At 39.1% G+C, this 72,089-nt stretch overlaps 1 long non-coding RNA gene across 1 annotated transcript; it reads right to left on the reverse strand.

Annotated features, from left to right (window-relative positions):
* Positions 1 to 7,998: 7,998 nt before the first annotated feature.
* LOC149180555 (uncharacterized) lies at positions 7,999 to 18,169 on the reverse strand. The gene is made up of 5 exons (XR_016257468.1): positions 18,012 to 18,169; positions 16,542 to 16,598; positions 13,989 to 14,045; positions 8,426 to 8,586; positions 7,999 to 8,305 (listed from the first exon to the last, which is right to left on the reverse strand). It is a non-coding gene; the product is annotated as an uncharacterized LOC149180555 (long non-coding RNA).
* Between the last annotated feature and the right edge of the window lie 53,920 nt (positions 18,170 to 72,089).

A 72,089-nucleotide genomic window follows, 5' to 3' on the forward strand; every position in this document is an offset into this window, starting at 1 on the left:
TTGGCTGGGTCTACCTGAATGCCAGCTGCTGAAATATAGTTTCCGAGAATAAGTCCTTCAGTCATCATCATATAGCATTTTCATGGCTTAAACAAAGCCTGGTAGCAATGCAACATTGTAGGACATTTTCCAGTGTATCCAATGCTGGATATAAATCGTCTCCATATGGTGTAAAGTAATCCATGTATACTTCAAGTCCTTCATTTATTAAGTCTACAAAAATGCTGAGAATAGCCCTTTGGAATGTGGCAGAAGCATTGCATAAGCCAAAAGGTAGAACTCTGTAGGCAAATGTTCCCCAAGGACAAGTAAAAGTGGTTTCGTGTTGGTCTTCAGGGGCAATCTGAATCTGATTGTATCCACTGAAGCCATCCAGGAAAAAAAAGAATTTCTTTCCTGCCAAAGTGTCTAATACTTGGTCGATGAATGGGAGAGGGAAGTGGTCTTTTTGTGTTGCTTTATTTAGTTCTCTGTAGTCCACACAAATTCTCCATTTTCCATTCTTTTTTGGTACCACCACAAGCGGAGAGACCCATTTACTATCGAAGACAGGATAGATGAAGTTGACATCTAAAAGTTTTTGAAGTTCAGCTTTTACCCCATCTTTTAGATGAAGATTAAGTCTCCTCTGAGGCTGGCAAACAGGTCTCACATCCTTTTCTATGTAAATGTGGTGTGTACATAATTGACGGTCAATTCCTTTCATATCAGGATAGTCCCATGCAAATGCTTCTTTATATTTCTTCAACAAATGGATGAACTTCATTTCTTGTTCGAAGGTGAGGTTGGCATTCATGTTTAAGGTTTTTCCCAGCTTGATTTCCACACTTTTACTATTTGCAACAGAGGTAATAGGTATCGTTTGATCATGTGTATCTTTAAGAGGATATTCTTCTAATTCATTATCGAATGCTGCCTCTATCATGTGACACTGTGTGCAGGTTCTGAATTCAATTTGGCTAATAAATTTATCAATAGCATCGTCCTCTGTTTAATCTTTAAAATCAAGTGCCTCTTGTATATTTAATGGAGACCTAATGTTATCAGTAAGATATGTTATAGGGTGCTTATTAGTTTTGATCATTATGACACTTGGCTGTGCTGGAGGATATAAGGCTAAGTTCTTGATATTGGCTCCCCTCGTTATGGTCATATTGCCTTGTCGGCAGCCAATATAAGCATCGGCAGTTGCAAGCCAAGGTCTACCTAAAATCAATGGGTGTCCATCAAGTCAGCTTTTGGGATTTATTATCAGAAAATCAGTCGAATATTCCCAGGAGTCAACAGATACTATAACATCATGTAGTGTGCCCTCTGGCCTAACCACAGATCGATCAGCCAGTTCTAATAAGGTAGAAGTGGGTTCTACAGATGTGATACCTAGCTTTTGGCAAGTGGTAGTTTTCAAGATGTTGATTGCAGCTCCTAGATCAACTAAAGCATTAGGAAAGGTTTGACCATAAATTTGTACGGTGACTATTGGATTTCCTGGGTCTTCGTATTTAATGGGCGTTTCTTTTCCTGATAATAAATCAGATAGAGTGCCAACTACTTGGACTCTTGGATTGTTTGCTGCATTCCTCCTTGGTTTCTTTACACACAATTCTTTGATAGTCTTTGCATATATCTGGATGTCTTGAATGGCTTGGAGGAATGGATTTTTTATGTACAAATTTTGTAATTCTCCCATAATGTCAAAATCAGGATATTGTGTAGGTCGAGGTATGATTAATCATTCTGGGAATGGGGGAGAGGATGTGGTTGTTTGGTTATGAGTTTTTTGTTTGTTGACATCCTCTTCTTACGACATATGTTCTCTGGGTAACTGATTTTCAACATTTGCTGTCTTATCTCCCTCAGTTTCAATAATACGCCCAGATCTTAGCTGAAGATCATTACACTCCCTCAGATCAGCTCCTATTTTTTATGTTTCTACTATTTGGATAGATTGGACCGGTCTGTTATTTGGATTGGGGTTGGGTTGGGCTGGGAGTTGCGGTCTCAGATTAGACTGGGGGTTTTGCTGTAAGGCTGGCAGTGTAGGTTGAGGGAGCAGCATAGTTCCTACTGGCTAATGCATCGGTCTTTTCCAGTTTGTCTGCCAGGCTGCACTTTGTGAAATAGTCGGAGTCCATTGTGGTGGGTATGTGTTACTTGCAAATATGGTGGAGTATAGGGAAAATTTAGCCAACCAGATGGGCTTGCCTGATTCAGCCACGGGGTTGATGAAGGAAACGACTGAGGTGACCAGTTTGGAAATGGGGGTTGGGATTGACTTTGCCACATATTATATTGTTAAGCATTATACTATGGAGACTGAAAATAAGAGGTTGGGCCCGAAAACATACCAGATTGTCGCGGCTGCCACTAACGGCACTGGTTGAGCAAATACACCGATTCTGGCTCTTCTTCTGCTTCCTTATATACTGCTTTTAATCTGGGAAGTGAGGGACAACTTTCCATAAGGTGTTCTTTTGTGCAGATGGCACATGTTCGGACTGCATCTAGTGGACACTCCTTATGGCTATGTTTCTTCCTACATCAGGGACAAAAGATTGCCAAATTCTGTTCTACCTCAATTTGCTTCTGCTTGGCCTGCATAACATTAAGTTGTGTAGTTAGCGTCCCTAGTATATCGTTTAAAAATTTTCCAATAGATTTCCAATTTCTGCACGCATTACTCCTTCTGTCGAAATTTTATTATCTCTTACAAACTGATCATGTTCTACCGGTTTTAATCTTGTGCTGCCTCTCGAGCTCCTGATACATAAGTCAATAATGTCAGCAAAATTTTCTTGATAAATATCTCCTTTTCCCATAATATTTAATGTTTCAATCCATTGTTCCTTCATGCCCCTAATTAATGTTGTTTTTAACACATTATCAGGTAAAGGTAGTGATGCATAAGGAGATCTTTGAAGATTATACTGAAAACGTTCCACATACTCCTCTAATGTTTCATTTGGTCTAGCTACCATCTGGAATATTTCATCCTTCAGTTCTCTAGACCTGCAATAGTCCTGATATTTTTTCAGAAAAGATTCTTTCATTTGATCCCAGTTATTTATAACCCCGCCACCTAATCCCATAAACCATCTTAAGGTAGCCCCTTTTAATGTAGAGGGAAATAATTTTAGTTTCCAGGGGTCGGTGGTGTAATCATATCCCCTACACAACACATTGAAATCAAATAGAAATGCATCTGGATCTTCTGATGTAAGACTGTGGAACGTAGGGATATGTTGAAGAGGGATTGCTGTCATGGGTGCATTTGCTACAATATCCACTATGGGGTATTGCAATGTAGAGGTTTGGGTGTTTGCTTGGTTTTGAGCCATTTGGTAGAATATATGCCAATAACCTTCTGGGATATCTAGGAGGGTATTCCTAGGTTGAGAGGGAATGTCTTTAATAGGAATGGTTTTAATAACAATTCCTCTATCTGGGATAATGAGAGTGCCTAATGTCTAAGGAGATTGAGTTTCTTCAACAATGATTTTTGCAGCACTCCCCTTGTCTGGGTTGTTCAATGGCTGAGTTGTCCCAAGAGGAGACCTCGGTTCCTCAGTTTCTCCTGTCTCTCCTCCTCCTTCACAAAGATTGCTGAAATTCCCTTCTTGCAATAGTTCTGGAGTAGAATTTTCAATTTCTTGAAAGTCCTGCTCTTCAATTTGACTATGCACCTTAGCAAAGGCTACAGATGGTGATCCTGTGGCCTGAAGGGAACTAGTAGACTGTCTAGAAATAACTTTTCTTGGTCCTACTAAAGGCTGAGATTCTACTTTCTTGAAGATTTTCGTCTATGAAGGTTGATCGGCCAAGGGTCACCGGCCCCTTAGCTTTTTCTAGCTTGGGTAGAGATTTGGAATTCTTTTTTGGCTTTTTTTGCTTAGTCATGCACACAAATCAGCCGCTAGATTCTACCCAAACAAAACAATAGCAAATCTGTAGGAAAGTGGGCAGGGGAGTAGGGTTGTTACATGCTCCACATGTAGGTTCTTACCTTCTGTTTTTAAAACCCAATTCTTCCCTAACAGGTTCTTACACTACTCTGAAAAAGAACAAATGGCTACACTCTTTCCCCGACAACGGCGCCAAAATGTCAAGCTATAAAAAGGGTCTCTTTCACCTCTAATTACCTCACATTAGTTTGTCAATCTAGGAAAGTTTTGTTATTTCAAAGAGTGTCTCAGTCTGAGGCTATCATTTGCCAGAGTAATGCTAGTAGTACAGTGCTCAAAAATACAAGAGTAAACGGATGCTTGTTTACAGCAAACTACTTCAAAAGATTAAACCACACATTCAGAAAACTAAGCAATTTATCAGTCAAGGGTTCAGTAGCAGTAACTCATCCCTTTGTAAACTGATGGAACTAAAAGAAATCAGAGAACAGATCGTGGATCTGGGAGTCGGGGAACAAATGTCGATGCTCACTACAGCCTTGGATCATTCTTCACACCAAAATAACAAATGACAGGAAATGGAACGACAGATAAGAAATGTAATAGCAAATAAGAAATAGAACAACAAATCTGAAATGGAACATCAAACAAGAATCTGTAACAACAATTAAGTCTAACAAACAATAACACCTTAATTTACAAGATCAAATGCACCAATCGTAACCTACATGAATCAGATGGCAATCCTCCACTCTTAAGGATGAATTGAACAACACACAAAAATGGAACAACACTAATTAATGATGAATTATAGAACAACGCTTCAAAACCATATATGCACTCGGCACACCTTAATAGTAACCTAATCTTGGTAAACCAGTTATCAATCTCAGTTATAAATATTACGACTGTATTTCAGAATGGAACAACAATGTTTATATACTCAATAATCGCAAAGAACATAATTGCTAAGATGAATTCCGTAATATCAATGAATAAGTGCACAACACAGAGGCTCCGTAATTGAACAACAACAATATTCTGTAAAGACCGATAGTATTATGTCAACACTTAAAAGAACAGTGATATGTTGCCAAGTTAATGCAATAGTTCTGTCTTTAGAAACTTTAACAAATCAAACATAACAGAGCATGTGATGTAAACTAACAAAACATATTAGATTACCAAATAACACTGATAAGCAAACTACGCATAAACCAAACGTAATAGTATAGGAGCAAGTGTCCTCCAGGGCCAGGCCCTTAGCCTCCAGGGGTAGACCGCTTGAAGTTATTCCAAACTCAGAGATGAAATAGCAACCGAGTTTGTATTAATGCATAAGATGGAATTTTAGTAGATCAGTTCTCAGCGAGACTCGATGGTCAAAGTTTCAATCTTGAGAGAAATTACATAAAACATAATAGACTTGACCCCCTAGAGCTAACAGTGTTGCCCCTTTTATAATGGTGAAGGTGGAGATGTCTAGGTGCAAAAATAGTTAAAGCAGCGATCCCTCAGGATCAAAGGATTCTGAGGGATTCGCTAAACCGTTAGTTCTCAATTATCTCTTTTCCTTCTTGCGCCGAGTTGACATCTCCACTTTCTTTCCAGGGCTGATTCTCTTTGATTTGTTTTTCTTTGTTTGTATACGGTTCCCCGTCAAAGGGACAGCAGTTAACCCAACCTTGTTCTTTCCTTCGGAACGACAGTCTTTCGTTTTCCCTTCTTTCTGAATAAGAAAATGACAATTGTCAGTATTTTCGCTTTGCACATTAATCTCATAGGTTTTATTACGATTCCTTATCATTTTCCTAGTTCATGATGCAAAAGGTTTGTAAGTTCTAATGAAAAGATGCTGAAATAATTACCAAAAACATATCTTCTTTAGTACTCCACAGTAATGCCTCCACATCTTTAGTGCATTCACTATTGTTGCCAGCTCCTATTCATGAGTGACATAATTTCACTCATGCTCATTCAATTTTTTTGACTCATCACTAACCACCTATCCTTCTTGCACAGGGACTCCACTAAGCCTTTCCTTGTATGAAATTGTGAAATCCACACAATATTTATCTAGATATACTATCATTAATATTAGTGCCCGTGTGAGAAAATATTTCAATTTCTCAAAGATGGCTTCACATTCTAGTGTCCAATGCAATTTAATTCCTTTTATTTGAAACGTTGTGATCGGATGACCCATATTTTAGAAATTATAGATAAATATTTGTTAATAATCATCCAAATCCATGAAGGATTTCACTTCAGACACAATTTAAGGAGTAGGCTACTCCATGATGTATTTAATATTCTCAGGAGCTATTTCTACTCCTTCCTTGGACCAATGTGTATAAAATACTAAATTTGTTACTAGAAAAAATCATACTTGTTGATCTAGACTTATGTAGGAACACAAAAAAATACATATATAAACATAAACACAAAGATGCAACAGAAATAAAGAATGGAAATAAACTAGCTTGGGTGATGGTAGCTTATCTCTTAGAGGAGATGTGGAGGCTACATGCCTCTGAACTATGTTACAATGAAGCTCAAGTTATTATTGAATAATAAAACGAAACCCTAAATAACCAAAACCATAACCCTAGGAGATGGAACGCCAAGAGTTTGCGGGAACCGTGGGGGTTAGTTGGGAAGCCAACTTATTGGGGTTATAACTTGGTCATATGATCTCCGTTTGGTGCATATGATACCTCATTAGAAAAGTATCTCTAAGTACTATAGGATTTTTGGCAGGCCCCTACCTATGGCAATGGGCCTGTATCAGACCTAAAAAATTAACATCGTTTAAACGGTCAAAATAGCTCTGGAAGTTCAGGACCCGAAAAACTACTAAAAATAGTAAATGCTACTATAATAATGAAAACTGATGAAACCAATTGGAGGTCTAGGTGAAATAGGTGGGTGGCCACCAATATCCACCTGGACCACCTTTTGAGTTTGGTATGGTGCTTTTTCTTTCTCATCAATTGCAATGCTACTGCTAAATTCTTTTCATTCTCTTCCTTGGTCTTTTAATAGATCATGATATCATCGACAAAACAAGTACAAACTTGTCCAAATAGAAACTTGAAACATTATTCATTAACATACATGAATGTTGTTGGGGCGTATGTAAGCCCAAATGGTAAAACCAAAAATTCATAGTGCCCACACCTGGTTCTGAATGTCCTCATCTTTGATGCATACCTAATGGTAACGAGATCTCAAATCAATTTTTGAAAAGACCACAACTCCTCTCAGCTAGTCAAATAGATCATCAATGCTTGATAGAGGATATCTATTTTTTATTGTGTCTTTATTGAGTTGTCTATAATCAATACATGGCCTCAATGTTCCATCCTCCTTATTAACGAATAATATAGGTTCTCCCTAGGGTGATACACTTTGTATAACTTATCCTTTTTCGAACATCTCTTTAAACTAGCATTTGCACCTAGTGTTGCAAAGGAAACGCCGTAAGGCATAGTGTGTGGAAGAATATTGAAACGTGAATAGGCTTTTGCGGGCTTTTTTGGAAGCAAGGGTCGATGAATTCGAGCTTTAATTTGAGGGAGCGATGCCTAAAACCGCTGAAATGGAATGCAAGCAGCCATAAATATGTATTGAACCTGTTTAGAGACCTTGTTTGTTGTTGGAAAAAATTGTGGAGTTAAAGGTGAAGATAAATGAATGAATCCATGCGAACGACAACTGGGCATCCATATTGATTTGGAAAGGGCTATTTAAGAATTCATTATTCAAATGGGAAATTAAATTAATATGCGAACAACAACCGGGCAACCACATTGATTTGGAAAGGGCTATTTAAGAAACCATTATTCAAATTGAAAATCAAATTAATATGAAGATATATTGAAAACATGAATTATAATCACTAAAGTCAATTGATTTTGTAAACAAAATATGTTAAAACCCATTGACAATGAATTGGTTGTGAGGACATAAACTATCAAAATGGCATTGATCTCAAAACATCCCTTTTTAAGTTTGAAACGGGAAACACAAATAGTTGTGAGGACATGAACTATGAAAATGGTATTTGATGTTGAAACATCCTTTTTCAAGCGTGAAATGGAAAATACAAATAGTGTATTGTAACATCCTTTTTAAAGTTTGAAATGGAAAATACAAAGTGTGTTGTAACATCCTTTTTAAAGATTGAAATGGAAAACACAAAAAGTTGTGAGGAAACAAACAATGAAAACGGTATTTGATCTTGAAACATCCCTTTTCAAGTTTGACATGGAAAATACAAACAGCGAATTGTAACAAAAGAGGTTCGAGAAGGAATATAATAGTCTAAAGAACATTGTGCTTGTCATTCCATATTTGAAGTCGTACAAAAACATGGTGGAGGCAGCGAAGCAGCAATGGACCTGCAAAATTTATATTCTGTTAGAATTAGTAATATGTAAATCAGTTGCAGAAATTTATTAGTAATACTCTGCAGGTGAGTTGTGTTAAAATGAATCTAGAATGAATGGTAATGAAGTTACCTTTGCTATGGGGATCCATATATTGTTAGTGGAAGATGCATGGTGAATAACGGCATATTGAACACCATTGGAGGTCAATGCACAGCTGGAGATGCAGATTTTTTGCTTGCCAATCTACATGTAGTTGTGCAGGTATGTTATTTCTGAGCCCATGTGGCCTGCTGCAAAAGAAAGAAAAGGTTAGAATGAGATGTACAGACAATATAAAGACATTCTAGTATTTGCTTTTTTACTAATATTGATTAAAGTTTGTTGTTGTTGAAAGATATGAAAAGTATGTTATGAAAGAGAATGAGTTAAATAAATGGAGGAAACCTTTTGGTGATGTCAAAGTACGGGTTGGAGCAGATTATCTGGAGGCGGCATTGAATGGAGGATTTCTTCTGCGTGTTTTCTGCGAGCAATGTTTCTGTTGTCCTTCATTTTACTGTAACGATCAAAACTGAATGCGGGGTTAATCCGGAGATCTTGTAGAGAAGGCACTCTTGAAATAGCTGTGAATGTGAGACCTTGACGTTCTGTTTTTCCAATGTCAATTGTTGCTTTTGGAAGGGTCATACCTTGAGATTTATGTATGGTTAAAGCCCAAGCCATCTTCAGTGGAATTTGTGCACGACCATTTCTTTTTACTGCTGGAATAGGCAAGTGAGTGGGGTTTCTTTCATCCCAAGGAGGCCCAATGTACTTGGGGAAATCTACGACAACAAATGTTGGAATCTGTGGTGGTGCAGTTGATTCTTTGTAAAAGATGGTTACAATTTTTCCAAGGGAACCATTAACAAGACCGGCTGAAACCCAAAGGTTGGAAGTCAACATAACTTTTTCGCCATTGCATAGCAATACAATTCACTCAAGTTGCACATCTTCAGAGGAAAGACTGGAATATGTGTTGTCATCTTCAGCAATGGATCGTGCAATAGGAGTGTTTAGAGATTTCATCATTTGCTTATTATGGACTGTTGTTTGAGCATTTGTTGGAAATAGATGCATGGAATCATGGAATGAACATATTTCTTCTTCTGATAAATAGGAATCTGTGCGCGACATGAGTACGTTGTAGTCGTCGATTGTCGGATTCGCATCTCTAATGTTCTGGAGAATGTTCCTGAAAGTAACCTGGGCGATGTCGTCGCCTTGTTGACGAAATATTGTGTCTAATGTGATGACTGTGTTGAAGGTGTTCCACAGTGCGCTTCTGTGGCTCGTCCCTGCATATAGAGGTATGTCTTTGACGGGTGGTAGCTGACCGAGATCACCAACCAATATTATGGAACAACCACCGAAAGGAGTGTTTCTTTGGTGGGGAAATGCCTCGCGAAGACGTTCATCAATATGGCTGAGAAGCTTTGGCCCAATGAAGCTCATTTCATCGATTAGTATGTATCTTATATGCCTGAGTTCTTCTTGGAATTTTGCAAGATCACTACCTTCTAACGGCATAAGATCCTTTATAGGAAGGTGCAAAGCAGAATGGATTGTCGATGCTTGTATGTTGAAGGCAGCAACCCCTGTAGGGGCGAGGAGCATGATCGGTGAAGGTCCCAGGCTTGCAAGGCCTATGAGCATATCTTTGATGCAATTAATAAGGAGGGATTTTCCCGTACCAGCAGTGCCTTGTATTATCATTCTGAGAGCGGGTAAATAATCCTTCCTAGCAAAATGATTAAGAATAATATTTAGAGCTTTTCTTTGCATTGGAGATAATGTAGTAAGGGTCGGCAGGGTATGTTGATGTGTTTGAAGAATGCGGTGGATGGAGCGGCTATTCTCAATGAATTGTATTGCATTATTTTGTAGATCCAATGGGATAGTGGTATGATTCCAGTTATGGGTGTCATCAAAGCCACGAAGACCAAGCATGTCAAGGTCGTTTATGAGAAGCTCATTTGTAGGGTGTAATTGGGAAAGTAATTCCCATTCATTTATTTCCATGGTGTCTGTTGGATTGGCTTCATTCATAGTTGAGGTATCATTTGTGACAGATTCAATATCAGATAGTGTGTGGCGTTGATGCCAAGGATTGTAGAATGGGCGAAATGCTTGCCAATTTGCGATGAATTCTGCAGCAGAATCTCCTATATCTTGTACGATACGGCGAAAAGGTTTGTATAGCATAAGTTCAACCCTGCAAAAGTCAGCGTAGCAAGGTTCTGTTGTGGATGGTATGGAGGAGTAACGTGGTATGACCCGAACGATTGCTTTTGTAGGCCTTTGTTTCCATTTGTTTGTTCTGCGACGAGGATCATATGACCAGGATCTTGCCAACTCTATTAGTGATGTGGACTCAAGGGTAGAAGGGTGCTGAATATATGTATCTATGAAGTGCGGGGATGTAGTGGAGGTGGTGTCCATTTGTGGAAGGCGCATAAGAATTTTTTGGTTTACATTTAAAGAAATGAATGGCCGACTACATAATGTTAATGGTAATTTTTGCAGCATATGGCAGGTTTCTTGTGCTCCAATGTCACGATCAACAAGGGTTTCTGCAAGAAATTTTTGGAATGCGGATGTTGCTGGGTCAGCAATGGGTGAAGCCAGGACAATTCTACGTAGCATGTCGTGGAAGCTTTCAGATTTTTTTTCTGCTTTGGATGCATATTTGGCAATATATTTTTTGTACAGCGTGTATGGAGAGTACTGGTTGGCAGTCAACATTTGCACGCCAAATAGATAGGATGGTAGGGTTATGGCTATTGAGTCGATCGTCGTTCCGAGCAGGGGTGTATGTTTTTTGGCCATTGGAATCAATGAATAAGGCCAATTTTGGATGTAATTCCCACGGTGCTTTATAACGACATTGGAGTGAGGATCCAGTTTTTCTTAGGCACGTGCTTTCTGAGCATTTTGTGTGACGTTCAACACAATTGACGAGCTGTTCATAGTCACTGAAAGGATTGGTTCTGAAGATTTGCGGTGTGGACAACAGGCAAGGGTCTTCGGGATTTGTCCAAGCATTTGGTTGGTTTGAATTCGAAGGAGCACGAGGGTTCCAAGCGGAAATATATTTGTCGAAGAACTGCCTTGCAATATCGACTGCTTCTGCATCTTCCCAGTTGAGATTCTCCATATCAGGTGCATTTTCTATCCAAAGGAAACCATGGATGTGTGCAGATCCCCTATGTTGCCATTCATACCTAACAAGTATGCGTTTTTGTAAGATAATTTTGCAATAGGTAAGGAATGTTGTTTAGAGTTCTTGGAGGAAAAAAAATGCGGTAGAATGCGTACCTGTACCAGTAATATTTTGTATTCAAGTGTTTCTCCAAGATAATCTCACGAAATGCTGTGAATCTATGGTGCATATATAATGATGTCAAATGTGGGTTAGAGATAATGTTATCATTTCTCCACTTTTGTTGTTTTCCAATATCAGTAGGGAGACATCCGGGCATGACTGCATGAAGATCAGGCCATTTTGTATCAGCTGCACTCAGTAGATACTTGTGTCCCTCAAAAGAACTTGGCAAATGTGGGTCAATTGCATAGAAAAGCAATTTTATGATTAACCTCTTTAATTATTATTTGGACTATGGAGAAGAGGTTTCAATCAGATAATAGTTTCAGAGGTATTTCATCACTCAAAGCGAGTCCCTAGTTATCGATTAATTTCCCATGTTACTACATTCAAAAATTATAGAAAATAATGGAATTAGCAAGATCCTTCACTTATAAGACATATCTAAAGTCATAGTAAAAGTAACAAAGTAGCCTATAAGGGTACTGAGCCTATAAGCTCTTAATACAAGTCCATGTCTGTTTCACATCTACGACCTAAGAGATCCATGAACAATCAAACAAAAACTGAAAGTAGTCCAAAAAATCGCAATCCTTTCTTTGACAGTTCAACATTGAAGAACCAAACAGAAGACTTCAAATACAGTAGGAAATTTTGGACATAAACCTCCCCAACACCTGTTTCTGTTGTCAAAACCTGGATGATCATATTTGGGATTGCATTGTTATCGGTGATAATGATGTGAAGTAAATATCATTCACAAAAAATAAACAGTGATATCTTGTGATCGATACCAGTGCCCATCAATATATTCTCTAATTATCTATTGGGGTTCTGATGTGTATTTAAATGATGGTCATTAATCATTGATAATAAATCTGAGGAGTCATTGAACATGTACCCTAATTCCGGGTTCTGATGTGTAATTAAATGATGGTCATTAATCATTGATAATGAATCCGAGGAGTCATTGAACATGTACCCTAATTCTGGATTCTGATGTGTAATTAAATGATGGTGATTAATCATTGATAATAAATCCGAGGAATCATTGAACATGTACCTTAATTCTGCATAACCTAGTTGCAGGATTATTTCATGTATTAGTTGGCCTGCACACAAATATGTATAAAACCATATGACATAAAAGAAGCCCTCTGCTAAAATAGATTCAGTGAAGGTTACTCCCTATAGCAAACCAGTATTGGATAACTTGTGTCCGGAAGGGAGTTTGACATGCACTTTACACAGTTTAGCAAACCAATATTGGATAACTTTGTGTCCGGAAGGGAGTTTGACATGCACTTTACACAGTTTCTTCCCAAGGAGAAAGTAAAATAAAGGATGATACCAATGGGATCAAAAGCAGCACATTGGTGGTGTTATATTCCATTAACAATGATTCAAAGGTTGAATCATGTCAAGTGTGTATGTTGACGGAGCGCAGGAAGAGCCAAAGTGGATGCAACATTCACTAGGCTTTGTAATTTGCATATGGATAAGTCCCTGAATCTATGTTAAGTTTGCAACTTAAAGCATGACCAAAAGCAGCACATTGGTAGAATTAAAGCTATTTTGCCACAACAGTTGCAGGGCACAAAAGCCTCTAAAGACACCAATGCAATGATTTTGAATCAGGTTTGATTTGGACATGGAAGGCTCCATTAAAGATATCCTTGTAAGGAGCTATGTTTGAAGCTCTCAACAGGCTTGATCTGTTTGGCCCCCTCCTCTTGTGAACAACACTGTTGGATCCATTGAGCGGAGGCAATTTGAAGAGTGCCCAAGGACCCAGGTCACTTCGACTGCCATGAACAAAATTATAAATGGATGCCGTACTCATTAGGCATTGTCTATGGGCAGACCCTAACCCTATAGGCAAATCTATAGTTTCCTATTTCATGAATCATACAGCATTATCCACAATCATAACTCAAACAGAATAAGTCATTCCCATCATAAAATTCACATCTCTATTGAATATCATGCTTCTCAAAATGCAGTTGCTGTATTCGGAGAGTCTGACAGTAAAGCCAAATGATTGTTATGCAGTATGCCACTATAAATTAAAATGGAATACATGTCTCCAATTATTTAAAAAAATAATTCTATTAAATATTATAAGATATACTTCACTTATAGGACATATCCAAAGTCAGTACGGGTAAAAATATCCTAAGCTAATAGCATTTAGGTAGGAAGCATAGTCATCTCATGAAAGCAAGACATACAAAACACATCACTAACTGGAACAAGTGCCTCTGTCCATTCATGTGCGTGTACATATGGATGTATAATACACAAAGTTATAAATATATAAATAAGAACCTGAGTGCGGAGTTTGAATTCTGCAGCAAGGTCTTCTAATGGGATGCACTTATGCTTCTGCATTGTCCACAAAAGAGTTGTCAGATGGGATCAAAGTATAAGAAGAAAAAGTTATGAAATTCAAATCTCTTCTATGCCCTAACTAAACATTGATATAACAGAAATCCAATGTTGTAATCAATATGTTCATTCAATTGCAGGACTATGCATTGCCAAGCTAGATTAGCAAGGCTGCAAGGTTTCCCTGTGTAAGACAAGCTGGGTCAGAAACATCAAGTTTCAATGATACAGTAGATACTTGTGTCCCTCAAAAGAACTTGGCAAATGTGGGTCAATTGCATAGAAAAGCAATTTTATGATTAACCTCTTTAATTATTATTTGGACTATGGAGAAGAGGTTTCAATCAGATAATAGTTTCAGAGGTATTTCATCACTCAAAGCGAGTCCCTGCAACACAGCAGGATCTACAAGAAACAGTCTATTATCACACACAAGAAATTGCCTATTGTCGCAAGAAATTTACAGGAAAGAGTTTTTTTGCAGGGCGGAATCAAAGAATAAAATAATGAGAATTCTTTATGCCAATATTTCAAAAACAAAGCTTCTACTTTTATAGGAAAAGAGTAACTAATCCATTCCCTGTGTATCGTCAAATTTGAACTATTTACATTTTGTATTGTATTTTCACCCATGATTTTTGTATTGTATCATCTCTTTAAAAATTCCCATTGGTCTCGTTACTTCCATTAATGTATTCCAGTTGTATTTTCAATAAACAGTGCATTTTCACATGCAAGAAACAGCCCCATGCCAAGAAGTTTACAGGAATTTTATTTTTGCATGGCGGAATGAAAGGATAAAACCATGAGAATTCATTAAGCCAATATTTGAAGTCTAACTCATTTCTAAAACGATATACTTCCATTGGGAAAGAGTAAGTGATTGTTTACCCATTGGATGTGCTATATTAGAGATCTGGCGAAGTCCTTCAAGCACATCACATTCTCCCACATTTACAGAGAGTAGAATATGGTGGCTGATCTACTATCGAAACGTGGCAGATCTATCATGCTGGCGAAATAAGCTACAATTATTTTGTTAATGGATCCATTTGTAGCTCTGGATGTTTCAAATATAATGGTATACACTGCATTGTCTGTCTGCCCTTCTAAAGCAGAGACAGAGTATCATCATCGCTGAAATAAACAAGGAAGCTTTATATTACCAGAGCCGCTGTAATTTTCTTTAGTTTACTTGTTCCTAATAAGCTAGATGAGAATTTGGAGCCCAGGTTTGGAGCCTAACCTGGGTATGGCCTCTTTTATGGACAGGATAAAAATTTTGTACGCATGTAGCATCCTTCTACGTGTATTTTTGCTAATTCGACATAAATCTCCCATTTCTTGTAACAAAAATAGGTGGTGTTATATTCCATTAACAATGATTCAAAGGTTGAATCATGTCAAGTGTGTATGTTGACGGAGGGCAGGAAGAGCCAAAGTGGATGCAACATTCACTAGGCTTTGTAATTTGTATATGGATAAGTCCCTGAATCTATGTTAAGTTTGCAACTTAAAGCATGACCAAAAGCAGCACATTGGTGGTGTTATATTCCATTAACAATGATTCAAAGGTTGAATCATGTCAAGTGTGTATGTTGACGGAGGGCAGGAAGAGCCAAAGTGGATGCAACATTCACTAGGCTTTGTAATTTGCATATGGATAAGTCCCTGAATCTATGTTAAGTTTGCAACTTAAAGCATGACCAAAAGCAGCACATTGGTAGAATTAAAGCTATTTTGCCACAATAGTTGCAGGGCACAAAAGCCTCTAAAGACACCAATGCAATGATTTTGAATCAGGTTTGATTTGGACATGGAAGGCTCCATTAAAGATATCCTTGTAAGGAGCTATGTTTGAAGCTCTCAACAGGCTTGATCTGTTTGGCCCCCTCCTCTTGTGAACAACACTGTTGGATCCATTGAGCGGAGGCAATTTGAAGAGTGCCTAAGGACCCAGGTCACTTCGACTGCCATGAACAAAATTATAAATGGATGCCGTACTCATTAGGCATTGTCTATGGGCAGACCCTAACCCTATAGGCAAATCTATAGTTTCCTATTTCATGAATCATACAGCATTATCCACAATCATAACTCAAACAGAATAAGTCATTCCCATCATAAAATTCACATCTCTATTGAATATCATGCTTCTCAAAATGCAGTTGCTGTATTCGGAGAGTCTGACAGTAAAGCCAAATGATTGTTATGCAGTATGCCACTATAAATTAAAATGGAATACATGTCTCCAATTATTTAAAAAAATAATTCTATTAAATATTATAAGATATACTTCACTTATAGGACATATCCAAAGTCAGTACGGGTAAAAATATCCTAAGCTAATAGCATTTAGGTAGGAAGCATAGTCATCTCATGAAAGCAAGACATACAAAACACATCACTAACTGGAACAAGTGCCTCTGTCCATTCATGTGCGTGTACATATGGATGTATAATACACAAAGTTATAAATATATAAATAAGAACCTGAGTGCGGAGTTTGAATTCTGCAGCAAGGTCTTCTAATGGGATGCACTTATGCTTCTGCATTGTCCACAAAAGAGTTGTCAGATGGGATCAAAGTATAAGAAGAAAAAGTTATGAAATTCAAATCTCTTCTATGCCCTAACTAAACATTGATATAACAGAAATCCAATGTTGTAATCAATATGTTCATTCAATTGCAGGACTATGCATTGCCAAGCTAGATTAGCAAGGCTGCAAGGTTTCCCTGTGTAAGACAAGCTGGGTCAGAAACATCAAGTTTCAATGATACAGTAGATACTTGTGTCCCTCAAAAGAACTTGGCAAATGTGGGTCAATTGCATAGAAAAGCAATTTTATGATTAACCTCTTTAATTATTATTTGGACTATGGAGAAGAGGTTTCAATCAGATAATAGTTTCAGAGGTATTTCATCACTCAAAGCGAGTCCCTGCAACACAGCAGGATCTACAAGAAACAGTCTATTATCACACACAAGAAATTGCCTATTGTCGCAAGAAATTTACAGGAAAGAGTTTTTTTGCAGGGCGGAATCAAAGAATAAAATAATGAGAATTCTTTATGCCAATATTTCAAAAACAAAGCTTCTACTTTTATAGGAAAAGAGTAACTAATCCATTCCCTGTGTATCGTCAAATTTGAACTATTTACATTTTGTATTGTATTTTCACCCATGATTATTGTATTTTGAGGTTATTTAAAAAAAACAATAAGCCCACTATAGCAGCCTAGCCAAGGGAAAGTGCTCGTGATTAATGATTCGCCCTTCAAGGGTTGTCTTGCAAGTTGCAAGTGAAAACAGGCTGCTTCTGGAGGATCCGAGGACAATGGGCCCTGTGACTGAAGCATCTGAATCAGATAATCGGTCAATACTAAGGACAACCAACTGCATAAGGCAAATCTATAGTTTCCTATTTCATGAATCATACAGCATTATCCACAATCATAACTCAAACAGAATAAGTCATTCCCATCATAAAATTCACATCTCTATTGAATATCATGCTTCTGAAAATGCAGTTGCTGTATTCAGAGAGTCTGACAGTAAAGCCAAATGCTTGTTATGCAGTATGCCACTATAAATTAAAATGGAATACATGAGAAAATAACCATATCGGCAGCAATTAAAAGCGGCAACAATTAAAATCGGCAGCAATAACCATATCGGCAGCAATTAAAATCGGCAGCAATTAAAATAACCATATCGGCAGCAATTAAAATCGGCAGCAGAAAATAACCATATCGGCAGCAATTAAAATCGGCAGCAATTAGAATAGTACTCTGTTCTTGACATTCAAGCACACAGAATAGTACTCTGTTCAAATTGACCGGATAGAGAGTTCATACCTTGGAGGAAAACGTAAACGATGAGGGTTTGATAGCTGTGGGTCGAACCTTAAATAAACAGTAGGAAAACGTAAACGATAAGGGTTTGATAGCAGTGAGTCGAACCTTAAATAGCTACTAATCCACTGAATCATGGACGCCAAAGAATATAACTGTCCGATAAAGAAAAACATGAAGAGTCTCTGCCAAGAGTCTCTGCCAAGAGTCTCATTGCCAGCAGGCAGTCTCTGCCAAGGCAGCAGAAGAGTCTCATCGCCAGCAGGCCAGGCCTGGCTTTTCATGCTCATTACCATGAGAAAATACCATTTTTCTATGAATAAAACAGATTAAATCGAACGGTAGAAAACACTCCAATCATCTAACACACAAAATCAATGGCTCACGATCGCACACGTCACATTTTAGGGATGTCTTTCTCAGAGGGAACGCCTTACGGCGTAATTATAGATTTAGTTCTACTAGCTTTGGTGTACTCATTTGGTATGGGGCTTTGGATACTAGCACTAATCCTGGAATTAGTTCAATTGAAAAGTGAATTTACCTCCTTGGTGGAAATCCTAGGATCTCTTCAGGAAACACATCACTAAATTTTTTTATTATTGGGTGCTCTCCAACTCTGTCCTTGTCGACATCTAATTTTCTAACACTTGAACAACAAATATTTCATGCCCCTTCTTGTTTTACTTCCTCAACTATGACACAATTATTTTCTTAACCATTATAGGTTTTCTCTTTCCCCACAACATCTATTTTTCTCCGATATCATTGAGACACTCAATTGACTTCCTATAACATTCAACCTTGGTTTTGTTAGTTGCTAACTAGTGTATCCTAGCTAGTGCATCATACAAGCCCAATGGTAATAGTTTTAGACTTGTAGTTGTGTGCATGTCTTCTATAGCGACTAGGGATGATTTCACTACATTCTCAACTTGTTTGTTAGTTTCAGTGGTTAGGTTAACCAACCAAGAGCTTTCATGTATTGTGCTCTACAACAAACACTTCTTTGTAACTAGTGGACCCACATAACTGAAATTGGAACCTGGGTCAATCAAAATCAAAACAATTGGTTATTGACCACATCATCCATTTCTTTCACCGAGGCTTGGTGATCAACCTTCTTATTTTCCAATGTTGCATATATGCATGAGATAATCCAAGCCATATCATTTACTATCTCTACTTCCTACACATTGTAAAATATTTGTCCACTCTTCTATTGCTAAGGACAAGCTCTCTTCTGGTGGTTTTCTGATCCGGATTTAAACAGGAACGCAACAAATTACAGAGATAACCATATACACAAAGATGCAGCGGAAATAATACTTCATTTCATTAATGGAAAATACTGAAATATGCTTACAGACAGAAATGGAAATAAACTAGCTAGGGTGATGGTAGCTTATCTCTGAGAAGAGATGTGATGGCTACATGCCTCTGAACTGTGTTACAATGAGGCTCAAAGGCCTATTTATTGTTGAGAAACAATGGAAAAACCCTTAACATTCCAAAACCTAACCCTAGGAGATGAAACGCCAAACTGTGGGCCCCGTTTGGGGGTAAGTTGGTACATCAACTTCCCGGGGTCGTAACTTTGGCATATGATCTCCGTTTGACGCGTACAATAGCTCATTAGAAAGATCTATCCGAGCACTATCATTGTTGGAACGGGCAACACCAATCCATTCCATGGACTCGTGTTGCCCCCGGATTCCCCAAAAAATGTCGTTTAGGGCCTCAAAACGGCTCCGGAAGTTCAGGACCCGAAAAACTGCTAAAAATAGTAAGTTGTGCTACAATTAAGGAAACTGAAAATGCTGAGAAAGACAATGGTGGGGGTCCAGGTGGACTTGGCAGGTGGCCACCAATATCCACCTGGATCATTCCTCCCCCCTTAGGAAGCAATGGTCCCCATTGCGTTGAGCTCCTCCATGAGATGAGGAAACTTCTGCTGAACTTGTTCCCTGGTGAGCCACTTGCCCTGCTGAAGGAGTTGGCCCGCTTTGACAACTCGATACAGTTGGATATTCTGTTGGCGAGTGTTCTTGATCTGTGTGTCCATGATCCAATCAGTTGCAGCTTGTTCCATGCAATCTGGATTTAATTCTGTGGGTTTGAGCTGTTCTGCAATGTCGGATGTGTCTAGCAATGGTGGAAAGTATGGCCGAAGGCGGTCCACATTGAATACTGGGTGCAGGCCAAGGAATGGGGGAATGCTGAGCTCAAATGCATTGTCTCCCATAGCCTTAGTAATGGTGTAAGGACCATATCGGAGTGGTCTCAATTTCCGATAGGCTCCAGTAAGGCGTTCCTTTTGCAAATGCAACCAGACTTTGTCGCCCATCTGAAACTTGTGTGGCACCCGATGTTGATCATGTCGCTGCTTGTACTTGGCATTTGATTTCTCAAGAATGTCATGGACCTGCTGGCGAATACGTTGGATGCGCTCAATGAAGCTGGTGGCCTTATCTGTTTCGGACTGGACATGAGCTGAATTCATATGAGTAGCTGCAAGTGGCATGGCCACATCAATGGGGCATAGTGGCTGGAATCCCAAACCCACCTGAAAAGGGCTATGGCCAGTGGAGCTGTGAAGAGCTCGGTTGTAGTTGTGCTGAACGTAGGGGAGGCTCTCGTCCCATGTGCGTGGATGCTTTGAGTTATAGATGCGCAGAATGTGCACAATCATCCTATTGACAACCTCTGTCTGGCCATCAGTTTGAGGATGGAAGGCTGTGGACTTCGTGAGTTTGGTGTCCAGCATTGACCAGAGACTGGACCAAAAGGTGCTGAGAAACCGACTGTCCCGATCTGAGATGATAGACTGTGGGATCCCAAAGTGCACCCACACTCGTTCAAAGAAGAGTTTAGCAGTGGCTTCTGCTGTGATATTCTTCTTGCAGGCCATCATAATGGCCATCTTTGAGAACCTGTCGACGACCACAAAAACACAGTCATTTCCATGCTTAGTGGAAGGAAGGCCTGACATGTAATCCATGGAGATGGATTCCCAAGGTCGACTAGGGGTAGGCAACGGGGTATAGAGGCCTTGCTTCTTAATGGTCGGTTTGGCAATGGCACAGGCAGTACATGATCGGATGTACTTCCCAACATCCTGTCGAAGATTCGGCCAATAGAAATAGTTTTGCAGTACTGCCACTGTTTTCTCGACCCCGAAATGCCTAGCAGCCCGACTATAGTGTGCTTCCCAAATCATCTTGGCACGCTCACTTGAAGGAACACAAAGGTGACCGAGGTGGCATAATAGGGCATCTTGGAGGTGAAAATCTGCAACCTGCCGACCCTCCAAGAGTGTCTGGTATGTGTGGCCGAATTCTGGGTCGCTTTTGTAGAGAAGTGGCCAATCAGAAGTCTCGTGCCCGCAAGAGTTGAGCATGGTGGTTAGCGCCATGATCGGTGGTCGACTGAGGCAATCTGCAACATTATTGGTGCTGCCCTTTTTATACTTGATATTCAAGTGAAACTGTTGCAGGTATGTAGACCACTTCTGATGGCGATCATTCTGCAATTTCCCTTGGGTCTGTATGAACTGCAGAGGTCGATGGTCTGTATGGATGACCGTTTCCTTCCCCAAAATGTAATGCTTCCATTGTCGGCAGGCCTGTACAATGGAATACATCTCTTTATCATAAGTGGGGTACTTCCGGACTGTGTCTGAAAGTGTTTCACTGTGATATGCCACTCGATGTCCATGTTGATTAAGGACTGCCCCAATAGCATAGTCAGAGGCATCTGTCTCGACCTCAAATGGTTGTTGTAAATCTGGTAACGCGAGCACTGGTGCCGTGCAGAGGCGATCCTTCAACTCCCTGAATGCCTTCTGTTGAGATTCAGACCAAAAGAATTTTGCTTTCGCCCCGCCCTTGGTGACTTGACTCAAGGGCCAAGAAATATGAGAAAATCCCAACACAAACCTGCGGTAGAAGTTGGCAAGACCTAGAAAGCTGCGGAGCTCTGTTAGAGTGGTTGGAGAGGGCCAATCCCGAATGACTTGGACCTTGGCTGGATCGACATGCACCCCCTGTTCATCAATGATGTATCCCAGATACTGAACCTCGGTCATGCCAAAAGTGCATTTCTCCAAATTGGCACATAGCTTGTGTTGCCGCAGTGTTTGGAGAACCTGTCGGATGTGTTGGAGGTGCTCTTCCCAACTCTGGCTGAAGATCAGAATGTCATCCAAGTATACTACTACAAAGGAGTTGGTGAATGGCCGCAAGATGTCATCCATTAGCCTCATAAAGGTTGCAGGAGCATTCGTCAATCCGAAAGGCATGACCAACCATTCGAAGAGGCCCTCCTTGGATTTGAAGGCAGTCTTCCACACATCTGAGGGTTCAATTGGTACCTGGTGATATCCTGACTTCAGATCGATCTTGCTGAAATATTTCGCCCCCTTTAGTTGGTCTAGGAGGTCATCAATCCGCGGGATCGGGTACCTATTACGGACAGTGATCTTGTTCAGCGCCCGATAGTCAATACAGAGTCTCCACGTCCCATCCTTCTTCTGTACCAACACTATCGGGCTCCCACAGGGCGAAGAACTCGGACGGATGTGACCTTTCTGCAGGAGCTCCTGAATCTGCCTCTTGATTTCATTGTTCTCCAGAACGGAGCGCCGATAAATTGGTCCATTGGGTAGCGGTGCACCTGGGGTCAGATCGATGGAGTGCTTGACTTGACAGTGCAGAGGAACCCCTGCCGGGGAGGTGAAGATGTCTTCGTACTCCTCCACAATCTTGTCCATCTGTAGCTGCCGTGCAGAGGGACCCCGTTTGGAGGCCGCGGCCACTGTCTTCTTCTTCCCTTGAGGGCGTATCATCAGGAAAACAAATTTCCTGGTTTTGGAAATGATCTTACTGCATTGTTTTGCAGTAATCAAAGAGATGGCGGCAGGTGGTGCTACCTCTGGTATCCTGAACAACTTATTTCCCAATGTAATAATAACAGCACGGGGCCTTGATTCATACACAGCATGTCGCTTCCACAAGTATGGTTGTCCTAGTAATACGTCACAAACTTCAAGGGGAGCAATGTCACACAATACCTCATCCGTGAAGGGCTTGATGTTGTATGGAAGGCGACACTGCTGGCTCACGCGAAGATCTCGCCCTTGGTGAAGCCACCCAATGGTGTATGGTTGTGGATGTGCTGTGGTCGGTAAGCCCAACCGCTTCACGACCTCTGCTAAAATGAGGTTCTTTTGACTCCCGCTATCAACAATGAACTGTATCGGGGAGCCCTTTACCCACATCTGGGAGTGGAAGAGACGCTCCTCCTCCTCTGGATCTTCGGGTTCATTTTTCTGGATCTTTGCGGTAGCAACAGTGGCGCTGGGATCCGCATCAATGATCTGCTTCCCTTTTTCATACCCCTTATCGGGTTCTGACTCAGAGTCAGAACATGCATCTGATTCTGAAACCTTTAGCTCAGCCACCAGTGACTGCTTGGCCCGACACTCACTTGTGTTGTGAGTGGAGCTCTTATGGAACTCGCACCATTTTCCAGTGTCCTTTCTCGGCTTCGCGGCGTTGCTCTTTGCTTGCAGCTTCGGCTGGTTGTCTTGGGCTGTCCCACCTTGGCTTTGTCCTTTGTTCTGTGGTTTAGGGGCACCTTTCCCCTGCTTTGGATTTGCAGATCCAAAGTCTCGCTTCTTTTGTTTAAACTTCTGCTCGACCTTGACGGCATACCGGTATGCTGCGCCGAGCGAGGGGATGTTTAGGAACTGTATTTCTTCCTGGATGTACTTGTGCAGGCAGCCACGGTATTTGAGTATCAAATGTTGCTCCGAATCCTTGATACCCAACTTTGTGCGAAGGGTATGGAAAAGATTGGTGAACTCCGGCACGTCTTGATCCCTTCCCTGCCGCAGCGTGGTCCACTTTATGTATTCATCCTCATAGCTTCCGACAGGGTAGTACTGCTCCTTGATGGCATCCCGGAACGAATCCCAGGTGGGTGCGGCTGAAAATAGTGAGCCAGTACTTTCATCCTTCTGCTCGCAGTAGGTTTCCCACCAGTCCTTGACGTGGGGGGTTGCTTTGAGAAGAGCAAAAACAATCTTTTCCTGACTCGAAAATTCATGAACAGAAAAATAACCCTCTAGCAGATTTAACCATTTATCTACGGCATCGGCGTCTATCTGACCCTCGAATATGGGGATTTCAAAATTAACTTGTACCTTAAAGGGTGTGGCATTTCCAGAGGAGCTGCTGGAAGCCGATGCGCCGCTTCTGGGTAGCCGCTGAAGGATCTGCGCAAAGCTGTCCATCATCGCGTTCCGTTGTCGCTCGAGTGCTTCTTCGAGCAAGATTTTGATGGGATCTCCTGCCCCCTCATCTTTCTTCTCGTCCGCCATGGGAGGCCGTCGGGATTTGCGAGGCTGGTCTTGCAAAGGTTCAACCAGTTCAAGCCCTAACTCCTTATATCCCGACCTTGTTGGGGACATGCAAAGAAAAACAGAGAAAAAGCAGACCGCTCTGATACCACTGATCCGGATTTAAACAGGAACGCAACAAATTACAGAGATAACCATATACACAAAGATGCAGCGGAAATAATACTTCATTTCATTAATGGAAAATACTGAAATATGCTTACAGACAGAAATGGAAATAAACTAGCTAGGGCGATGGTAGCTTATCTCTGAGAAGAGATGTGATGGCTACATGCCTCTGAACTGTGTTACAATGAGGCTCAAAGGCCTATTTATTGTTGAGAAACAATGGAAAAACCCTTAACATTCCAAAACCTAACCCTAGGAGATGAAACGCCAAACTGTGGGCCCCGTTTGGGGGTAAGTTGGTACATCAACTTCCCGGGGTCGTAACTTTGGCACATGATCTCCGTTTGACGCGTACAATAGCTCATTAGAAAGATCTATCCGAGCACTATCATTGTTGGAATGGGCAACACCAGTCCATTCCATGGACTCGTGTTGCCCCCGGATTCCCCAAAAACCGTCGTTTAGGGCCTCAAAACGGCTCCGGAAGTTCAGGACCCGAAAAACTGCTAAAAATAGTAAGTTGTGCTACAATTAAGGAAACTGAAAATGCTGAGAAAGACAATGGTGGGGGTCCAGGTGGACTTGGCAGGTGGCCACCAATATCCACCTGGATCATTTTCTCCACAATTCCAACACTTCATAGGTTATCCTCTAAAACCCTTGGCTTCCTCTCTTGTGGGATGAGATAACTGGTCTCTACCAGCAGTAGTGTATCTCTAATAAAATTAACCCCTATTATGAGTTGTAAAATTAAAATTCCTTCCTCTAGGCTATTTTATTACAACTTTCTTCCCTTTTCCTTTAAATTTGGGCTTGCCTTTTTCTTTCCTATCAATGCAGGACTCAGTCCCATGATTGGATTATTCGTAGCAATGCTTCATCTTCCAAATGGTGTTCTATAGAGTTTGTGGCTCATCAAAATCTATTATGTCCATGAATTTTTGTGGCAACCCACAGAGAAACCTCTAAACATTTTCCTTTTCATTCTTGAGGTAAGATACATACCTCAACAACTCTAAGAATATAGTTGTATATTCATCAATTGTCAACTTCCCTAGTTTGTGCTCATAAAATTATTTGGCCTTACTGTTATAATACCCTTTAGAAAGGTACTTTTCCAAGAAATATCTATCGAATCTCCTCCATGATATCTCTTTCTTGTTAATATTCTTGACGTTATTCATGTCTTCACACCAAATATTAGCCATGCCCTTCAAGTTGAAGATGGCTACTCCTGCTTTCATATTATCTGAGAAATTTTGCACTCAGAATTATTTCTTCCTTACTAGTAATAAGGCTTATAATTCATATTCCTTATTCACATTTCCATAAAATATAGGAGGTTTTCCTTCTTAAACTCTTCTCACATCAAATATTTTCCTCTCCTTTTCTACTGACAATGCCTTTTGGTGGTAGCACTAGGCAGTTTCTTATGATTTGTTTTCTTCTCCTTGGAGTACTAAATGTATTTCCACCTCTCTTGGTGTCTTCACTTGTTTTTCTATAATTTTTCCTAGACCTTCTTCCTTATACACCATCGGCCTTCAATTCATGCCTTCCAGGTCCTGAGGGACATTGCCTTCCCTTACTCCTTCCTAGGTGGCTGGCACCCAAACCATATCGCCTTTGTCTTTGCAAGTTTGATAGGCTCTGCAATATGATGGAATTTACTTCTACCTAATTCTCTTGAGCCATGAAAAATCCTTTCATTGATATCCTTGTAAATTATCATCTTAGCTCTTATAATTCCAAGGGTTTTCACCCAATCAGAGAGTCTTCCTCCATCCTTTTTCCAACAGATTCTTCATCCTGGTACTGGTAGCATTTGACAGGGATGTGCTACACCATTTTTTTACTTAATACCTATTTTTTTATTGTTATTTTATGTCTTCTTATGTGTTTTTTCATACACATAATTGTTAGCCAATCAAAATAATTAAACACATTTACCCATCGCCCTGCCTTAGTTGCAATAATATTGTACTAGATATAAATCTATCCGAAGCAAAAATTCTTAAGTTAGTATGATAGTTAGAAACAAAATAAAATATTGGCAATCTATCCTGCCAATCACTTATCATCCCATCATTCTTATGTTAACACATGTAGGCATACAATGCATAATTTGCAATTGGTGAACATAACAACCAAGCATCCTCTAAGGGCTACACTCTATAATAAAGCTCCAAATACAATATTTTTTTATCCCATCCAGGTCTAATGTTGAACCATTCTCTGATACCACTCTATAATGCTCCCTCCCACCCCCTTTGAATTCACCAATACTATTGGGATGTGTTACCTTAATCTAAACCAATCTCCATAGTTTCCTCATGGAAATGGGTTACAAAATATCCTTCCTTCCTTGGACAATATCATCACATCCAAATTGTCAAGAGATTTCCAGGGATATAAATTTTACCCTGATTTGAGTCTTGGATTATAAGATATGGTCATTTAAAGTTTCCCTCTTAATCACTTTCCACACTAGCAAGTTACCTACCACATGGAGCTTTCACCTCAAGAATGGTCCATCGTGGAACTACCATGGCATAACATCATCATGCCACAACCAACTACTAAGAGCATGTTACTCCTAGCCTTCTGTGACATTGCATACATTTTTAGTGTCAAGTGATGGGATGATTCTCCCTCTTGTGGCTTTCGTCTTCTCCGTGGAATCTGTCATCTACCTCTTCCAAACTAATGACATCACAAATGCATCTGATTGACATCACCCTACCATTTCATTCACCCACATGGCGTCCACATAGCCTCACATGGCCTATGTATCTTCCCAACTCAATCTAATTGATGGGACCACTAGCTACAAACCCTTCATGTAAATGGATAACTTAGCATTATGTAGGTTATGGTCAACTGGTGACCTTTCCAAATAAGACCACACACATTTGTTAATTTCTTCTAAGATGTAATATTTTCATTCATTGGGACATACATAAGTTTTATCCTCGATGTCAAACCCTCCATCTATGGACACACACCTATGCCTCCTGAAATTTACATACCCTCGTTGATGGCAGGAAAAAATCCCAGTGTGCCACACCTTCTGTTAATAGTGCCATCCCTTAGAAGAACCCTCTAGCACACCTCCATGTCATGACATATAATTTTGACAATGAGTGATGGGTAACTTTCTGTATTGTGCCTTCTATATACTACTCATCCTTTCACTACCACCACTTGATCATCCCAACACAATGTGAATATTTCATCTCCACGCTCTTATGTGACCCATGAGCTTCCTCTATAAGTTGAACTATTTCGTCCTAAGCTAATGTCTTTTGCCTCAAAATTAGTAACTTAGGGATTCCTGGAACTACACCCAGGATCCCTTGAGGACCTATTATCATTTCTACAACACCCTCCAAAATTTTAGCCTCCAATAAATTTCATAGCCTACCTTGGTCTTTCATATTGTCATCGCAAACATTGAATCCATTGTATGTCTTTTCTCTAAGTGTTTTTGTCCCTTTTGCAAGAAAATTAAAATGTTGTATTTTCACAATTTAAGTGTCGCACAATGTATATGAACTTGTTTTGGTGATTTCAAGGGGTTATCTTTATGTAACTGATTTGATCTTACCATGTAAACATCTGTTTCACGCATTTCTAAAATCTTAAGCATTATCACATAAGTTTCGTCATGGTCATTTCAAAGTGTATCTTTAGTGTCGCACTTGTCATGAGACGTCGAAATTTTTTCACACCGAGGGAAGTATGTTATTCATGTATCCTAGGTGATCTATGCTGTTATGTTTTCAAGTGTTCTAAGTGTGTGATCACAGTCATTTTTCAAATCAACTTCATCGATACCACTCTTAGTCAAATTTTGAAAGCTCTCCGACCAAGCAACTTAGGCTCATTTGACCCTCATGAACTATGCATTGCTCAACCTTAGCCCTCTAGCTGCAACCCTGCCTCTTGGCACTATGAAATGTGATGAGCCCCAGTATTGAGCCAAGGATGTTGCAACTCCTAAGGTGAGAAACTTTACTTTATCAACCCTAGGTTTGTACAAACTTGGAGGTGACAGTGCTATATGCACAACATATGAAACAATCTACTCTTGTCACTTCTCAACTGGGGCGATAGACCACTAGGGTTTTTCAAATTAGTCTTCTATTGACTAGAAGGAGGCTGACTACTAACAGTGAATGTAAAGATATTTTTAATGCAGAAATTAAATGCTTGCCTATGTTAAGGAAATAAAAATTTTGAATAAAATGTGCTATGAAAATCACATGAAATCACCTAGCTAGGAATTAACACACACTATTTTGCAAAAGAGACCTAATTTAACCTTGCATTCTACCATCTAGTTGTCTAGACTAAGTAAGCATGGAAATGATCCTAATATTGTTAAGACTGATATATGCATGCACTAGCTAAATATTGCAAAAATAAACTTTTGATTTTCAATTTAGAAATGTAAAATGTTAACCTAATAAGGCTGATCTTTTGCAGGGGAGAAAGGTATGGGAAAACTGGTCAAAAATGGAATTGAGGTGTATGGAGGTTATTTTGAAGGCCTACCCTAGGCTCTGTCATTATTTTTGCCCAAGAAAACCTTAAACAGGCTACTACAGGTTTGTTGTAGTTGCTATAGGATTTCATGTAGTTACTACAAGATGTCCTAATTTACTACAGGAAACTTAGCTGAAAGTTGTAGGAAGGTAAGGAAGGTGAAAGGAAGTGTTGGAAATGTGGATTATGGTGAAATAAGGTATGGGAAAGGTGCAAACTACCCAAGGACCAGCCCAACTCTTGAAGATGGTTGGATTTTCTCAAGGCGGATTTCCATGGTGGGCTACAAATCAGAAATCTGAATTGATGGTTGGTAGTGTTTGGCGAGAGGTAGAGAAGAGTTAGATGAGTTTGGTGATTTCTCCCTGTAGATCAGAAACTTCAGCAACAACACGCATTCATTTCTTCATTTATTCACATCTTTATGTAATTGTGGAAAAGATGAGTTGAATTTAAGAAAACTAATTTATTTATGGTTAGTGGATCAGCTCTATGGAATGGAATGATTTCTAGTCTACAACAAACTTAAGAAAGCAAAACGACAATTGCAAGTGCTTCTAAGGAATAGTGAACACTTTCCTACTCAATAAGAAACCCTAAGCTATGCAATAATCAAAAGATAACTCTGTTTTTGGGATGGTGAGAGTTGGGTCTTCAAACCATGATCCCATGAGGGAGATGGGCATGAGGCCACTATCACTAGATTTTCTAAAGTATTTTCTTTCCCTACTATAACACTGATCTACTTCTCCAACTAATGGAAGCAAAACTAACCAATCATTCAAAGACTTGCAATTTAAATAAAACAAAAATAATTTAAGAAGTTAATCTATGATTTTAATCTAAGGATACATGTACAAAAAGAAGAGGAACCTTTGATGCTAGGGTTGGGCCCTAACCCAAGAGCTTCAACCCTTTGAATCAACTCAATTCTGGATCAAAGAAACATTTTTCATTATCACCAAAATGTAAAAAATAACATGAGAATAACAATCACAATATCTTAAGCTCAAAATTGCCTCTTGGCTACCATAAAACATCGAATCATGATGATTCCCTAGGCCTTATTATTTATACAATTGAAGCTACCAACAAATTCCTTAAAATTAGGGAGGCTTGGCTCCCAAACTTGATATTAACACGTCTTCAACTGTCACTGCCTTGGATACCAATGAACCCAGTGGGCTTGGCTTCTTGTTACTCTGAGCTGATGAGATTTGGTGGAGGAATATTTGAGTGATTGAGGAGTTAAGGAGGGAGATCCAATCTCCTAAAATCCCTCTTGCTTGTCTACTTTGAGTTCCTGCACTTAAATTAGCGAAAAATTTCTCCAAATCCTGCAAGTAATGCACATTAGGCCACATGACATAACATCTCATATTTACCCTTCTCACTAAGAAAAATATAATAAAATATGTAAAGAAATGTGAGAAAAGATGATTTTAATAAGTTGGAGAGTGGAATTAAGGCCCATATAATTTACCTATTAATGAGCGTCATCATCACCCCTACTGAAAGTGTTTCTCATCCTCTGAGAAACTTAGTCTATGCCCATGTCTTTCATAGCTCTTGTGGCCTCTTTGACATCCTAGGCCTTTGTTGATGGAATTCCCTCTTGTGGATAAAATCCTGCACGATTCTCTATTTCCTCCCACTTATTTCTTTCCTATTCATCATTTATGCCTTCTAGCATACCCAATAGCAAGGGTGACTGAGTTTCAAACCAATGCAGTTGATTTTCAGTCTCTGTAGTGCCTTCTTATATAGTGGGGTCATTTCTAGTGCATCTCTAATTATTTTAGGGGAATGATACTCTCTTGATCCTTAGGTAGTATGGTAGGGTTCCCCATATCCTTTGGCATGCTTGCTAGCTTTCATCCCCTAGAAATCTCAAGGTGTCCTCAAAATGTGTGACTACTTGCTCTTGTGGAGCTAGGTATCTTGGTGCAAGTTGGGGGTCATTGGCGATGATGTTATGGGTGCTAATGATAGCCATAGAATTGATCCGTTCTACTTTGGTGTAAAGGGGATATTTTTCTTCTCTTTCCAACACCCTCTTCACCTCCTTAGCCCTGGTCTCCTCATGACTAATCCATGATGCAAGGGCCATTAGTTGTAAGTCCCCCAACTTTGCATTGGGGTCCCACTCATTCAAGTCTATTAAGGCTAAGTTGTTGATCTAAATTGGATCCTAAAACTCTCTAAGTTTTCATGACTGTTCCAATTTTGCTAAAATATTCAATTCCTAGAAAATATCGAATCTCTCAGAAGGAATCATCATAAAAATTGTAGTTGTGGCCAAAGCAGAGCAACGAGGACCCTCAGTCAAGCCCACAGACTGTTGGCCCATGGTAAAATGCAATGGCATGAAACTAGCAAAACTAGAGGCCAGATCAAGAAACAGAGGTGGCTAAGCACAAATCACGTATCACAGGGCATCCCCCTTAGTGAAGGAAAGCCCCGGAATGATCGGACCTAAAAATGCTATAAAACTCAAAAAAGTAACTGTTTCGGTTCCGTACCACGGATTCCCCAAAACCGGTAGTATATCGGAAGGTTTTGAGGTAGTAAGCAGTTTTGGCTAAGTCCAGCCCAATGCCACACATCGAGTGACATGCATCTGGTGGAAGAGAGAGAAAACCACTCACATCGGACGAGTAAACGTCGTGCGACTTGTCTGCCCGATATGAAGGACAACCGTAGGATCTAGAGTTTCCATATCGACAACGGAGATACGTCCCGATGACTGACTGGATTTGATAGGTCAAAAAAAAGATGATAGGTATTTGACAGCCGACGTGGATGATGAGTTGGCAAACAATTTGCGTTCATGGGAAATCTTGAAGCAAACAGATTTAACGACCATTCGAGTATGATTTAGGGAATATGAAACCCAGTTCGTTAGCAAATAGGTGGCCACCTCCCTGTGAGGCGTTACCCAGTGATGATGAAGCAGAGCAGAGGAATTCGAACGGATAGAGGAAAGGAAACCAGAAGGCCATGAAGTGGAAATGAGTAGTTGAAGAGCAGACTGGATTTAAAGCCATGAACTGACAGAAGCAGAAAACAAGAGAGGCAGACAACAAAGAGATGCAGAAAGCCAACAACAGAGAATAGAGAGTAGAAGCCAAGCTGACCTGAAGACATCATCAAGCCAGATAGAGCCAGAGAGAGTCAGAGAGTCTATGTACTCCACTGAAGGCTTGAGAGGTTCAAGCAAGCTCCTCAGCATAGGCCTATCATACTACTATGACCCTCAGAGGTCAAGTTCAGTAAGGAGAGTTTGTGCACTCCATTCCTACTGACTTCATTCTGTTAGCGAGATCTGAATTGAGCTCACTATTGTAAAAACTCTGGCTGAAAACATAATAGAGAGGCCACCACTGAAAAGCTGGACCAGGAGACGTAGCCCAAGAGCATCGGGTGAACTCCTTATTAAACTTGTTTTGTTTACATGTTTGACTGTTATGTTTTCTCTGATTACTTCAATGTCTATGTATTCTAGCAATCTTATCAATTTGTTGCATAAGTAACATAGGCACCTTCATGCACATGAGTTTGTAATATCTTTCATTCTTTATCCTGGATAAATTCCAGATCAAGTGGTATCAGAGCTTAGAGTTATTAAGGTTAGAAAAGCTTGTGCTGGATTTTGTTTTTGAATGCTAACTAGATAAAATCTTAAATTAGGAGAAGGAGAATTGGTTGAAACTAACCAAGAAATTGGAAGAGTCTATTCTAAGAGGAAAATGTTAGAAGAAACACCCTTGGAATCAGACCCCCAGTTCATGGATAGTTTTATGACCCTGAAATCCATGGTGGGGGGAATGTATAGGGACTATAAGAAACATAGAGATGAAGATACATCAAGCTCCAAAAAAGACAAAGGATTAGAAGGATCTCTCCTCCATGACCACTCCAAAGGCAAAGGGAAAGAATAAAAAATCCTCACGCCTCATAATAGCCCTGAACATAAAAAGAAGACATCTTTGATTAAATTGGATGTTAAATTTGATTTACCAATATATGATGGAGAGTTGACTGCAAAGAAGCTGGGTAATTGGATCAGACAGATTGATGTTTATTGTAAAATGCAGAGCATCGACTCAGAAAAGAGTAAGATTTAGCTAGCCAGCCTACGCCTCAGAGGCACTGCCTTGGTATGGTGGGAAGGCAGGACACAAGCTGACATGAAGAAACATGGTAAGATTCTTTCTATCTGGAGTGAATTTGTTTCTGCAATTAAAAAGCAATTCTATCCACTAGCCTACATGCAGCAAGCCATGATGAGCTAGAAAAATCTTCAACAACTAAAAGGGAAAAGTGTACAATCTTACACTCAAGAATTTAGGAAAGATCTTTGATTCTAGGAATCTCTTTAGACTCACTTGAGACTCTATTGAAGTACATAGGTGGTCTGCACAACTACATGAGGCACACTATCCTCATGTTTAATCCCACTAGCATAGATGAAGTATCCGTTAAGGCTACACATCTAGAAGCTAGAGATAAGAATGGGAACCCAGAAGTTGGGGGATCATCCCAATCCACTGCAAGAAAAAAATAAGGAGAAAAGAAAACAGAAATGGAAATAGATAAAGATAAACATTGTACAGAAGAGCAATTCTTCATGCACTCACTATAAGAAGGATGGGCATGATGATGAACATTGCTGGATTTTGCATCCAGAGCTGGAACCTAAGAAGTTCGAGGTCAAGAAGAAGAAGACTACTACATCTATTCAAAAAGATTTGGGGTTAGACTCAGGAGATGAAGCAGCAATCGCAGCCATAGGTATAAAAGGTAAAAATTCTGAAGCATCTACTAGTAATTCTACACAATCTACTGATAATGAAGAAAATGAGAGAAAAAGGCGTGAACTTTTTCATGTTAGAGTTATTTCCAATCATCAAAAGATTGATACTTTGTTTAATAGTGGCTCACAAGTAAATTTAATTTCTAAAGCAATTGTAAAGAAGTTGGGATTACTAACCACACCTCACAAGAAACCATATCCATTAGGTTGGCTATGTGATAAAGCAAAGCTACAAGTGACTAGACAATGTAAACTTAAGTTTTCTTTTGGGTCAACATTTGTAGATGTGGTTGAGTTAGATATAGTTCCTTTGGATATATGTGGAATTGTTTTAGGAAGTCCTTACTTGTATGATAGAAAAGCTATTTTCTATAGAGCTGAGAACAAGTACCTACTCATTAAACATGGAATCAAATATATTGTAAGAGCTCATAAGCTCAAGAATAATTATACTCTCATAAACTCAGGGCAGATGAAATGAATTGTAAATTCATGCAAACAATTTTTACTGATGGTTGTAAAGGAAAATAAACCTGATAAAACCAATGTATTTGAGAGCTGTGATGCTAAGCAACAAGCTAATTTAGAAAAAGTTGTTTCAGAATATGATGTGTTGCTTCAAGAACCTAAAGGTCTGCCACCCAAAAAGGAAATAGTGCATGATATTAATTTGCAGCAAGATGCTCCATTGCCTAAGATCGGAATGTACAGGTTGTTTGCTTTAGAGAATGCAGAAATCAAAAGGCAGGTACAGGAGTTGCTCGAGAAGGGGTTCATCAGACCTATCACATCACCATGTGGGTCTCCAATCGTTTTGGTGAAAAATAAAGATGGCTCATGGAGAATGTGAATTGATCACTGAGCACTGAATAAGATAACAATAAAAAATCGTTATCCCCTTCCTCGCATAGATGATCTATTAGATCAGTTAAAGGAAGTTGTTTATTTTTCCAAGTTAGACTTGCATAGTGGCTATCATCAGGTCAGAGTTACAGAGCAAGATGCATGGAAGACTGCTTTCAAAACAAAGCAGGGATTGTATGAGTGGCTGGTTATGCCTTTTGGCTTAACTAATGCTCCTGCTACTTTCATGAGAGTAATGAATGACGTACTCAAACCTTTTCTTGATGATTTTTTTATTATATATTTGGATGACATTCTTATATTTAGCAAAATGTGGGAAGAACATTTAAAGCATGTTAAGCAGACACTAGATGTTTTGAAAAGAGAAAAACTTTATGTTAAGCTCTCAAAATGTGAATTTGGCAAAACATCTTTGAATTATTTGGGACATATAGTAGGGGGTGGTGAATTGAAGATAGATCCCTCTAAGGTTGCAGTCATTGTAAACTGGCTTAAATCCAAATCTGCTATAGAAGTTAGAAGCTTCTTAAGATCAACGCAATATTGGAGAAAGTTTATTTCTAACTTTTCCTTAATTGCAGCTCCCTTACATGCTTTGACAACATTGAACAAGGTGTTTTAGTGGGGAGGCAAAAAACAGAAAGCCTTCGACACCTTGAAAGAAAAGATTAGTACAGAACGAGTACTAGCACTGCCCGATCTTCAAAGACCATTTGAGATTGAAACAGATGCCAGTGAATATGCCATGGGAGTAGTGTTGATGCAGCACAATAAACCCATATGTTATCATTCTGAGACATTTAATTCTGCAGTAGTTAACTATCCTACATATGATAAAGAATTGTATGCAATAGTGCAGTGTGTGAAAAAGTGGAAACATTACTTAATGGGAAAAGAGACAATTATACATATTGATCATCATCCACTTCAATATCTACACTCCCAAACTAAGTTGCAGTAATCAAGACATTATAGATGGATGGGTTTTCTACAACAATTTCATTTAGTCATCAGATACAAAAAAGGCATACACAATAAAGTTGCAGATATGTTATCTAGACCAATTATAAATGCATCTACTATACTTAAGCATAATTTAATATTGCATGAGGGCTACATTGAACAATATGCTCAAGATATAGATTTTAAATATGTATATGCAACTTTAAGTCAAGGAAAATGAGTAGAAGAATTGGATTATCATATTAAGGACCAACTCTTGTATCATTGTGGGAAGCTATGCATTCCACAAATTGAAAGAGTAAAGATAATTCGAGAAGCACATACTTCTCTAATGTCAGATCACTTTGGTGTAAGTAAAATGGTTTCACAGCTGTAAAGATTTTGTTATTGGCCAAAAATGAATGAGACAGTTTCTAGATATGTAAGAGGGTGTACCATGTGTGCTAAAAGCAAGCCCAGCAATAGAAAACTAGGCTTGTACATTCCACTACCAGTCCCTTCTCATCCTTGGGAAAGTGTTTCCATGGACTTTGTTGGAGGACTGCCTAAATCTAGGAAAGGTCATGACTATTTATATGCCGTTGTGGATAGGTTCATCAAAATGTGTATTTTAATACCTTGTAACAAATCGATTATAGCTGAAAAAACTGCAAAGTTGTTCTTTCTACATGTATGGGATCATTTTGGATTACCAACTTCCATAATATCTGATCGAGATACCTGATTTGTTGGGAAATTTTGGTCAAGATTGAGGGAATTGATGGACACCAGGTTGAAGAAAAGCACAGCTTTTCATCCCCAAACAGATGGCCAAATAGAAGTGGTCAATAGGATGTGATCAAGTTGCTCAGAGGCTATTGCAGCAAGCATCCAAAACTTTGGGATGAACATTTATGCTATGTGCAACATGCTTACAACCAAGTTAAACATTCTTCTACATAGAGATCTCCTTTTGAGACCTGTTTTGGTTTCACACCAAGGTCTCCCTTGGATTTTGTCTTTGGTAAAGACATAGTAGTTGATGGACACAGTGATGTGGAAAAAGCAACCAAGTTAATTGAACAAATCCAAGAGATTCAACAGGCAGTACAGGAACAACTGGAAAAGAGCCAAGCCAAGTACAAGGCAAGGCATGACAAGCATCAGATGGAGCATATTTTCCAAGTTGGTGACCAAGTGTGGCTGTATATCAGCAAAGATAGGATGCAAGGTGAAGGTAAGAAGTTGAAGCCAATAAGGTATGGACCTTTCAATATACTTGAGAAAATTGGTGAGAATGCTTTTCACCTTGATCTACCAGCTTACATTCACATCTACTCAGTTGTTAATGCAAACAACTTGAGACTATTTGAACCTTCATTAATTGAAGATCCCGAAGAGCAATGTCAATTGCCTTCTATTGATGATTTGTTGCCTATATATCTTAATGAGTTGCACGAAGATGCAGTTCTGGACAGGAAGGTAAGAACTACACGCAGAGGTGATGTTGAGTACCTCAGGATCAGACTCAAAGTTTCAAAGCCAAGCAGTGCGAAATGGAGAGAAATTGAGCCAGCGAGGAAGAAATACCCTCACTTGATTGATGCTTGAAAGAAACCCAACTTTTGGTGGTCCAAAAGCTTTTTTAGTGGGAAGGCTATGATCCGAATTAGATCCTAAAACTCTCTAAGTTTTCATGACTGTTTCAATTTTGCTAAAAGACTCAAGTCCTAGAAAAGAATGAAGCTATCATAAGGAATCCTCATAACAATTGCAGTTGTGGCCAGAGCGGAGCAACGAGGATCCTCGGTTGATCACGCAGACCGTTGGCCCATGGTAAAGCGCAATGGCATGAAATTGGAAAAACTCAAGGCCAGATCAAGAAACAAAGGTGGATTCTGATACATGATTAGTGCTAAGCATTAATCATGTATCGCGAGGTGCCCACCTCAATGAAGGAAAGCCCCAGAATGATCAGACCTGAAAACACTATAAAACTTGGAAAAGTAACTGTTTCGGTTTTGTAGCACAGATTCCCCAAAACTAGCAAGATATTGGAAGGCTTCGAGGTGGTAAGAAGTTTTGACTAAGTCCCACCCGATGCCACACATCAAGTGACACACATCTGATGGAAGAGAGATAAAAGGGCCCGCATCGGACAGGTAAACGTCGTGTGACTTGTCTGCCCGATATGAAGGAGGACCATAGGATTTGGGGGGTCTAGATCGACGGTGGAGATACGTCTCAATGACTGACTGGATTTGACAAGTCAAAAAGCAAGATGACAGGGATTTGATGGCTGACATGGATGTTGAGTTGGCAAACGATTCGTGTTCGTGGGCGATCTTAAAGCAAATATGTTTAATGCCCATTCAAGTATGATTCAGGTAATTTAACACTTAGTTCATTAGCAAACAGGTGGCCACCTCCCTGCGAGACGTTACCTAGTGATGATGACACAGTGTAGAGAAATTTGAATGGACAGAGGAAAGGAAACCAGAAGGTTGGGAAGCGGAAACAAGTAGTCGAAGAGCAGACTGGATTTAAAGCCATGAACTAACAGAAGCAAAAAACAAGAGTGGTAGACAACAAAGAGATGCAGAAAGCCAAAAATAGAGAACAAAGAGTAGAATCTGAGCTGACTTGAAGGCAGCATCGAGCCAGATAGAGCTAGAGAGAGTCAGAGAGTCTGTGTACTCCATTGAAGGCTTGAGAGGTTCAAGCAAGCTCCTCAGCATAGGCCTTTCATACTACTGTGACCCTTAGAGGTCGAGTTCAGTAAGGAGAGTCTGTGCATTCCATTCCTACTGAATTCATTTTGTTAGTGAGACTCGAATCAAGCTCAGTGTTGTAAAAACTCTGCTTGAAAACATAATAGAAAGGCTCGACCAGGAGATGTAGCCCAGGAGCATTGGGTGAACTCCTTATTAAACTTGTTTTGTTTACATGTTTGACTGTTATGTTTTCTCTGATTGCCTCAGTGTCTATGTATTATAGCAATCTTATTGAACCGTTGCATAAGTAACATAGGCACCTCCATGCACATGAGTCTGTAATACCTTTCATTCTTTATCCTGGATAAATTCCAGATCAGTTGTGTAAGTAGAATTCATATATCTTAGCCTTATCCTCTAGGGTTCTTTGGTCACATAGCTCAAAGAAATACCTATAACATTGGAAAGGCATAGTCCCCCATTGTGCTAGTGTCTTTATCTGAAATTGTAGCCATTGATATTTGAGGTGCAAGGCATATGACTTTGGTGGCATCCTGCACTGGAGTGCCTTCATGGAGAGGCTTGCCATGGTGGCCAATTGGCTCTCTTTTTCCTGTACTTTCCTCCTCAACCATGTGTTTTCTACCTCTAGTTGAGATCTCATAATTCATTCTCCATCTCTTATCCTACTCAACACTCTACCCATATCCAATAGCTTCTCTTCCATATGTCCCACATCCTCTACATTCTTTGATTTAGCAATTTGCATCCAAAGATGTGTCCTTCCTCTTCAATTTTCAAGTTCAAAGAAGAGAGGAATGGAAAACGTTTGTGGTATTATTCTTACTCCCTCAATGAATCTGTAATAAGACCTTTGATTGGGCTATGGGCTAGGTTCTAGAAGCTCTTGAGATTCTCCCTTAGATGTCTTTGGCGAATCTTCCTCCTCATGCACTTGTATTTTTGCTTCCTTGCCTTTCCTATGTCCTTTTTTTCCTTCATGCTTCTTTTTCTGTGTTTCTTGTAGTGCTGATAGAGCTTCCTATAGGACTGTATGTGTTTCCTGTAGGAGGATTTTTCCTTTCTGAAATGGGGTCAAAGGTTACTTGTTTTTCTTGGTTGATTCTAACCTGGTGACAAGCCTCCTAACATAGGTGATGGGAGACTTTGGGGAAGCATGTTTTGATGTGCCCTCTTCACCTTTTATTTCCGGGGAGACTAGCTTTTCTTGCTCTTTTGGTGAGTCATCAATAATGATAGGAGTCTTGGTGGTTGTTTTTGGTTTCCCCTATTTGGTCCTAGTGCTCCTCCTTATTTTGAAATATAGGGGAGTTTTCCTTTGTCTCTTCCCTTTTGATTTAACAGGTGTGCTTAGCACATTCAAGGAAAAAATTGCCTCCCTCTCAGTTCGTTCATGAGAAAACCTTGGAGATTCCTCCCTTTCCTTGGTGTGTTCCTCAAGGCTTGCTTCTTCCTCTTGTTCTTTCTCTTCACCTTTCTCCTCTTCTCCTTCTTCTTCCTTTGTTTTCTCTGTTTCTGCCTCCTCTTGGAATTTTAAGCTCATGTCTATTATTGATTGCAGCAATAAGTAGGGTATACTAAGTCTTCTATCATTGGGTATCCCCTCTCCAAATCTCAACTTATGGAGGAGCCTGATAGAGCCTAGATTTGTCGCAGGCTGGAAAGGCAAGGGTCTAGGTCCACATCAAACGACGCTCAGCCTCGTAGGTAGCCCTACGAGGACAGGAGAGGGCTCTCTCCGGGTCGATCTCGGAAAAATACAAGCGATGGGGCTCAAGATGACTAAAATAAAAGATAATTTTATGCTAGGTATGAAGTACAAGGGTTTGATTTGAGTTTTTGGGGGTTTTGTGCTGGAAACAGGGAAAGGCAAATTGGGCTCGAGGATGAGCCACAGTTTCTGCAAAGTTCTGATTGGGGAAAGGAAGGCAATCGTTTTGATGCTTTAAAGTGAGTGAATGGATAGATCAGACTGATGAGGAGCTAAAGAGAGCAAGAGAGTCTCAAGAATTCTCCTTAAACAGATGAAAACATGGAAATTTAAACAAATTCAAAGGCAGAGCATAGCAGTTAATGGATTCTACCTTAATCACTCATTTGTTCAAATTCAGAGGAAGAGACAGGAAAATGATACACATAACACTAATGAACTTACAATTACTTAGAGAAGAACACCATCAAAACATAAAGCCACATGGATCCCAAACAGTGCTACAAAACCTTGGTCTTTCCTTAGCCAAAAATGCAGAGATAGAATGTACAATGATATGCCAAAGCAATCCCTAGTGTCCAACCCTGAAAATGACTTAGGAATTACATGATATATACTATCCCAACCCATTCCCTTGCCTCTAGGGGTCGAAATCATCATTCTAGGAGCTGTTTCAACCAATTCTAAACAAAGCACTAAAATCTAGGCAATCAAAACAACTTGCTTCTATAAGGTATGAAATTGATTCATTCATTCAATTTTCACTTTTTAGTGAATGAATCCTCTAGAACAAGTAAATAAGTGCCAAAATTACATCATGTTTATCCAATTACATCAATATAGATCAAAAATTACATCAAAAAGCAAAACTAGTCAAACTGGCCGAATTTCTGAGCTGGAAGGTGAAAAATTGAGCAAAAATTCTCTATGCGCCGCGCCAAATCCTCTATGCATCCCGCCACTTTGAGGCTGAGTTTTAGGCACTTCCTGAAGTCCAAATTTCACCCAATATATCTCATTGGAAAGCCCTGCCTGTCTACTTTCTAACCCAAGTTGAATTTTTCAATTTGGATGTCATTTGCCCCTCCAAAATGCAATCTCCTAGGACTGCTTCCTATGTGTCAAAATAGGGGCAGAGAAGTCATTTTGTGAGTGTTTTTGACCTCCTGAGGACTCAAAACTAGCCCAAAATTATTGGAAATGCACCAGTAGTCATGATTTTTCATGCCAAATCCATTGATGTAAGCTTTTTTCAATTTGGAGCTCCCTAGCAAAAGCGCACGCCACGTGGCGCGACGCATAGGGAGAAAAACCCTGTTTTTTGTGCCAAAATTTTTCAAAATGCCAAAAATGCCCTAAATTTCTTGAGATTTGGGCTGGAGCTTCTCCATCAGGTATCATGCTAGGCTAAAGAGGCTTTGGCCAATATCCAAAGACGATCATGCTCCTTTTGCCTCTTTTGCTTCCTTATTGCCTTCTTTAATTTTGCCTATAGATTCCTTATTCGTGCCTTGCAAACCTTGTTCCGTGCCATGTAGTGGAAAGCCATGTGCCTCAAAAATGCTTTGTCTCTATCAGCTTTTTCCAGTGGCCTCTCTAAATGGATGTTAACTCTCTCGAGCCAAGACTCTCAGTCGGCATTGATCTCCTGCTCAACTGAAGTAAACTCCACCCTCCTCCTTTAGGCAGCTTGGCGATTCTCGAATATGTTTGCCACCTCTATGAGGCCTCCTGGGTGCATGTACCTCTGTGGGAGAGTCACTTTGGGTCTCCACTTCATAATCCGATGAATGCTAGAATGCCATGACTGCTGCTTTTCAAACTGCCTTGGAGAAAAATATGTTGGTGTAGGAAAACTGTGTTGAACTGCTCTTTTAGTGATGTGTTCAAATTTTTCCACCAAGGGGAAACAAATGAAACAAGTGACTATTAGGAAGAGGGAAAGTCGTAAGGGATTAGGGACTATTGGGACTATAGGGATTAGGGAAATGTAGGAGGGTTTTGAGGGATTTTATGTATAGGGTTAGGAATTGTTGTGTAGGGTTTGAGGTGTGAGATTAGAGAATTTGGGACAAAGCATTTAAGAGAAGGAATTAATGAGCTTAGGGGGGTAGAAAATTAGGGAATGATAAATACAAGGGAGGAATGGGAAGGAGGAGTGACTTTGGTAGCAAAATAGTGAATTGTGGAAACCACAAAAATTTCTTTTGAGGCACGTTGAAGTAGGATTTGGATTTTTGTTTCAATCATTAGCATCCATAAACCACCATCACTCAGCACAAAAATGGATGAAACATCAAGATGTCGACCCTACTTAGCAAATCCAGGTAAATAAATGGCAAGATGGAGAAATTTCAAACGTTTTCAGGCTTTGGACTGTATGTGCCACGCCGCATACCCAATGCACCGCGCTGTCCCATTGCGTCGCGCCGTCCCATTGCGCCGCGCCTGAGGAAATTTACACTGGGTTTCTCCTCCTAGTGCGTCGTGCCTCTCCAGTGCACCGCGCCACCTGCTCTATGTGCCATGCTGACCCAGCTTCACCCAATTTCACTCTTACGCACCAAACTTGCTTTGAATAGTTTACTCTTTGCTTCTTGGCATGCAAATGAATTTCTCAAAATGGAAAATCTCTCATATAGCCATGGATTTTGATTTTTCTTTCTCAAACCCATTTTTGTAATGTTTACACTTTGGCACTTTTTCACAAGTAATACAAACTCTGTCTTTTTGTTTCCTCTTTAATTTTAGCTTGAATGATGAATCTTTCGGTTATTTTTTGCAGGGATAACTAACATAGAATTTGGCAAAGGCGACCAGGGCTGCATCTGAAGAATTCAACAGCTGAAAAAACTTTTAAAAATTTACAAAAATGAAATGTCGACTTTTCTTCAAAATAGAGTTTTGAAGAAGAGTCATAATCCATCCATATGATGATGAAAATCTTTGAATGACAACTTTTTAAGAACCTCCCTCTAGCCTACTGGCTTTATTGGACATTGTGAAGACACAATTTATGAAACCCTAGACCTAGTGATTGAAAATAACTCTTGCTGATCAAAAGACACAAAAACTTGATTTTGATGAACAGACCTGAGCCAGCATAGATAAGGCATGAGGGGTAATGAATGACAAGACCCTTCCATCAGATTTATGGCATCCTCCTAGTGGAATGCAACTGAGTGAATTGAGCGAGACACCTAAAAATGAAATGCAAAAAGAGAAATGATCTCTGACGGAGGGATGTAAAGACCGATTCTAACAAAGCCTAAATTGATAACCATATACTATACTGAGCCTCCCTTCACAAGAGATATATTTGATAATATGATAGCTTAACTCATTCCAAGGGTAGGGAAGGCTTTCCCTTCTTATCCCATTTTTATACTCGATTTTCTCTTCACCCCTTAAGAAGAAGTTCTTCTTTGCAAAAGTGCTTGCAGCCTTATCCTCCTTTCTCCATGGCATCCCTTGAGGAAGTGTGGTGCTAATTACTTCAAGGGTAATTATGATTCACAGTCCTCTTACCACCATGGTAGCACTTATACTAGCTTGAGGGTTAAGTGCCATGGAAAAATCTTGAGCCACATCATCATCATGCCCTCTGAGCAGCTCAAAGAATCTGAATTAGTTATGTCTTCTGAATATTTCTACCACAGGGGGATGAAGGTGTATCCTAGATGTCTCTATGGGTTCCCTTTTGTTAAACCCTCTTTTCATGTTCCTTTTCTAGTTGGCTAACTATAAGGATTTTGGTAGGCTTAGATTTAGTTATTAGGGTGACTGAGGGTGGTGAATTGTTGCAGTTTTTCCTTATCTCCACACACTTTAAAAATGTTCACAATTTTTTTTAAACTCCCGTGCCCACTATTTTCACTTAAAAAAACAACTTTTTCTATTCCCAGCTATAAATTCAAAGAATATGAGATATGGGCCACTTACCTTTCACTGTGATGCTTTGGAGGAGGAGAATTTCTGAGCAGCTGGACCCTATGCACCTCCTTTTAGTGTTCTTTGTGAATTTCCACTATTTCCTCAAGCTCCCTATGTTTTCTCTAGTTGGTGTTTCATGTAGGGTGGTTGAAGAAGGTTTTCCTCCTTGATGGCTCTCCAAGGTTGTCCCATCCCTCTCTGATCTTGAAATGAATAAATGGTTCATGAGAGTTCAATTTTATTTTTTTTATTGTCGATTCCTTGGAGCACTATATTGGATGGCAGTGTACAAGATTTTCTATTATGGACCGTTGTCCCACCGTTAGCTATCATGCAACCTCTCCTATTAATCATCACCCACTCTCCCACAACTTAAATCACCCACGTTTTCAAATCATTCCTCTTTTATGTGATGGTGCCCTGTGTCAGGCTAACTAGGAGTTCACTTTTTATTTTCGAGCTGAGGGTGGCCAAATTAACTAGCCACCTCTAGCTTATAAAATTGACTTTTTCATTTTCCTACACTTTGCCTATATCGTACTTGGGGAAGAACTCAGAAGAGGTGCCATACCTATGCCTTCCTTTGCTTGGTTGTTCCATCTTGGAGGATGGCTCCATTGTGCTTCTTTTTGTTCAGATAAGTGTTTTTCCTCTAGTCTTTTTCTGTATATTTCTTTATGTTGATATGGTTGTCCTCTTTGTTGTTGTGTGCAGGTGCTTGGTCTTGTTGCTGCTGTTGATAAGCACTAGATTAGAGGCATAGTGTTTTTAGGGGTTTTGGAGCTCCTTTATTGCCTTGGTGTTGAAGGATAGTGCATGGAGAGCTTCTTTTGTGAGAGCACATGCTGCTACGGGAAACCTATAGCTTCCTTTTTCATCATTTTTTCTGTTTTTTTTTTCACTTGGAGGCATAATAGGTGGTGATGTAGGAGTGTAAAGGGTGGAAATGGGGGGTATAGAGTGGTAGGTAAGTGAGGCCAATTATGGTATGACCCTTGGAATTTTCTATATATATATATATATATATATATATATATATATATATATATATATTATTTTTTCATTTTTCATTTTTTTTTTGAGTGGTTTTTGATGGACACAGAGGGTGGTAAGGTCATGAGTTAGTGTTGGGTGAGAGGTGGTGAGGTGTATGGTACCCTATTTTAACCTAGAACAAGCCTTCATCATCATTTCCCAACTAGAAGTCCATTCTTGTAGAGTTTCAAGACATCTTGTAGAAGTCAGAAAATTGCTTGCTATCTGGTTTTTGATACCTGGAAGTGAGGATGGATGATATAGACATGGTAGGAATGGGAGATATGAAGTGAATGAAGGAATAATGGTATCCTTTTTTCCTTCAAAAAGTTGCAAAAATCACAGAATTTTATTGGTGGACAGATTTGAAGTCCTTGCCATGTTATTTTGCTTTTTTTTCGTCTCTTTTCTCTCTTTTTCTTTTTTTTAATTCACACAGGTTTACTCAAAGGAGGTTTTCAACCTATCTGCCTACCCTAGGTTCCTCAAGGGTGGTTTTCACCTAGGGATCTTTTTATTTTTATTTTTTTTCTTTTTCACTCTTGAGCTGCCTCAAGGAAGTTTTCAACCCCAAAATCTGGCCTCAAGTCCCTCATAGAGGTTTTCACCTAAGTCCCTTATTTTTGTTTTCATTTTTTTCAAAAGTAAAATAGTCTTCAAGAATTTGGTGAGCTAGAAGTTGAGACACTTCCAAGCACATTCACTTCCTTATTGATGGTATTGATGAACTCTTCCCTTGACAAAGGTATTTTATAGGCTTTCAATCTATATCCATTGACCAGCAAGGGGATACCTTCTTCATCAATGGTCCTTACTTGCACAAGCCCATTGTCATGGAACTTCTCTATCAGATATGGGCCCAACCACCTGGTCATCAATTTTCCTTTGAAGTACTTGAACCTAGAGTCATATAGCAGAGCGCAATCACCTTAAAAAAAAATTCTTTGATGTTTTTGTCATGCCAAACATTTATTTTTACTTGATTCACCTCTGTGTGTAGGAGGGCATGCATCCTGAATTCATCTAAACCATTGAGCTAGAGAAACCTCTCTTGTTGTGCCCTTGTAACATCCAAATCCAACTGTGCTGCCATTCTCGACATATTATACTCAAACTCAATGGAGAGCAGAGCCTTCTTCCCATAGACCAAATCATAAGGGGTGGAGCCAGTGGTTATCTTCCAGGTTGTATTATAGGCCCAAGTGGCCTCCACTAGTATGTTAGCCCAATGTTTTCTACTGATGCTCACAACCTTTGTGAGAATGCTTTCCAATGTTCTCTTGGTAACCTCTACTTGTCCATTGGACTGAGGATGGTAAGAAGTTGACTTCATATGCTTGATATTAAGTTGACTCAATAGATTCTTAATCAGGTGTGAGGTGAATTGAGCACCCTGATTAGTGACTAGTTCTCTAGGGTACCCAAACTTGTAAAACACATTCTCCCTTAAGAACTCAACCAATTTCTCTTATGTTTCTACCTTGACATCGTTGGTTTCAGCCCATTTTTTCAAGTAATCAGTGCACACATTGATGTACTTTTTCTACCCTGATGGTGGATCAATGGGCCCAATGAAATCCATGCCCCACTTGTAAAATGGCTCAAGAGTCACTTGAGGTTGCAAAGGAATTTCATCCCTAGGAGTATCTTTCCCCATTCTTTGCCACTAGTCACATCAACGGGTATATCTTCTTGCATCTTGGTGGAGAGTGGGCCAATAGTAGGCATCTTGGAGTGCCTTGAAGGTTGTCCATTTGGCTGCAAAGGGACCTCCACAGGGCCCACCATGACAGGACATAAGGATGTCAAAGACTTCCTCCTCCATGACATCATCATAATTTTATCTTGGCCTAGCTTGAAGAGATTTCCCCCAATCTAAGTAAATGGTGCACTCTTTCTTTGAATTCTGTTATTTTCCTTGGAGGACAAACTTGGAGGAAACTATGCAGCCACTAAGTAGTTGCCTATGTCAACAAACCATAGAGAGAGAACTGAAATAGAAAATAAATACTCATCTAGAAGCTAATCATCAACCATTCCTTCCTCACCTACAAGAAAAGCAAGTCTAGACAAAAAATATGCAACTACATTTTCTCTACTAGGCTTATCAATGATAATTAGATCAAACTATTGTAATAAACGCAACCATCTCATAAGTCTAGCATTCACATCAAGCTTGTTCACCAAATATTTAGTAGCAGCATGGTTAGTATGTACAAAGGTTTGGTAACTAGTGATATAATGTCTAAATTTATTCGAGGAATAGACAATAGCAAGGAGCTATTTTTCAGTCACGGTATAGTTCAATTCAGTCTTGGACACACTTTTGCTAATGAAATAAATGACATAAGGTAACTTGTCATCTATTTAGCCTAGATCCTATAGCTTTTTCAGATGCATCAGCATGGATGTGGAAAGGAAGAGCCCAATTTGGTCCTTGGAGTATAGGTGCAGTAGTCAACTTGTCCTTTAGGGTTTCTAGGGCCTCTTAGCAACTTTCTGATTAGAAAAAATTAGCGTCCTTGGCCAAAAGTCCAAACAAAGGTGAGCATACTTTGTTGAAGTCCTTTATGAATATCCTATAGTATCCATCTAAGCCCAAGAAACTTTTGATATCCCTCTGCCTCTGAGGAGTAGGGACCCTCTTTATGATAACAATTTTATTTGGGTCCACTTGCAGTCCTTCCTGAGATATTGAATAACCTAGAACAATTCCTTCATTCATTAAGAACTCACACTTCTTAGGATAGGGATAATTTCATTTCAATGCATTTGTTTAATAATTTCCCCAAGTTAGAGAGAGCCTCTAGGAAATCACACCCATAGGGAGTGAAAGAATCCATATAAATTTCTACAGAGTCATGGACTAGCTCCACAAATATGCTCAGGACTACCCTCTAAAAAGTGGCAGGGGAATTACATAATCCAAAAGGAAGGACCCTATAAGAAAAGGTACCCCAAGGACAAGTGAACGTGGTTTTATCTTGGTCCTCTGGACTGATATGGATCTAATTGTAATCATTGAATCCATCCAGGAAAGAGAAGAACTTCTTTCCTACAAGACTATCCAAGACTTGATCAATGAAAGGTAGAGGGAACTGGTCTTTTTAGGTGGCTTTGTTTAGCTCTTTGTAGTCCACATAGATCCTCCATTCTTCATTCTTCTTTGGGACCGGAACTAGAGGAGACACCCACTCACTATCTGAGATGGGGTAAATGAACCCTACATCCAACAACTTCTGTAGTTCTTATTTAACTATATCTTTTATGGTTGGGTTCATTCTCCTATGAGGTTGGCACACTAACTTGTAGCCTTCCTTGATGTAAATATGGTGAGTACACACGAAAGGATGCACTCACTTCATTTCCTTATAAATCCAGGCAAAGGTGTCCAGATTCTCTCTTAGCGTTTCACATAACTCTTTTTCTTGATGTGTAGAGAGAGAGGGGTTGATTTTCAATGTTCTTTTTGGACTAAATTCTATCATCTTGACATGAGTAGGACTTGAGTTAGCTAGGCACAAATCAGTCCAAGGTTTATCTTCAACTTTCTCTACTAACTCAACAAGAGACATGGAGTTTGGGGGCTGATTCTGGAGGATTTGATCAATCATGTCGTCTTCATCAGGTTCCCCCCCTCCTATAGTAGCTTCTAGGGTACAGACTAGGTAAGAGGTGGCAGATTAGACTTCATCTTCCTCCTCCTCTTCCAACCATAAATGTAAGTCATGCTCTAGATATGGTTGAGGAGGAGGGTACAAGATCAATTATTTGGACAATGCCCATTTTTAATTGTCATATTCCTAGCCCCGCAACTTATGTAAGAATAAACAGTGGCTAAACATGGCCTTCAAAGAATAAGAGGATTACCACTGAACTTGGTGGTAGGTTGGAGAAATAAGAAGTCAACAGGGTATTCCCACGATTCAATGGAGACCATCACATCCTCAACAACTCCCTTAGGAGCTACTGTGGATCTGTCTACAAGCTGCAAGATTGTTGTGGTCTTCCTTAATGATCCTTGGAGATTCTGTTTAAGCATAGTATCCTTAGTCATCACATTAATGGAAGCCCCAATATCTACCAAGGTATGGGGGACAATGATACCATTGATGTGCATATCTACCATAGGGCTTCCAAGGTCTAGAAATTTTGGGCAAATCACTCACCCTAACATTAAGTAAGACAATTGTCCAATGAAATTAATGATAGGAGTGTCTTTCTTTCACCTCCCAGGATGTTTGAAGCATCTCTCCTTGATTAACTTGTTATATATGGGGACATCCTTGATAGCTTGGAGGAGTGGTATTCTAACACACAAGTTTTTCAATCCACCTAGAAGTTCAGTCTTTTCTCGGGCGTGCTGGATAGGATGGATTAATCTCTCAAGAAGAGGAGGTGGATTGGATTGAGGAACACTCTCCTCCTTTTCCTCTTCAAGCTCCTCAGGTGGAGATGGAGGTTGATTATCTGGAAGAACTCTTCCATACCTCAAGTTTATTTCTTGAATTTCCACATCATAGGCAGGGTAGGATGTCTCTCCACTATAGACTTGTTGTGCCTATTTATTTTTTGGGTTCACATTTGGCTGAGCAAACATCTGAGGTTTATTACATGGAGCAAGGTGAAGGAGTTGTGTTTGAGATGGAGGTAGAGGTAGTAAGGCTAGAGATTGGTTGTATGGGGGCTTCCACCCCTGTAATGGTGTATTCCACTAAAGTTGTGGGGGAGAATATGGCTTAAATGATTGGTTGGCAGGTTGGGAATGGTATTGAGGTGCAAAAGACCAGGGAGAAGGTGTGGACCATGAAGGATGAGCATGAGGACACCAAGGGTGAATGGATGCATTTTGGTTAGGGTTGTAATATTAATAGGATGCTCCTTGCATGCCTTGCTGGTATGGTCAAGGTCCTTGATGCCTTCTTTGGTTGATATAGAAAAAATTTTCAGTCACACCTTCAATTCCTTGATACACAAATTTCAGTCCAGTTAGAGAAGGGCACTTTTATGTGGAGTGGTTCTCCTCATAGACCAAGAATATCTCTATAAGATTCAATGGACATTCATTTCTAGGGTGCCTCCTAGTGCATCTAGGGCAAAAGAAAACTAAGGCTCTTTCTGTTTCCTCTTGATCTGCATGTTGTCCATTTCCAGAGCGACGGTATGCAACATTTCACTCTTAACATGTTCCCAATTTCACTTTTGATGGATGTGTTGGAGGAGGATGAACTGGCAAAAGCTTGACTGGCCCTACCCTTCTTTCTGGCTGCCCTAGAATAATTTTTGAAAATTGTCTTGATATCATCATAGGATAAATGGTATGTGTCCCCTCCTGACAACATGTTTAGGGTTTCTAGGAGATCTTCCCTATTCCCTCTAAGAAGGACTAGCTTGACTGGTTCAGGATTGAGGGTGCATCTGGCCCTTTTGTAGTTGAGCTGTAACATTTCCTCGTAATCTTCCAAACACTCATCATGTCGAAAGGTCATTCTAAATATTTCCTCTTTAGTATCTTTGCACCTACAATAATCCTTATACTTATTGTTGAAGGCTTGTTTCATTTGAGCCTAGGTAGTGATGTTGTCCCCAAGTAAACCCATGAATCAGTGCAAGGTTGCATCCTTAAGGGTGGATGGGAACAATTTCAACTTTTGGTCGTCAAAGGTATAATCATAAGTTCTACATATGACAACAAAATCAAACAAAAAGGTATCAGTTTCCTCTAAGGTTAAGCCATGGAAGTGAGGAAGGGCAGTGGGGCTTATGTTTTTCATCCTAGAATCTCCATTAGTTTCTCTGATGGGAAAAGCACCCTTATTTCCTTTTTTAGCTCCATTTCTATTTTCATCCATGGTGTAGGTCGGTGGAATGGTTTCTTTTTCTTCCTCCTCAATAGGATCTTCAAAGATCTCCTGTTGTTCGCCTAATGGGCCTTCTAGATCACAAGCACCAAATAAGGGTGAAGGTTGGCTGTTAGATGCTGTGAGGGTATTTGCAAATTTTTTTCCTAAGTTGTCTCTACTCCTTCGAGGCATGAAAGGAATTTTTTTTTTTTTTAGAACTAATTGAAGAATATAAAGAAAGAATAATTTGCAACTATTTGTTAAATGGAACTACTAGCTGAATGGAAAGAAAGAAAAAATTACAACTATCTGTTGAATGCAAAACAAAATAAAAACATGAATTGCATCTATTTACTAAATGTTAAATGGAAAGGAAAGCAAAAATCACATCTACCTAGACATCTCCCCGGAAACGGTGCCAAAAAGTGTTGAGCCCTAGTATTTTAGTAAGGATGCTACAACTCCCAGGGCGACTAGCTTTACTTTATCAACTGGTGTTCATACAAACTTGAAAGTGATGGTGCTATATGCACATTAGATGCAACAGTCTACTCTTATCACTTCTCAACTGGGGCGATAGACAACTAGGGTTTTTCAAACCCGTCTTATATTGACTAGAAGGAGTTTGACTACTGACAGTGAATGTAAAGCTATTTTTAATGCAAAAATTAAATAATTTCCTATCTTAAGGAAATGAAAGTATTGAATGGAAATCATTATGAAAATGACATGAAATCTGTTAGCTAGGAATTAACACACATTTTTTGGCAAAAGAGACCTAATTTAACCTTGAATTCTACCATCTAGTTATCTAGACTAAGTAGGCATGGAAATGATCCTAATATTGTTAGGAGTGATATATGCATGCACTGGCTAAATATTGTAGAAAAGAATCTTTTGGTTTCCAATTTTGAAATGAACATGTTAAACTAATCAAGCCGATCTTTTGCAGGGGAGAAAGGTATGGGAAAACTGGTCAAAAATGGCATTGAGGGGCATGGAGGTCAGGTTGAAGGCCTACCCTAGGCTTTGGTAATTATTTCTTCCAAAAACATATTTTTAAGACTGATATATGCATGCACTAGCTAAATATTCCAGAAAAGAATATTTTGGTTTTCAATTTAGAAATGTAAATGTTAAACTAGTCAGGTTGATCTTTTGCAGGGGAGAATGGTATGGGAAAATTGGTCAAAAATGGCATTGAGGGCTATGGAGGGGAGGTTGAAGGCCTACCCTAGGCTCTAGTCATTATTTCTTCTCAAAACAACCCAAAACAGGCTGCTACAGGGTTTCCTGTAGTTACTACAAGGTTTCTTGTAGTTTCTATAATATTTTGTGTAGTTACTACAGGATGTCCTGTAGTTACTACAGGAAACATAGTTGAAAGTTGTAGGAAGGTAGGGAAGGTGAAAGAAAGTGTTGGGAAGGTGGATGATGGTGGAATAAGGTATAGGAAAGGTGCAAACTACCCAAGGATCAACCCAACTCTTCAAGATGGTTGGATTTTCTCAATGTGGTTTTCCATGGTGGGCTACAAAACATAAATCTAAATTGATGGTTGGTAGGGTTTGGTGAGAAGTAGAGAACACTTAGATGAGGTTGGTGGAATGATTTCTCCTTGTAGACCAGTGACTCCTGCAACAACACACATTCATTTCATCATTTATGCACAACGTTATGTAAATGTGAAAATATGAGTCAAATTTAAGAAAACTGATTTATTGGTCGTTAGTGGATCAACACTATGGAATGGAATGCTTTCTAATATAGAACAAACTTAAGAAACCAAAATGAAAATTTCAAGTTCTTCTAAGGAATCATGAACAATGTCCTACTCAACAAGAAACACTAAGCTATGCAATAATCAAAAGATAACTATGTTTTTGGGGCTATGAGAATGGAGTCTTCAAACCATAATCCCATGAGGGAGATGGGCATGAGACCACTACCACCATATTTTCTGAAGTATTTTCTTTCCCTATTGTAACACTGATCTACTTATCCAACTAATGGAAACAAAACTAACCAATCATTCAAATACTTTCAATTTAAATAAAACATAAATAATTTCAGCAGCTAATCTATGATTCTAATCTCAGGATATGTTAGTGTCAGTCTTGCCTGCCTATCACCAGTGATCAAATATGCTTTTACCAAGTCTGTTAGGGCTCTCAAGGTCAAATTTTATCATGTCCCTAGGTTTTCAAAGTAAAATTTGGTCATTGGATAGTTTGTCTAGGAATGTCCGCATTCTTTGAAAAATATCACATGTTGGTTGCCTACTTCACTTAGATAAAGGAATCATAATAAATAGGATGTTTTCATCATATCAGTCATCATCATTACCATTTCACTTAGTTTGATATCTTAAGTAGGTCATTATGGTTTTAACGTCCATCCTCATTCCATGGATAAATCCAGCATTAGATGAGTTGTGATATGCAGCTCTTTGCATACGTTTTTATGAATTTTCATAAGTTCTTCATGGTTGCAATCTCAAGTTTCCAAAAAGAAGAAGTCTCACTATTCAAAAAGATAAAATAAGCTCATGTTTCAACTCTCCAAAGTGGCCCAGTTTAAAAGGTGAAAATCATGTTTTGAAAAGATATGTGGGGCCCATTTTTATTCAAAAGAGAATCACATTTTGCCTATAAAAGTTAAAAATGTCCCAAACTTCTTTCATTTTCCTCCTAACCTCCTTTGTTCATCGAGATATCCCCTCCATTGGTGAAAAAACACGGGTTTCCTAGGAGAATTTGGACAAAATTTCTTGGTGTTGCGCTTCTTGAGACTGCATTGCGCTTGTGCCAGAGTAGCCCGAAACTCATCCAAACTCACCTAAATTTTGATTTTGAGTTTGCATTAATACTTCTTTCTATTCTAAGCTTGTTCACAAGTATCATCCTTTTTCTCACCCTTTTCCTTTGGCGAGATGATCCAAATGGATCCAAGAATGCCTCTAAGTCTTCATAAAACTATTAAAAATCATGCCCAAGGTTAAAAATCCCTTAAAAGATAAAAATTATCATAAGAGGGAAACCCTTAGTAGGGCGGAGAAACACTATTGGGAGGCCCAAAACCCGTGAACTCATGAAAAAAATAGAGTAATTGCAAGAAACACAAGTGATGCACAGTAGCCGTCTGATCTGGTCAATCAACTGTCCAGATCGGATCAACAATCACAATCAGCGGTAACCATCAGCAGGATCTACTTGAGTGTTTCGATCACGAACAACAATATCGGTGCTTAACATATGTATATGGCTATGATGATTGGCGAAGTTAATATGGACCGTCGATTAAGTGCACAGATCGACGGCTCATATTAACTCGCAGGATCGCTATCGGGGGATTGCAGGAGCTCTTACAACGGTCCTGGGGCATTGTGATGGGCAATTTTGATATCACAATCGAAGCGACCCAATGATCCAGACTCGATAGGATTGTTGACAACATTTTATAGGATTTGAGATCTGCAAACAGGGCCATTTCAATGTATTTCACGATTTCTTTTTGTGTTTCCAAAATACAAAGGAACCAAGCCATTGTAATTTGCGACAGTGACAATAGGCAGACCCGATGGAGAATAGGGAGGATTTAAGGACTTTTGAAGTCCGATATATTGAGTTTTGGCGGACTTCTCCATTTAAAATGAATTTTCCTTGTGTTAGACAGAGCGCGACCGTTATAGACGTTTTAGAGCCCCAAAGCACTCTAGAGTTGCGGAATGGGTGACCACCTCCTCTCCATGCGTTGAGAAATGTTTGTATAATGCTGGAGAGGGATTCAAAGCATTTAAGAGGTCGGGGAGACTGAGAGACAGGACAATAAAACGAACAGGCAACACATTTTTGGCTATAAAGCCATATATAGAGAGCATAACAGAGAAAAGGGCAGCATTTAGGCAAATGCCGAGACAGAGTTGGGACAGAGAGCATTAGGGGAGTCTGTGTAATCATATGGAACTTGAGAGGTTCAAGTAAACTCTTATTGTTGTATTCTGTTGTATGTGAGGCTCAAAGTGAGCTCACTATTATAAGCAAAACTCTACCTGAAGACATAATAGAGAGGCCAGCACTGAAGGCTGGACCAGGAGATGTAGCCCAGGAGTATTAGGTGAACTCCTTATTAAATTTGTTGTGTCATGTGTCATCTATTATGTTTGTTTAGTCCTTCATTTTCTGTGCATTTCACAATCTTATCCATCCATTGCATATAATGACATAGACTAATCCATGCACATAAGTCTGTAATACCTTATTAATTATCTTAGATCTCATTTTTAGATCAAGTGGTATCAGAGCTTTAGGTTGCTAAGGTTAGAGAAGCTTGTGTTGGATTGTTTGTGAATAATAACTAGATCAAAGCTGAAGTTAGGAAAAGGAGAATGGTTGAATCTAACCCATAAATTGGTACAGTCTATACTAGGAGGAAAATGTGAGAAGAAATTCCCTTAGAATTAGACTCTCAGTTCATGGACAGTTTCATGACTATGAGGGCCATGGTAGGGGAAATGTATAGAGAATTTAAGAAAGGTCGAAGTGAAGATTCTTCAACTTCTAAACATGACAAAGGAAAAGACAAATCTCTCCTAAATGACCATTCTAAAGGCAAAGGGAAAGAATAAAAGCTTCCCACACCTCTTGATAGCCCTGAAAATAAAAAGAAGAAAACATATTTTTTTAAATTAGATGTTAAATTTGATTTTCCAATATATGATGGAGATTTAAATGAAGAGAAGCTAGATAACTTGGTCAGGCATATTGATGTGTATTGCAGGGTGTAGAATATTGACTCAAATAGAAGTAAGATTCAGCTGGACAACATACGCCTTGGAGGAACTGCCTTGGTATGGTGGGAAGGTAGAACACAAGTTGACTTGAAGAAGCACGGTAAAATTATTTTTGTCTGGAGTGAATTTGTTTCTGCAATTAAAAAACAATTCTATCCACTAGCTTATATGCAGCAAGCTATGATGAGTTGGCAAACTCTTCTCCAATTAAAAGGGCAAAGTGTACAAAGTTACACTCAAGAATTTAGAAAAAGAGCTTTGATTCTAGGCATTTCTTTAGACTCACCTAAAACTTTGTTGAAGTATATATGTGGTCTACATTGTTATTTGAGACATACCATTCTCATGTTTAACCCCACTAGCATCGATGAGGTATCTGTCCAAGCTACCCATCTAGAAGCGAGAGGCAAGAATGTGAACCCAGAGATTGGTGGATCATCAAAACCCACTGCAAGAAAGAAAAGGGAAAAGAGGAAGCAGAAATGGAAAGAGAGGAAGGCTAATACTATACAAAAGGACAAAGCTTCATGCACTCACTACAAGAAGGATGGAAGTGATGATGAACATTGCTGGTCTTTGCATCCAAAGCTGAAACCCAAGAAGTTTGATGGCAAGAAGAAGAAGACTGTTGTTGCTATGCAAAAATATTTGGGGTCAGACTCAGTCGATGAAACAAAAAGTGAAACCACATGTATAAAACGTAAAAATACTGAAGCATCTACTAGTAATTCTGCCCAAACTATTGATAGTGAAGAAAATGAGAGAAGAAGACATGAGCCTTTTCATATTAGAGTTATTTCACAACATCAAAAGATTGGTACTTTGTTTGATAGTGGCTCACAAGTAAATTTAATTTCTGAAGCAATTGTAAAGAAATTCGAACTGCTAACCACACCTCACAAGAAGCCATATCCATTAGGTTGGGTATGTGATAAAGCAAAACTACAAGTGATTTGACAATGTAAACTTAGGTTTTCTTTTGGGTCAACATTTGTGGATGAGGTTGAGTCAGATATTGTTCCCTTGGATATATGTGGAATTGTTTTAGGAAGTCCTTACTTGTATGATAGAAAAACCATATTCTATAGAGATGCTCACAAACTCAAGAATAATTATACTCTCATAAACCCAGGGAAGATGAAAAGAATTGTAAATTCATGCAAGCAATTTTTATTGACGGTTGTAAAGGAAAAAGAAACCTGATAAGACCAATGTATGTGAAGGCTGTGATGCTAAAAAACAAGCTGATTTAGAAAAAGTTGTTTTAGAATATGATAACTTATTTCAAGAACCTAAAGGTCTGTGACCAAAAAGGGAAATTGTACATGATATTAATTTGCAGCAAGATGCTCCATTTCCTAACATTGGAATGTACAGGGTATCTGTTGTAGAGAATGTAGAAATCAAGAAGTAGGTACAGGAGCTACTTGAGAAAGGGTTCATAAGACCAAGCACATCACCATGTGGATCCCCAATAGTGTTGGTCAGAAAGAAGGACGGTTCGTGGAGGATGTGCATTGATTACCGAGCACTGAATAAAATAACGATCAAGAATCGTTACCCCCTTCCTCGCATAGATGATCTATTGGATCAACTAAAAGAGGTTGTTTACTTTTCCAAGTTGGACCTACGTAGTGGTTACCATCAGGTCAAAGTAGCAGAGAAAGATGCATGGAAGACTACTTTCAAAACAAAGCAAGGGTTGTATGAATGGCCAGTTATGCCTTTTGGCTTAACTAATGCTCCTGCCACTTTCATGAGAGTAATGAATGATGTACTCAGGCATTTTATTGATGATTTGTAATTGTATATTTGGATAACATTCTTGTATTTAGTAAAATGTGGGAAGAACATTTGCAGCTTGGAAAGCAGACTCTAGATGTTTTTAAAAAGGAAAATCTCTATGTTAAATTATCAAAATGTGAATTTGGAAAAACATATTTGAATTATTTGGGTCATATAGTAGGGGGTGGTGAATTGAAGATAGATCCCTCTAAGGTTGCAGTCATTGTAAACTTGCCTAAACCCAAGTCTTCTACTGAAGTTAGAAGCTTCCTAAGGGTAGCACAATATTGGAGAAAGTTTATTGCTAACTTTTCCTTAATTGAAGCTCCTTTACATGCATTGACGGGATTGAACAAGGTGTTTCAGTGGGGAGGCAAATAGCAAAAAGCCTTCAACACCTTAAAAGAAAAAAATAGTACAACACCAATACTAACATTGCCACATATTCAACAACCATTTGAGATCGAAATAGATGTCAGTGATTATGCCATGGGAGTAGTGTTGATGCAACATGGTAAACCCATATGCTACCATTCTGAGACTTTTAATTCTGCAGTAGTTAATTATCCTACATATGATAAAGAATTGTATGCCCTAGTCTAGAGTGTGAAAAAGTGGAAACATTACTTAGTGAGCAAAGAAATAGTTATACATACTGATCATCAACCACTTCAATATTTACACTCACAAACTAAATTGCAACAATCAAGAAACTATAGGTGGATGGATTTCCTACAATAGTTTCATTTAGTCATCAGATATAAAAAGGGCATACACAATAAAGTTGCAGATATGTTGTCCAGACCAAGTATAAATGCATCTACTATACTTAAGCATAACTCAGTAATGCATGAAAGCTACATTGAACAATATGCTCAAGATATAGACTTTAAAGATGTATATGCAACTTTAAGTAATGGAAAAAAGGTAGAAGAATTGGATTACTATATTAAGGGCCGACTCTTGTATCATTTGGGTAAGCTATGCTTTATACAAACAGAGAGAATTAACATAATTAGGGAGGCACATACTTCCCAGATATCAGGTCATTTTGGTGTAAGTAAAACAGTTGCACAACTACAAAGATACTGCTACTGGCGAAGAATGCATGAAATAGTTTCTAGATATGTAAGAGGGTGTACTATGTGTGATAAACGAAAACCCAACAATAGAAAACTAGGCTTGTACACTCCACTACTAGTTCCCTCCCATCCCTAGGAAAGTGTTTCCATGGACTTTGTTGGGGGATTGCCAAAATCTAGAAAGGGGCATGACTATTTATATGTAATTATGGACAGGTTCAAAAAAATGTGTATTTTAATACATTGTAATAAACAGATTACAATTGAACAAACAAAAAAATTGTTCTTTTAGTATGTGTGGGTGCATTTTTGGTTGCCCACTTCCATAGTATCTGATTGAGACTCCTGATTTGTTGGGAAGTTTTGGTCAAGTCTATGGGAATTAATGGACACTATACTGAAGAAAAGCACAACCTTTCATCCACAAATAGATGGCCAAACAGAGGTAGTCAACTAGACAATGATCTAGTTTCTCAGGGGTTATTGTAGAAAGCATCCCAAGCTTTGGGATGAACATTTATGTTATGTGCAACATGCTTACAACCATGCTAAAAATTCTTCTACACAGAGATCTCCTTTTGAGACCTCTTTTGGTTTTATACCAAGGTCTCCCTTGGATTTTATCTTTGAAAAAGATATAGCAGTTGATGGACATAGTGATGTGGATAAAGCAACCAGATCCATTGAATAGATCCAAGAGATTCACCTGGCAGTGGAGGAAGAACTGGAATAGAGCCAAGCCAAATACAAGGCAAGGCATGATAAACACTGAGTGGAGCACAACTTCCAAGTTGGAAATCAAGTTTGGCTGTAGATCAGAAAGGACAGAATGCAAGGTGAAGGAAAGAAGCTAAAGCAAATAAGGTATGGGCCTTTTAAGGTGCTTGAGAAAATTGGTGAGAATTCTTTCCACCTTGATCTGCCAGCATACATGCACATCTATTCAGTAGTAAATGCAGAAAATTTAAGATTGTTTGAAACTTCATTAATTGAAGATCCTGAAGAGCAAAGTCAATTGCCTTCCATTAATGATCTATTGCCTGAATACCTCAATGAGATGCAGGAAGATATAGTTCTGGACAGGAAGGTGAGGACAACACGTAGAGGAGATATTGAGCACCTAAGGATTGGACTCAAATGTTCAAAAACCAGCAGTGCAAAATGGATAGAGATTGGACAAGTGAGGCAACAATATTCTCGCTTGATTGATGCTTGAAAACCAACTTTTGGTGGTCCAAAATCCTTTTTTAGTGGGAAGGCGTGATCCAAATGGATCCAAGAATGCCTCTAAGTCTTCATAAAACTATTAAAAATCATGCCCAAGGTTAAAATTCCCTTAAAAGATCAAAATTATCATAAGAGGGACACCCTTAATAGGGTGGAGAAACACTATCGGGAGGCCCAAAACTCGTGAAATCATGAAAAAAAACAAATTAATTGCAAGAGGAACAAGTGATGCACATTAGCCATCTGATCTAGCCAATCAATGGTCCAGATCGGAACAGAAATTGCAATCAGCAGTAGCCTTCGGCAGATATCGGCGGGATCTACTTGAGAGTTGCGATCGTGAACATCAATATTGGTGCTTAACATATGTATATGGTGATGGCGATTGGCGGAGTTAATATGGACTATCGATCAAGCGTGCAGATCAATGACCCATATTAACTTGCAGGATCGTTATTGGGGGATTGAAGGAGCACTTACAACGACCCACGGGCATTGCAATTGGCGATTGCGATATCTCAATCGGAGTGACCCAATGATCCAGACCCAATAGGATTATCAACAACATTTTATAGGATTTGAGATCCGAAAATAGGGCCATTTCAGTATTTCGTGATTTTTGTTGTGTTTCCAAAATAAAAAGGAACCGAGCCATTACGATTTGCGACAGCGACAATAGGTAGACCCGATGGAGAATAGGGAGGATTTAAGGACTTTTGAAGTCTGATATATTGATATTTGGTAGACTTCTCCATTTAAAATGAATTTTCCCTGCATTTGATAGAGCGCGGCTGTTATAGAAGTTTCAGAGGCCCAAAGAACTCTAGCATTGTGGAATGGGTGGCCACCTCCTCTCCATGCATTGAGTAATGATTGTATAATGCTGGAGAGGGATTCAAATCATTCAAGAGGCCAGGGAGACCGAGAGACGGGATGATGAAATGAACAGGCAATGCATTTCTGGCTATAAAGCCACATACAGAGAGCATAACAGAGAAAAGGGCAGTATTCAGGCAAATGCTGAGACAAGGTTGGAACAGAGAGCATTAGGGGAGTCTGCGTACTCATATGGAACTTGAGAGGTTCAAGTAAACTCTTATTGATGTATTCTGTTGTGTGTGAGGCTCAAATTGAGCTCACTATTGTAGGTAAAAATCTCCTTGAAGACATAATAGAGAGGCCACCATTGAAGGCTGGACCAGGAGATGTAGCCCAAGAGTATTGGGTGAACTCCTTATTAGATTTGTTGTGTCATGTGTCATCTAATATGTTTGTTTACTGCTTCATTTTCTGTGCATTTCACAATCTTATCGATCCATTTCATATAATGACATAGACTAATCCATGCACATAAGTCTGTAATAACTTATTAATTATCTTAGATCTCATTTTCAGATCACAAGATGAATGCAAATGTAAGTTTTCTTCATCTAGGGTTTAGCTGAAATTTTCATGTTGCAAGCACTAGTGTAACTAATGGTTTGGTTAGTTTTGATATTGAAAACATGTAAATTTTCCACCTCATACCTGTGTACATGTTTAAAGCACCCTTTGATTCACTAAATAACTTATCAACCCTCATATTACCTCACCCTTACATAAACCCTAGCTCATACCTAGCATTTTGGGCAGATTTCCTAGCAGCATTGTTTCTCAATTTCTCCTAATCATTTCTTTCCCTCATTTCACTCCATTTAAAATTCATAAGATTCTTGCAGCCCCTATTCATCTCCCAAAATTCCCCTACCATCATTTCCTTTCCCAAACTCCCTCATTTCACTCATTCCTCACTGTTTTTCCATTTTCCTGTTATCTGGGGTTTCTACCATAATGGAGGGAGATTCTTCACCATCAAAAAGGACAAAACACCATAGAGGAGGAAAAATCCTCAGATATGGGCCTACCAACTACAATGAAATCAACTCATCACCATTCATCAAGCATTGTTTTGAAGATGTCAATTGCCTAGTGTTTTGCAAAAGGGTGTGTGAAGTGGTTTCCATGAACAGTTAACTGTTTGGATTTCCACCAATTTGAAAGGGGAAAGGGCCATCATATTAGGGGTTGAGTTTACATTTTCAATGGTTGTCATTATCTTGCCATAGGGATACCTGATCATGGAGAGTACTAGTTTAAAGGTATGAGTTTGGACCTTGAACATGACATGTCTTTCTTGAAATCACCCTACAGAGAGACCCATACACACATCATCCCATTCAGGTACCTATTAGACAAGTATGCACAATTGATGAAGGTTGTAATGAAGTTTTTCACCTGTGAGGGAAGATTTTCCAGATTTTATGCATATCACATCAGGCTTCTAATGCACTTCATAGCTCAAAAACCTCTCAACATGTGTAATTATCTATTTAGAAGCCTTGTTAAAATGTCTGAGAAGGTACAAGTGAAAGACAAAGAACACTACCCTAGTATTTTTCATCACAACTTAGTAAAGATTGTAGTTCTCCATCAACTAGAAGAGAAGAACATGACATGGGATTCATTCATAGAAACAACTTTCTAATGGCATGGAACTACTTTTTCAATTCGTCATCAAAACATATCAATAGAGCATGTGGAGGTAGGATCATCAAACAAGTCAGTGGAGGTACCTAATGCACCTAGACCTGAGGTGACTAAAATGTATCAAAGAGGAAAAAGGCTTTTGTTTATTTCTCAAGTTGAGAAAAGGAACAAGCCTTCTGCATCAGCAAAATAGGGATGACATGTACAGGATGAAGACATAATTGAGGGTGATTTTTAATTGGATGTTTTCAATATCAAAACTAACCAAACCATTAGTTACACTAGTGCTTGCAGCATGAAAATTCTCCACCTCATACCTCTGTACATGTTTAAATCACCCTTTGATTCACTAAATAACTTATCAACCCTCATATACCTCACCCTTACATAAACCCTAGCTCATACCTAGCATTTTGGGCAGATTTCCTGGAAACATTGTTTCTCAATTTCTCATAATCATGTCTTTCCCTCATTTCACTCCATTTAAACTTCATAAGATTCTTGTAGCCCCTATTCATCTCCAAAAATTCACATACCATTATTTTCTTTCCCAAACTCCCTCATTTCACTCATTCCTCATTGTTTTTCCATTTTCTTATTATCTAGGGTTTCTACCATAATGGAGGGAGATTCTTCACCATAAGAAAGGAGAAAACACCATAAAGGCGAAAAAATCCTTAGATATGGGTCTACCAACTACAATGAAATCAACTCATCACCATTCATCAAGCATTGTTTTGAAGATGTCAATTGCCTAGTGTTTTGCAAAAGGGTGTGTGAAGTGGGTTTCCATGAATAGTTAACTGATTGGATTGCCACCAATTTGAAAGGGGAAAGGGCCATCATAGCAGGGGATGAGTTTACATTTTCAATGGCTGCCATTTCTCTTGCAATAAGGATACCTGATCATGGAGAGTACCTATTTAAAGGTATGAGTTTGGACCTTGAACATTACATGTCTTTCTTGAAATCACCCTACAGATAGACCCATACACACATCATCTCGTTCCGGTACCTGTTAGAGAAGTATGCGCCATTGATGAAGGTTGTAATGAATTTTTTCACCTCTAAGGGAATATTTTCCAGATTGTATGCATATCACATCAAGCTTGTAAGGCACTTCACAGCTCAAAAACCTCAACATGTGTAATTATCTATGTGGAAGCCTTGTTAAAATGTCTGAGAAGGTACAAGTGAAAGACAAAGAACACTACCCAAGTATTTTTCATCACAACTTGATACGATTGTGGTCCTCCATCAGCTATAAGAGAAGAACATGACATGGGATTCATTCATAGAAACAACTTTGCAATGGCATAAAACTACTTTTTCTGTTCATCATCAAAACATATCAACACAGCAAGTGGAGGTAGGATCATCAAGCAAGTCAGTGGGGGTACCCAAGGCACCTAGACTTGAGGTGACTTGAATGTAACAAAGAGGAATAAGGCTTGTGTTTACTTCTTAGGTTGAGAAGAGGGCCAAGCCTTCTACATCAACAAAACAATGATCACATGTATAGGATGAAGACCTAATTGAGCATGATTTTGAATTGGTGGACTTGGAAGCATAAAGTGGACCATAAAACATGCAATAGATTATCAAAGAGAATGATTCTCAGATAAAAGAACTCATGGACGATGTGGCAAGATCAAGGTTTGTTATCTCCTTCCTTGAACAAGAAAACAATCAGGTTAAGGCTAGACAGCTCATCATGGAGAAAGAACAATCCAACGTGTTGCAGCAAGAAGGCAAAGTCAAAGCAATTTTGGAGCTTATTGAACATGAGGAAACTGAAAACAAGTCGGAAAAAAGAGGCCAAGGAACAAGGGACTCAAAAAGGAATTGAAGGAGGAGAAATGACATAATCTGCTAGATGAAGACCTAGACATGGAAGCCAAAATTGCCTTGGAGATTAATGAGGATAGAGAGTATAGGCTAAGTAAGGTTAATGACCCTTAGAAAATATTCTTGACAAACCCAAGTGGGATAATAAGCTATTGAGACACATGACTCATCATTATTAGACCAGAAACATGATTTGCAACATCAGGCTCAAGCAGTTGAAAAAAAAGCTAAAGGAAACCCTAAATGACATGAATAAGAGTGATAACATGGATATAATTTCTGAAGCATCCATGAGGGCATGAAATACCTCATTTTTCACTTCATGACCAATTTTGAAGGTTTTCTAAGCATTTTTGGTTTTTTAAGAATTTTGGTGCCAAATTCAGAAATTGGGCTAGTCACAGAAGTGCAGTGCCTTGGCTCTGCGCTTTTTCTTAAGGGCTCCAAATGACAAGTGGCTTACATTTTTGGAACACTCATGACCTCCTCTCAAAACCCATTTCATCATATTTATTGGACAGGGCTCAAATTTTGAGAAAAAGGATAAAAAGGGGTAAAAAATCGTCATTCTGCCACTCTTTTTGATAGGTGGTGCGCATCTGGAGACACCTTGGAGGAATGAGTTTTTGAAGGCTTTCCATGGGTCATTTTAAAAAATTCAAGGTTTTCTAGAAACTAGACAGGCAAGAATAGTTGAAAATTCTCTTATATATCAATTTGGACTTCAGGAAGGCACCTTAAAGTGGGCTCAAATTTGGCACCGCGCTTCTACAAATTTCTGAGTTTTTATTTTAAATTTCAGTATGTAATTTCCTAGTTTTTTAGTTTGACTTGGTCAAAGTAAAAAATCATGATGTAATTGTAGTAGTTCAAGGTTAGATGATATAATCATGAATAAATAGATATGATAGGTTATTTTTATGGTTAATTAGGCCTCATAAAGGAAGAAAAATTCAAAACAAAGTCTAAGAGAAGAGTTTGTATTTGACATTCTCACTCTTGCATGTTCGTTGAGAGAATCTTGGAAACGGTTCCACCACCTAGGAATTCGACTCCTGAAGGTGGGGAATTTGTTTGATTGAGTCTATATGTATCATTTATCATTTAGAGAGAGAGGTTGGAATTTTGTGGAGAGGCTTGGTACCCTATGTTCTCTTACAACTAATACAAGAGCAGTTGCAGCTATATTTCAATAATTCTTGTTTAGTGAGTCTATGGTGTTGTTTTCTTTTCCTATCAGTTTCTAATGGATAAATCATCTCTCTTTACATGATTTATCTTCTTCCTATGAATTTCCTTGCAGTTATATAGACATAAATCTTAAATTTAAGCTCTGTTTATGTGGAAATCATGCTTGTGTTTCTTTTCTTCCAAGACTAATGAATTCATGCTTTTACATGCTCGTCATTTTCTTTTAAACTCTCAAACCTATACTACATTGAAAGCACTTTAATTTCATCATAACACACTGATATCTAGCTCCTCTTTATACTTGTCACTAAGTTCAAGAAAACTGGTTTTGTAGTTGACGGTTTCTAAAGATACACAAAGCAAAAATTAGCTCCTACAAATCAGAATAAAGAAAAGGAGATTGTTATACTGATCTGGGATAAAACCAGTGAAACCTATACCAACAATGTGAGAAAAGATAAGGAAGTTCAAAGTGAAAGTCATAAGAAGGAATGTCAGGCTAAAGGGCAGATTTAAAAGAAGGACATCAATGCAAAAGAGGTAGAAAAGCAATCCAATCTATTTAGTTTAGAGAATGAAATTTCTAAGTTGAAAGTTTCAATTCCTCTAACTGAATTAGTGAAGAATGATAAGTATAAGTTTCATATTGCTAAAATGTTGAAGGTAGACCAAATGCCAGACACGGTTAATGTGGCCAATGATGAGCTTGCAATTTTGTTTGGTCCAACCTTAGAAGGAAGTCCTGAAGATAGTGAAATCCCACATTTTTATCTTAGTCTCAAACTTCATGACTTTATCCTCCATAATTCCATCTTGGACTCTAGTGCCTCATATAATCTTATGCCAAAATTTATCATGGACAAACTAGGACTAAGTATCACCCGACCTTATCATGATCTCTACTCTTTTGATTCTAGTAGAGTGAAATGTCTTGGCCTTATCAAAGATTTAGTAGTGTCCTTAGACCAAATTCCAACTAAGAATGTGTTAATGGATGTACTGGCCATCGATATTCCTCCTCAGTTTGGTATGTTTCTTTCAAGGTCTTGGGGAGCAAAACTAAAAGGAACTTTACAACTTGACTTTTCATATGCCACTATTCTAGTATTTGGGAAACTCAGAAAACTATATCGGGAGAATAAGATGAAATTCATGATTAGTAGCAAGGAAAAACCAATAAATCACCCCATACATGCTGTATATACTGATCTCAATTCTTTAATTTCGTATATTGATATGAATTCAGTCAATGATGAAAGTCATCTTGTAGAAATTTCAGAGGTTATAAGCAGTGTGCAGAAAGTTGTGATTGCTGAAGGAAAAGAGATAAATGAAGAATGTTTGTAGCCAGTAAATCCTCTTAAAATGATTGCTCAGTTAATGCGGAAAACATAGTGTCTTGAAACAATGAGTCATCCTCCAAAGGATCAAAAGGTACATCCTTCAAAGGTTCTTTTTCCGAGTGAAGAAAATGGTCTTTGGACCATGGAGTTTGATGGTGCATTGGGAAAAGAAGGAGCTGGGATTGGTGTTTGGATTCATGGTCCATTACATCATTCATGTAAAATTCCATGCAATGTAAGAATGAGTTCTTACATGTAGGTTTTAGCCCCGTACAAAAATTACCTGCATACAAATTCTGAAACACAGAAAATAAACAATGCGAGATCATAACACATAAAACACATATACATAGAGATTTTCCCCTGGATCCAAAAACCGAGACTACCAGCTTGATTTTTCATTATTGTTCCTTTCAATGTTACAATACATATTTATACATGCTGAAGCATCCAATACCATGGACCGAAAACCATCGCGTCCACAAACATGTGCGAAAATCATGCACAAAACCATAGGTGGGTCCGCCCAACCTAACATAGGGTCCAAAACCAAAATTACCCCATAAAGTGGGGTTACGGGTGCCCCTCAAACCCCCTATTAACTACGTGGAAAGAATATAACACAACCCAACATTCTCCCACTTGTTGTTTTCTTTCCACAGGGGGCCACAAGAGAGCTTAGTCATTTTTCCAGCTCTGAAAAGCCCATTGTCTCTCTACACCAAGAGAACTTCTCAGAGCTCACAGATTTTGTCAATGCATCTGCAGTATTCTTCAAAGTGTCCACCTTTACAAGCAACACCTTTTTGTCTTCTATCGTATCCCTCACAAAGTGATATTGAACATCAATGTGCTTTGTCTTTGAATGATATGTAGGGTTCTTTGCCAAAAAAATTTCACTTTAGCTGTCACAGTCTATCCTTATAGCTTCCTTTACTAACCCCATACTTGAACGCAATCTCTACAACCAAACTACTTCCTTGCTTGCATGAGTGGCTGCCATGTATTCTGCCTCTGTAGTTGATAGTGCCACTACAGATTGTTTCTTACTCATCCAACTGACTGCACCTCCAAATAGGTTAAACACATACCCACTTGTAGATATTCTCTGATCCAGATCTCCAGCCCAGTCTGCATCAACAAAACCATGAATATCCAACACTCTGTCCAATCCTGGTCTTCCTTGGTAGCACAGACCATAATCACCAGTGCCATGCAAATACCTGAAAACCCGCTTCACTGCTATCCAATGATCCTTTCCTAGTTTTGACATAAACCTGCTCAATACTCCCACTGCATGTGTAATGTCTAGTCTAGTACAGACCATTGCATACATCAGGCTACCGACTGCACTTGCATATGGAACACGGGACATGTCCTCTTCCTCTTCTTGTGTCTTGGGACATTGTTCAGTAGATAACCTCACACCTGTAGGAATAGGAACCTTCACCGGTTTACTATCCTGCATATTAAACCTCTGCAGTATCATCTCAACATACTTCCTCTAGTTTAACCAGAGCTTCCTCTTTGCCCAATCTCTTTTAATTTCCATGCCCAAAATATAGTTTGCAGCACCAAGATCTTTCATGTCGAATTTGGAGGACAATTGGGTCTTCAAATCCTAAACAATTTCTTTGTCATTTCCAACAAGCAACATATCATCCACATACAAGACCAGATAAATAACACAGTCACCAATTAATTTAAAATACATACAGTGATCTGCTTTGCTTCATGTGAAGCCATGTCCTCATATAAATGTATCAAATTTCTGATACCACATCCTTGGTGACTGTTTTAACCCATACAGAGACTTCTTTAACTTGCATATCAGTTCTTTCTTACCCTTCACTGCAAAGCCTTTAGGTTGCTTCATGTAGATTTCCTCTTCTAGATCCCTGTGAAGAAATGTTGTCTTCACATCCATTTGTTCTACCTCAAAATCAAAAGCAGTAGCAACAGATAAAAGTAATCTAATAGAAATTACCTTGGCAACAGGAGAAAAAATATCACCAAAATAAATCCCCGACACCTAGGAATAACCTTTTGCTACCAACCGAGCTTTGTATTTCTCCACTTTTCCTTCTGCATTTCTTTTCTTTTTGAACACCCATTTGCTACCAATGGGTTTCCTTCTAGCCAGCAACTCCACCAGATCCCATGCCTCATTTTTGTGCAAAGATGCCATTTCATCAACCATGGCCTCTTTCCAGAGTTTTCCATCCTCTGAATCCACTGCTTCCTTCACAGTTCTGGGATCATCATCAGTAATAGACAAAGAAAAAATTGAACAGAAAGTAGATGGACTATACCTTTCTGGCTGCCTTCTTTCTCGCACTGATCTTCTCATAGCTGAAGTTTGTGGCTCTTCATCTTCTGATTCCTCCTCTATTGTAGAGTTTGATTCTTCCTCCTTTAGCTCAAACTCTATCTTCTCAGGTTCCTTGGGTTGGACTTCATGTTTAATAACATCTTTCACCTCTCTAAACACCACATCTTAGCTGTACACAACCTTCCTTGTTACTGGGTTCCAAAGCTTATAACCCTTTAAACCATCCGTATACCCAATAAAGATGCACTTTTCAGATTTACTATCCAACTTGGTTCGTTTCTCCTTTGGAACATGTACATATGCATCACATCCAAATACCCTTAGATGTGAAAGAGAGGGTTTCTTACCAGTCCATTCCTCTTGTGGAGTCTTATCCTCTAACGCTGATGAAGGTGATCTGTTGACCAAGTAACATGTTGTCTCCACAGCCTCTGCCCAGAATTCCTGTAGCAACCCGACACCATTGAGCATGCTTCTTGCCCTTTCCATCAACGTCTTGTTCATTCTTTCTGCAACTCCAGTTTGCTGAGGTGTATATGGAGTAGTCTTCTTCTGTGATATACCACACTTCTTACAGAATTCTTCAAATTCATTACTGCAAAACTCTCCATCGTTAGCTGTCCTCAGCACCTTTATCTTCTTCTCTATTTGGTTTTCCACCAGAGCCTTGAATTCTTTAAACCTGTAAAAAACTTCAGATTTCTTCTTAAGGAAATATATCCATGTATTCCTTGAGAAGTCATCTATAAATGATACATAGTACACAGACTTACCTAGTGATGGAACCTTCACAGGTCCAAACACATCACTATGCACAAGCTCTAATATTTGTTTCACCCTCTTACCACCAGAGGGGAAACTCACCCGATTCCGTTTCCCATATACACAATTTTCACAGAAATCAAAATCTAGAGAGCTATTACTCATACCTTCTACCATACCTTTACCATGAAGTATTCGAAGGCCCTTCTCTCCAATATGTCCAAGCCTTTGATGCAACAACATGGTCTTCTCTCCAGAGACCACTAGATTTTCTGCTCCACTTTCAGGAACCATAGAACTGTTGTACCCATCAACAATAGTGCTACCTTGCAGCTTGTACAGAGTTCCAATCCAAACTCCCTACATCAATACCAGTGCCCTCGAACCATCTTGCAGGTATTTTTCTCGAACACTGTTTTTACACCTGCATCATCCAGCTTGCTAACATAAATCATATTTCTAGCTAATGTAAGAATATGTAGAACACCTGGAAGCGTTCTAATCCTTCCACCTTGCAACATCAACTTTACTTTTTTGCGACCAATGATTCTAGCCTTCCTGTCATCCCCCAAGAAGACATCACCACCATCATATTTCTCATACTCGCAGAACCACTCTCTATGGGGAGTGAAGTGAAAGGATGCACCTAAGTCAATCAACCATGCCTCATGATCTACATGTGGACTTGAAGAAGCCAAGTACACATCCCCACCTTCATCTGAGATGGTTTTGGTCTCTGCAAAAGAAGCCTCATCAGATCCCTTTCCTTTGTCAGAAGCTTTAGATTTATAGTCCCTTTTGTAGTTCCCTTCCTTTCCACATTTCCAACACACCACCTTTACATGTTTTCCTAGAGATTTAGATCTCCCTTTAGATTTAGATCTCCCACTGGATGACTTATTTTTGTTTCTATTTTGGGTCCGCCCTCGTATAGACAAGGCATCACCATTTTAGCTCTCCATATTTTTCTGCCTCATCTCTTCCATTAGCAAGGATGAGACTATTTCATCAAAATGCAAGGCAGTTGCATTGCTACCTATTGCAATAACCAGACTACCCCACGAATTTGGTAGAGAACACAACAAACTGATGCACTTATCTTCATCTGAAATTTTAATATCAACAGATGCTAACTGACTTACCACAATATTAAATGCATTTAGATGCTCTGTCACTGAGTCTCCATCTTTCATCCTCAAGTTATATCGCTTTTTCCACAGGAACAATTTATTCACTAGAGACCTAGATTGGTACAAATTCCCTAACTTGTCCCACAAAGCCTTCGTCGTAGCTTCCCCTGATACATTTAGCAATACTGAATCTAAGACACACAATCGTATTATGCTCTTTGCCTTCCGATCCAACTTCTTCCATTCTTCATCAGACACTCCCGTTGGTTTAGTGCCCGGATCTACCATGATCCACTGGTCTTTATCTACCAATAGATCCTCCATCTTGAGTTTCCACAACTCAAAACTCTAACCATTAAATTTGCCGATCTCTATCTTTCCACTGCTCGCCATCTTCTTTCACCACCAGAATCGATCTCGTAGATCTCCCACTGAACAGGGTCTACCATAGGCCCGAGCGAAACCCCTCAGCAACAAAGGCGTCCCCTTGAAGCCAAAACAACTATGATACCAAATGTAGGTTTTAACCCCGTACAGAAATTACTTGCATACGAATTCTAAAACACAGAAAATAAACAATGCGAGATCATAACACATAAAACACATATACACAGAGATTTTCCCCTGGATCCCAAAACCGGGACTACCAGCTTGATTTTTCATTATTGTTCCTTTCAATGTTACAATACATATTTATACATGTCGAAGCATCCAATACCATGGACCGAAAACCATCACATCCAATACCATGGACCGAAAACCATCGCATCCAAAAACATGTGTGAAAATCATGCACAAAACCATAGGTGGGTCCACCCAACCTAACATAGGGTCCAAAACCAAAATTTTCCAGGGCGCTGCTCCAGACCCCATAAAGTGGGGTTACGGGCGCCCCTCAAACCCCCTGTTAACTACGTGGAAAGAATATAACACAACCCAACATTACAAGTTAGCTTTTGATTGCTCAAATAATGAGGCAGAGTTTGAAGCATTAATTTCTAGCCTCAAAATTCTGAAAGAGTTGGTAGCAAAGAAAATTTATTTTTATGGAAACTCTGAGTTGGTTATCAAATAAGTAAAAGGGGAGTACCAAGCCAGGCATCCAATAATGAGAGCTTACTATCCTTTACATCCTCAAAAAAATTTCAGAATATACTTTGTCTCTTATTCCTAGAACTTAGAATGTTATAGTTGATTCTCTAGCTACTACAA

This window comes from Pinus tabuliformis, chromosome 3_2 (genome assembly GCF_031772625.1).
Source record: "Pinus tabuliformis cultivar Carrire ecotype Pingquan chromosome 3_2, CPIR1, whole genome shotgun sequence".
Classification (NCBI taxonomy): domain Eukaryota; kingdom Viridiplantae; phylum Streptophyta; class Pinopsida; order Pinales; family Pinaceae; genus Pinus; species Pinus tabuliformis.